General features: G+C 41.3%; 1 protein-coding gene and 1 long non-coding RNA gene across 2 annotated transcripts; one reads left to right on the top strand and one right to left on the bottom strand.

Annotated features, from left to right (window-relative positions):
* The first annotated feature begins 12,935 nt into the window (after window positions 1-12,935).
* Window positions 12,936-56,102, top strand: LOC131704947 (uncharacterized). Its single transcript, XM_059006586.1, has 7 exons — window positions 12,936-13,225; window positions 13,318-13,476; window positions 13,600-13,686; window positions 13,989-14,141; window positions 14,260-14,373; window positions 54,963-55,229; window positions 55,935-56,102. The coding sequence occupies exons 1-7, from the start codon at window positions 13,181-13,183 to the stop codon at window positions 56,100-56,102; spliced, it is 993 nt and encodes a 330-aa protein (XP_058862569.1). The 5' UTR covers window positions 12,936-13,180.
* Window positions 56,103-59,736: 3,634 nt separating this feature from the next.
* Window positions 59,737-61,722, bottom strand: LOC131704962 (uncharacterized). Its single transcript, XR_009310074.1, has 4 exons — window positions 61,644-61,722; window positions 61,001-61,163; window positions 60,533-60,729; window positions 59,737-59,809 (listed from the first exon to the last, which is right to left on the bottom strand). It is a non-coding gene; the product is annotated as an uncharacterized LOC131704962 (long non-coding RNA).
* Window positions 61,723-72,089: the final 10,367 nt, after the last annotated feature.

Raw genomic sequence — 72,089 nt, 5'->3', positions numbered from 1 at the left:
TCAAGAAACCATTGGGACAGCCTTGCCCAGCACAAAGCAAATAGGCACAACTGTAAAACCAATGGGGGCCAAGGTTGCCCCAATTGTTTCTTCTAACTTGTATAAAAACATAAGCTAAGTACCAAGCAAATAGGCACAACTGTAAAAGCGGCTTCAGGCACAATAAAAGCAGATCGAACTTGCATCAAAAGCACAAGCCAAGTTAGTAGAAACAATTGGTGCAACCTTGACCCCCACCGCTCAGGGAACTCATAAATGTAAATACATTATTTGTAGGTTTGAATTTACCAGTACAATTTTAAGCAAATCATTTAGTAAAAAATAAATTATTACATTTTCCTGATATCTGATTCTCATTGGGCACTAATATATATTTCGTCAACAGAAGAGAAGTTCTGTAACATATGTAAGATGTGTTTATTTATTTTTCTTTGTTTTGTTTTTAGGGTTTTGTTTTGTTCTTGGAATATAATGTAAAACAAACAAAAAAAGTTTTTTCATAAGAAGCCCATGTTACTTATGTTTGCATGAAATATAAAATCTAAGCATTGTTTAACCCAGTCTTCTATCACGGATTGACATTGCACTGTGAAAATGTGCCCATACCATATGAAGAAACACTTATTTCAGCATTCACAGAATTGATAGCAACTGACAAATATGTTTAAGCCTAAATTAGGAAATAGTTCTGAATTTCTCCAAAATTCGGTCACCCCTTTTCTTTTGCATATAGTTGATAACCCTCCATTTCTGATTTACAGCAAGCATCAAACCCTGGAATACAATCTAACCGGAGGAGTTCTTTATCCAAACTACAAACATGTTGTGGATCTAAAACCCCTACTGCCTTCTGACACGTGTGAGTTGGTTAAATAAAACGTTAGGTTACTTACCGTAACCCTGGTTCCCTGAAAGAGAAGACGACCACCAAAACATTACTTACGGGATATGCCTTCTATTGGTAGGTATTCACTGAGCTCTTTATATCTTCCTGAGGTGAAGTCCTCGATCCCGCCTACCGAGGGATTAAAAAGTCAGCCCATGGAAGCCATTTTGCATCGAACCAGTGAGGATGACCGATGCGACCTCGCTGGTTGGTGGTCGTCTTCTCTTTCAGGGAACCAGGGTTACGGTAAGTAACCTATAACATTCCCTTTCAATTCAAAGACAACCACCAAAACATTACTTATGGTATACCAGAGCCGTCGCGAGGGAGAAGGAATGGCAGCATATGAGGGATGCATCAGAACCGTATAACCCAAGGTTAGCGGTGCGAGCGTGCAACCTCAAGGACTCTCATATCTAATGAAAGCAAGGCAAGATCTATCATGATAGTACCTGGAGAAAGTATGCGGCGTAACCCAGCTAGCCGCAGTACAGATATCGGACAGCGAGGCCCATCTGAAGAGGGCCCAAGATGTAGCCAACCCTCTGGTAAAATGTGCGGCTACCCCCCCAGGTGGTGGCAAGCCGGCACTATTATTATACGCAGTCGAGACTGTGTCCACAATCCAGTGCGACAGTCGTTGCTTCGAGAGGGGCTGTCCTAGGGTCCGTATCCCGTGACAGACAAAGACCTGGTCAGAATGACGCAGAGCTCTTGTCCTATCCATGTAACACCTCAATGCCCGCATCGGGCAGAGGAATCTCCTATCCTCCTCCGAAGAAAATGGAGGTGGATGGAAAGACTCCAATTCCACAGACTGGTTCATGTGGAAGGCTGTGATCACCTTAGGGACAAAAGCAGGGTTTGTACATAGTGACACCCTGCTACCATCGTCACAAATACGCTACAGGAGCTGTGCACCGACAGCGCCTGTAGTTCACTGACCCGCTTAGCAGAGGTGATAGCCAAGAGGAAGGCTGTCTTCATAGATAGATACTTCAACTCTATGGAGTGTATGGGCTCAAACGGGGCCTTCGTGCGAACCTCCAGTACAATATCAAGGCTCCATTCGTGGAGAACGACCCTCTTGGGAGGCGTAATCGCCGAGCACCCTTAACCCTTTGCGGTCCTATGTCGGACCTGGTCCAACATTGCAATTATTCCTATTCAGTCCAATGTCGGACCCTGTCCGACATCATCAAAAAAACACAAAAAACGGGTTTCTAGTCGTTTTTTCTCCGGAAAAAGCCGAGAAAACCATTCAATGGCCGAGTGGGAGCGACAGGAGCCGAGACAAGCCGAAAAAAAAAGGGCGTATCTCATGAATAGTCATACTTGCCCCTGGCATCAGATAGGGGCGGCCATAAGGAAACAAGCTGCCTGTTACTGAATCAGTGCACAGAGAATAACACAGACATCTGCAGAGCTTTTTGAGATGTTTAGTAATAAATAATGACTTGGATCGCATTATTTAGGAGTTTGGTGATAAAACGAGTGATCAGGAGATGATCGATCAGTATGTACGACTATTATTATTATTATTATTTATTTCTTAGCATATGTGAAAGCTATAGCGAACGAAAGGGTGGGGCGGGGCTGGAGATGCCTAGAGAGTGCTTTGTTGATATGCAGGGCCTTTTAAACCCGTTTGACTGTGGAAAAAAAAAAATTTAAACAGCGTGTCTAAAATTAACTGCGCGTGTGAAAATAAATTGGACCTGACGCGCCTGACGCGCACTTAATAAATGGACTGCAAAGGGTTAAGAAAATTAGTTGCCACCTGGAGATACAGAGTCTATGGGGGCATGGCATGCAGAAATGGCCGCTAAATACACGTTCAATGTAAAAGGTGACGTACCAGCATTGAGCAGTTCGTGCAGAAACTGCAAGATAACTTCTGAAAATATCTCCCTAGGGCTGACCAGCGGTCCCGTTCTGTGGCCAGACCCATAATTGGAACCTGCCCCTTTCCGGATGCTAGAGAGTGCCTCTTGCGAAGCGGGATCTCCCAGGGCTGGCCTTGTAAGAGCTGACATAGGGTCAAAAACCAGATTCCCCTAGGCCACCTAGGGGCCACTAGGAGAACTGTCACCTTCTCCAACTGGACCTTCTCTAGAAAGGCCGGGAGCAACGGTATCGGCGGGAACGCGTAAAGGATCGTCCTGGGCCACTTGTGGGCTAGGGTGTCGACTCGAGTGGACCGCCTAAGCAGTGGATGGAGTACCACAGGAGGCAGTGTGTCGTCTCCGCCGAGGCGAAGGTATGCACGCATTGTACTGGAGTCCAGCCAGAGCCCCAAGTACATTGTGCACTGCACCGGTGTAAGCCGACTCTTTCCATCATTTATGGTAAGGCCCAGTCTCGGGCCACTGCTCCCTCTCGCGACTGGGAACAAATTATCCAGTCGTCGAGATACTTCAATACTATGATCCCCTGCAACTGCAAGGGGGGGCCAGGATAGTGTCCACGCACTTAGAAAATGTATGAGGAGCTAATGAGAAGCCGAACAGCAACACGGAAAACTAACGTAAACGCTTCCCTGAATGGCAAAGCGGAGGTACTTCCTGTGCTCGGGATGAATGGTCAGCCGCTGTCATCCAGGGGATCTGCAAAAAGGTTGCAGCATGTCCCATTAGTGCCGACACAGAGCTCAAAAGGGGGCACACTAGCTTCCGAGGCAACCTCGGAACTAGGCTACACCTCAATAGAGAGCACACGCTCCTCTCCTTCCTCCATCTCAGTGGGGAAGGAGCCCTCACCCCAGTGATGGCGCTTCCCGCTCACCCTGAGCTCCCCGGGGGAAGACAGGGGCTGGTACTGGGTGTGGCGATGGCGGCGTCGGGGCTGCGGCTGGAGCCGCAGGTGCCTGCTGCCTCGACAAAAGCTCTAGGACCTGGGCCATGTGGGCCTTGAGGTCCATTATGTCCCTTGTCTGCTTCGAGCGCTTAACCCGTCTCGCTTGTGGAGATGGGGAGCGGCTACTAGGGGTCCAATCCCAAGCCTGCGCGCAGGGGATATCCTGCGAGGGGCTCTGGGACAATCGGAGGAGTGGGGGAAGTGGGGGGAGTGGGTCCCCAAGGACCGTTGACGGTTCGGCCACAGTGGATGGAGCCTCCGTCCATGTGGCCCTAGCCAGCCTATTACTAAGCACCCGGGGCTGAAAAGCCGCGCAGTTGTCGCAAAAAGGGCCAAATTCGCATGCTGGACACCCAGGCACCGTGAAAATGGAGTATGCCCATCCTCCTGGGGCAGGTTTGCCCTACAGGACGTGCAAGCATGGAACCAGGACATGCTCGCCGTCATTCCTTTAATATCGCCTGGTATAAAAGGCTCAGGCGCCGCACAACACGTTTGCACAAAGTGCAAGGCATGGGAGCACTTAAGCACCGCATGCACCGAAGCACCGCGTGCACCAGACTATGCATGCACCAGGGTACTAAGTACCGCGTGCAACAGCTAGCACCGTGCACCAAGAGCACCAGCCGCCGTGCACATCGTGTGCACCAAGCACTGTGCCCTGAACCTTATTGGCGCTTAGTGCAGCAAACACTGTGTGCGCCGAGTGCACTAAGCACTGTGCGCACCTAGTGTATGGTTACCGTGTGCACCTAGTGCACCGAGTACCGTGCACACCGAGCGATCCGAGCACCGTGTGCAGAAAACACCACGTGCACCAAGCACCCCGTACACCTGGTGTACCAAGCACGGAGGTCCCTACGTGCACCGAGTACCATGTGCACCGAGCACCACATGCACCCAGCACTGTGTGCACCGGGTGTACCAAGCACCGAGGTACTAAACACTGTGCGCACCAAATAACCATTTTATTTAATCTCACAAATCCTGACATTTAATTACAGTCTCTCACTCAGTGTTACTTCATGTTGAGCTTCTGTTTGGACTGTAAAGTGTAAAAGCTGTGTGCATTGTCCAGTCAGAAGAGTTCAAGGTTGAACCTCTCACGAATGGCAGTAAATAGCCTGGCAGAAATCTGGGGGGGGGGGGGGGGGCACGTGACCAGGCGTGCCGCCCCCCCCCCCCCCCCCCCCCACGCGTCACTAATGATTACAATATATATATATAAAGAGTGACAAGGGAGGGCGGCAAAATTTCGTTTGCCTTGGGTGGCAAAATTCCTTGAGTTGGCCCTGGTTACAGAAGCTATTCAGCCATCACCATACAATGTTAAAAGCATATTTGTAGAAAGGTGGCCATTAAAACGTGCAGAGATACTGAAATCTATTTTTAAAGAAATTTTACTGGACGTTGCTAATAGAATATTCTCAAAACCAATATAAAAAAATGAAAAACACGAAGAAACTTGTAATGTACTGCTAAATGTGTAACCAGTTATGGTTTATCTATAGAAATAAATTATTCACACTTTTAGTTACAAAACAAAAGTTTCGTGAAATCGCAACTAAACGGGAAAAGGGGTTTCCTTTTGTTCCTTAAGACTTTCAAAAGTGAGTTCTCTGGTATTTCGGGTTTTCTTGTTTAAAGGGGGAATGTTGGTTCAAACAGAATAACGGCTGCCTGCTGTGCTGAGCTTCAGAGGATACAAGAAATCACAGTACTAACATAAATACTGGCATTCGCATGGTAGCCTACCCAGTGTACCTGAAGGGCAAGAAGTACCTGTATTATAGGCCTAATATAAAGAGTATACCCACGATTACAGGCTATAATTAAGATGTCATTAACAAAAGCCTCCTCGCAGGGACATGTACAATCCATGTTTTCCTACCAACTAACTAAGCACCTATCATCATTAACATTATTGGGATCGGTTCAAAATCAACAAATCCCTTCTGGCACTTTAAAATGACCTAAGTGACATCACACACAAATGCCATACATCTTTCAATGATATATTGCTTCCATAAGTATTTGTTCGCATTCATTTTTATTGGCTCTAAAGTAGCGTTATTCTAATTGGTATTGTGGTAATAGGAATAGCCATATGGAGTCGCCATATGTGCCACATATATCTCCCTAAAATAATAGTTGTTTATTTGTCCTAGAATCGTCTTGTAAACTTGTTTTTAATGCACATTTACTATTTTGAGAAATACTAGAAAGCATCAGAATTGTTATGCTGTGCGTATCTGATTTAAAATTACATAACTCTGTTGATACAGTGAACATTGAAACTGTGATGGTCTTGAAATTGCGCACCACCTGAATGGACAGCAAGCATAATTATACCATATATAGATAGATAGATAGATAGATAGATAGATAGATAGATAGATAGATAGATAGATAGATAGATAGATAAATAGATAGATAGATAGATAGACTGATTGATTGATAAACGTTTATTACTTTGGCGTTCTATGAGCGTGAAAATACATACATTAACAAACAAACGGTAAAGTGATACAATAAGCATGATTATGTATTGTATAAGTACGCTAGTAAGCGTATTTCTCTTAAAGTGCGAGTATACCACATAAAGCAGAAGCGAGAAAAGCAACGGTAAGACTTTCCCTAGAAGAACCAAAAATCTATTAAAAGCAAAACTTGTGCTCGCTCACGTTTCAACGGATCTATTGAAAACGATTCCTCAGTTTTTCACTTTGTAAATGAACCTTACATTTTCCTTTATAAAGGCTGGCAGAATGGGTGGAAGCAGCATATTTCGGTGGAAGATTTCTTTGCATCAACTGCATCAGCTAAGGTATTATATATATACAGTGCAAACATATATGCCATATATATATATATACGACTGCTTTTATAAACTATGTTTAACTAATTTGCATTTTGCTTTTATTATAGGGTAGATTCAAACTCGTTGCACAATGACACAGCAGCATTTCTGGACATTTTGTCTCATTTTGACTTTTGTCCCTCAAATTCTTTCTCTGGAATGCAAATGGATGGATTTTCAGCTCAGACATAAGAATGAAATAAGTATGGGGTTTCTGAAAAACATGGTAATTTCTCTTTTTTACGTACTGTCCACAATGAGTGTGTGTATATATATATATATACAGTGCCTTGCGAAAGTATTCGGCCCCCTTGAACTTTGCAACCTTTTGCCACATTTCAGGCTTCAAACATAAAGATATGAAACTGTAATTTTTTGTGAAGAATCAACAACAAGTGGGACACAATCATGAAGTGGAACGAAATTTATTGGATATTTCAAACTTTTTTAACAAATAAAAAACTGAAAAATTGGGCGTGCAAAATTATTCAGCCCCCTTAAGTTAATACTTTGTAGCGCCACCTTTTGCTGCGATTACAGCTGTAAATCGCTTGGGGTATGTCTCTATCAGTTTTGCACATCGAGAGACTGAAATTTTTGCCCATTCCTCCTTGCAAAACAGCTCGAGCTCAGTGAGGTTGGATGGAGAGCATTTGTGAACAGTAGTTTTCAGTTCTTTCCACAGATTCTCGATTGGATTCAGGTCTGGACTTTGACTTGGCCATTCTAACACCTGGATATGTTTATTTGTGAACCATTCCATTGTAGATTTTGCTTTATGTTTTGGATCATTGTCTTGTTGGAAGACAAATCTCCGTCCCAGTCTCAGGTCTTTTGCAGACTCCATCAGGTTTTCTTCCAGAATGGTCCTGTATTTGGCTCCATCCATCTTCCCATCAATTTTAACCATCTTCCCTGTCCCTGCTGAAGAAAAGCAGGCCCAAACCATGATGCTGCCACCACCATGTTTGACAGTGGGGATGGTGTGTTCAGGGTGATGAGCTGTGTTGCTTTTACGCCAAACATAACATTTTGCATTGTTGCCAAAAAGTTCGATTTTGGTTTCATCTGACCAGAGCACCTTCTTCCACATGTTTGGTGTGTCTCCCAGGTGGCTTGTGGCAAACTGTAAACGACACTTTTTATGGATATCTTTAAGAAATGGCTTTTTTCTTGCCACTCTTCCATAAAGGCCAGATTTGTGCAGTATACGACTGATTGTTATCCTATGGACAGAGTCTCCCACCTCAGCTGTAGATCTCTGCAGTTCATCCAGAGTGATCATGGGCCTCTTGGCTGCATCTCTGATCAGTCTTCTCCTTGTATGAGCTGAAAGTTTAGAGGGACGGCCAGGTCTTGGTAGATTTGCAGTGGTCTGATACTCCTTCCATTTCAATATTATCGCTTGCACAGTGCTCCTTGGGATGTTTAAAGCTTGGGAAATCTTTTTGTATCCAAATCCGGCTTTAAACTTCTCCACAACAGTATCTCGGACCTGCCTGGTGTGTTCCTTGTTCTTCATGATGCTCTCTGCGCTTTAAACGGACCTCTGAGACTATCACAGTGCAGGTGCATTTATACGGAGACTTGATTACACACAGGTGGATTCTATTTATCATCATTAGTCATTTAGGTCAACATTGGATCATTCAGAGATCCTCACTGAACTTCTGGAGAGAGTTTGCTGCACTGAAAGTAAAGGGGCTGAATAATTTTGCACGCCCAATTTTTCAGTTTTTTATTTGTTAAAAAAGTTTGAAATATCCAATAAATTTTGTTCCACTTCATGATTGTGTCCCACTTGTTGTTGATTCTTCACAAAAAATTACAGTTTCATATCTTTATGTTTGAAGCCTGAAATGTGGCAAAAGGTCGCAAAGTTCAAGGGGGCCGAATACTTTCGCAAGGCACTGTATATATATATATATATATATATATATATATATATATATATATATATATATATGTATATAATATTAGGGCTCTGGCCTCTTGACCGGAGGGTCGTGGGTTCAGTCCCTGGTAGGGGACACTGCTGCTGTACCCTTGAGCAAGGTACTTTACCTAGATTGCTCCAGTAAAAACCCAACTGTATAAATGGGGAATTGTATGTAAAAAAATAAATTGTAAGTCGCCCTGGATAAGGGCGCCTGCTAATAAATAAATAATAATAATAATATAATAATAATAATAATTCATGTTTATTATTAGGGTGGCAGATTACCATTGGAATGTCTTACAGAACAGATAAGCCTGCCATTTCCTCAGGACGCCTATAATGCAGAAGATTCATCGGTAGGCCTACGTTTTTTCTTTTACATTTTAGTTGCTTTATAAGTAGAAGTAGTAAACAAGGTAGTTTATAAGAAGAAGAAGAAGAAGAAGAAGAAGAAGAAGAAGAAGAAGAAGAAGAAGAAGAAGAAGAAGAATTAGCCTGTGCTTTTCATTTAATGTTTTATCTATCTATCTATATAAATTGTTTTTTGTTGTGTTTCTTTCCCCAGTCTGAGACAACTGCCTTGATTGCATATAAAGTTCTGAATCACGTCATCAACCTTTTTAAGGAAACTCCTACACCTGTCGCTTGGGACCTCTCAAAGCTGCATAACTTCAGAAATATCCTTTTCCGTCAGACAGAAAAACTTGATGAATGCGTAAGTAACACTTAAGATATGTTTAGTCACCGCACAGGCTATATGTAGTTAAGCAACAAATGTACTGTATAACATTTAACATTTGATTCACATTTTTTTTTTTCTTGATTTAGATGGTAGGTCAAACAGCTTTCGCTGGGGACTTGCACTCCTTTGCCGACCGCAGTGAGCTTCTGAAAACATACTTCGATAAGATGGAAAATGTTTTAAAGGACAAGGTAGAGTTCAACATTTTCATATTAATTGATTGTGTTAAAGTATACGGTGATAAAGAATAACGTGTGAGTCGCTGTTAAGGACATAACATTGATAAAGATTTGTTGACTGATGTCAATGTGAACTGTAATACATGGCGTTATTCAAGTAATGTAATATGTGATGATGTGTAATATATTATTCCAGGACCACAGTATCTGCGCATGGGAAATCGTAAGGATGCAAGTTATTCGTAACTTGGAGCAGTTAAATATGCTGCTTGACAGAACTGGGAATCCTTAAGAAAACAGAACGATCGAACATGAGAAATCTCGCTTGCGCCTTCCACAAACTAATCAACGTATGGAATAAAGAATGTTCCACTGAAAAAATCTTATCAGTATTAACAAAATTGTTATAATTCATAGTCTGTTCTTTTATTATATTGCACATTTTCTCGCATTATTTATTTATTTCGTTATGTATTTATTTATTGATTTATTTATTAACCTTGTTTGTGTATGAACAATAACTATTGTCATTTATTTAGAACAACCTCTTTTACTTGGTTGGAATCTGTTTTGTTTTTTTATGCGATCCAAAAATAAAATGTGATCTAATACGTTTTGTTTCTGTGTATTTTTATGAGGACAATGTATTATTGTGATTTAGTGCTAATGGTTCTTTATAATAACCCGTATTGGGATCCACCATAGAAGTCAAACCAGTCTTTGTTGACATGTCTGGTCTATGGTTCGTTCATTAGCTTGACAGATATAATTTTGGGACTGTAGTTGCTTAACTGTCTGCAACTATTTTTAGACCTTTTTGGGTGTGTTGGTCTTAAATGGAACACTGCAAACCAACTGTCTTGGTTTTTTACATTTCGTAAGTTGTATGTAACATTACAATCTGTAATAATGTATCAATTGCACAAGACAGGGATGTGTAGTATAGGTACCATAACACATGCTCAATCATAATGTCAAATACACACAAATTGATATATAATTGAAATAATACCCTTCACATCGGGAATGACTCATGTTTATTACTGCTAATCTTTGGCTCATTAATGAATCTGGTAAAAAAAAAAAAATGTTATGTTCAGTACTGGATTGTCAGCACTTTCTACCCACAGTGCAGGGATAGCACAAGCAGTGCAACGAGCTTCTCCTTCAGTCTGCTTTGAAGCTCATCCAATGCTTAGCAAACATATGTCATTCATGTCAAGGAACATCATTATATTATTATATGGCCACAGGTAATAACCAATAGAATATTAAAATGAGGAGAAAGCGATTAAGGTTCATTCTTTAGAATATAGGTACAAAATAAGTCCAATGCAACATACAAACGTTTAAAGCTGTAATCTAGCAAATGATTTGAGGTCATTTGCTAGATTACTGCTTTAAACGTTTGTATGTTGCATTGGACTTTTTTGTACCTATAGTCTAAAGAATTAACCTTAATCGCTAGGCTCAGGTAGGCTCAAATCATTTTAGAAATAACACATTTTTAAAATTATGTTCAAACCCTAGTCCCTTTAAAACGTGTACAATTATAATAGCACAGAAAGGTATAATCAAAGATTAGGTAAAGCATTATAAGCATATTTTTAAAAAAAAAGAACATGGCAAACCAGAGTAAACTATGAGTAATATAAGTATAAGAAAAACATTGGAAAGCTATAAAATCGCTGCACGTTTACCCATGGTACACTTTAATATAGAGCATCTTTTAAAGTGATGATGTGAAAAGAAGGAATGTGAGCTAAAGCGATTGTTTAAAAGTGAAACCATTCAGAATAGGTATTCGTTATACAGCATTATGTGTGTTTCCTTCTGTCCGTGATATATTTTAATCACATGTAGGTATTGATTAAAAGTCGTTTTATTAATACACATCTGCTGCACCTTACAGCTGAACCAAGACGAACGGTGCCATACTGCTTCTCTAATGTAGCCTTGCAGACCAACGAGTAAAAGAGATGTATAATATAGTGCATGTTCAGATAACTGCTAGATGAAATGTGATGAAGGGTAAGTGAGAGGGAATAATAGAAACATAGCTTGGAATTTACACACAAACACACACACACACATCAATATTTATTCACGCCCTTTCAAAATAAAATATCGATCGGAAATTTCAAAACCCCCAATAAAAAACGAAAAACCCGTTTAAGACAGTAATTAAGTAAAAAGGGTATTTTAAAAGCTTGGGGAAATTGGAAAGTTCCATAGAATCTTTATATCTAAGGAAAGTGGTATGAAAGTGGGGGGGGGGGGCTTTTATTGTAACAAAATAACGTTTATTCAAACATTAATAAAATAAAAGAATGACAAATCAAAGTGTTTAAATTCAATGTCTGATCGTGAACTAACTGATGCCGCTCGAATAATATATTTGAATTAGCTGTAGAGCCTACAGAATTAAATAGTTAAAAACTACTATTAGGCAAAAATGAGAATGGGATTCACAAAATGCTTGTTGAATATTATAGTCCCATAGAAAACGTTTATTTAAGAAATTAATTTTAAACATTTAAACATTGGATTCCAGTGCTGTCGTTTGTCAACATTTCCGGTTAGGAAGTTAAAGTGCTATACAAGGCACCTGCCCGACATCAGGCGAGACTGTTCATGTTTAATTGTATTCCCTAAAAAAATAAGCTTGATGCATATATGAAAAATAATAAACGTGTCACCTAATGGAAAATATGATGATTGCAGTTCCCCATTTCACCAAGTCGACGTTCACAAAGTTTCATTTCCCCACAACTAATATTATAGATCTACATCAGAGGTGAAATTCCATACAAGTTTTAGAAAGCAGAATTATTAATTCAGCTTTAGGGATGGAACAAGGATAAAGTGGTTTAATTTAACAATTAAGAGCATGGCTGGAATAATGACCTAGACTGCAAGTGACGAGGTGTACCCCCTGGTCAACATTTCGCAGGCACGCACAAACACAATTTATTTTCTAGTCCCAATGACATATACTATTTATTGATTTTAAAATAATATATGTCACTCTGGTAAAATAATTAAAAAATATATAGGCACAAGATAGAGGAACATCGAGGGTGTGAGAGAGCTTTTCAAATTCTCTGCACTCAATACCTGCAATTCCAGCTGTGACCAGTAAAATAAGCTAATTGTTTAAGTCGAAGCCGAACCTATGTCCTTTCATCTTATAGCCATGACAGAGAATATACTGGACAACCAGTCCCAACTCTCACCAAATGGCTGGATGATGAAAGACCGAAGAAAAAGTAGATTTTATAGAAGGAAGATTAAATATAACGGAGTTGTCTTTTCGTTGTTTTTGTACATTGCATACCGTTCAATATCTTAAATGACACAAGTACTTAATAAAAGCAAATTGCCATTGTTAGGGTTTCTTTTTGACACACCGTTACTCCTTAAAAGTTCTACCTTTCCTGAAACGGCGAGAAGTTGTTTTGCACAACAGCACATTTATTGGCTTAATGTGGACGATATACACCCTCAAGCGAATTTATTCATAGGTATCGGTAACTATCAGTTTAAATGTGCATCACTGTTGAAACATTCAGATAGCAACTTTGTGTTAGACAATGACATGAGAAAAGAAAGAAACCGAAACTTCATAATAGTCTGTGAATTTTTTTTTTTTTTGATGAATAGCCTACTATTCGTTTTTGATTTCGTCCTTTAAATACAGCAGCAGCATGAATTTAAGATGCATAACATTCTTCGAAAGACTTACATTGAACATCCTATTGAAGTAAGTGCCTTTTAAGATATTCCAATGTAACATGGTGGTGAATTTATAACTTTTTTTTCAGAAAATTAATTAAATATATTTCTTGTATTTAGTTTCGTCATACCAGAGCGAATCACAGAATGGCTTTTGAAAACGTCTTCGTGGTGTGTTGCCTCGTGCTGTGCTTCTGCTCGCCGGCTTTCTCGATGCCAATGAGGTGCAAAATGAACGGACACCTGACACAAATAAACAAACAACTGCTGCTCGAGCTGGTAGGCTGGAAACAAGATAAAGCGACCGTTAGAGAACTTGATCATTCATTCGCCTGTCGAGTAGTTAATGGGTTACTTTAAAGTTTACTTCACTAATGTTTATCTTTTTTTTTGTTTGTCCAGGGAGGTAATCTTCCTGAGCAATGCAAAAATGAGAATGTACAGGTTTCAGTGCCGCTGGATGCCTATGAGATTACACAGGACTCACAGGTATGTAGGGCTTAGCGTACAAAACTTGTATCTACCCACTGTCGAATAGAGAATAAGCTTGATCTAGTTGTCTAATTGATTGTTTTCGCATGCAGTTTAAGCATACAGACAACACCTGTCCCATTATATCATAAAGTAGCCTACAGGTACCCTTTTTCATCGATTTATATCGTCGAACCTCTTTGTATGTTTTCAATTATTTCATTTTAAATATTTAAAAAATGAGGTGGATAAAAACTATATATATATATATATATATATGGTGATGGTCTTTTGCAGTTATTGTTGCATGTTGTCTATAGATTGAAGACATCAAGATGACGATTTATGAATCACTGAAACACATCAACATAATTTTCATGAATGGGCAGAAGAAGCCTGCAACTTGGAATAAGACTAATTTGGATAACTTTCATAACATCCTTAATCGCCAGGTTCAAGGAGTAAGACAATGTGTAAGTATATTACACACTGTCCCCTTTACAAGCAATCACGTTTGTTATTACAAAGACTATATATATAATATTTTAAAAATTATCATTTTTAAATCCGTTTTATTGCTAATCTGTGCAGGTGGAGGTCGATAACGGAACACCATTTTCCGGTGATGGGGATTCACAGCCACAAGGCAGCCATCTGATGCTAAAGGCATATTTTGAGAAGCTGGAAAATGTTTTAAAAGACAAGGTAACGATGAGTGTATTTTTATATTCACGGGTACAGCATACTTTAATTCAATACTTTAAAACATTAGTAAACCACGCAGTGTAAAAAAGTGTAATACCTTTTTTTTTTTTTTTTTTTACCGTGGGCTCTACGTTATTATCCAAAGTTTCTGTTTCTGAATTTTATAAATGTGTTATTTTAGAAAAAAAGCACAGTTAGTCAAACGTAGACCTTGGTGTTTGCAACTCCGTATGTTTGTTGACAAATAAATATTTAATATTAGGCTTGCTTTATTAACTGTTTGTTGAATATATTTTTCGTTGTTCCTTTTTCAGGACTACAGTTTCTGTGCTTGGGAAATTGTAAGAAAAGAAATAATAAACAATTTAATCCAAGTTCAACTGTTCATGGACAGAGCTGAAATACAGTAAAATGACTGAAATGCTACTGCACTTGACAAGGTATTGTGTATTGTTAAATTGATAACTATATAAATTCAACTGCTGTTACTGAAGTATTGTCTTTATATGAATAGTTATTGCATATATTGCCTATTTATTTTTGAAGATATGTGTTTTATTTTTTTACCATGTTGCTTTTTTATACTAAATTAATAAACTTTTATAGATTTTAAATTTGTGGTTGTGTTTTAATAATGGCGCCAGGAGTTGGAGTTGAGCAGATAAAGTGGTTGAGCAGTGAGGCAGCACAAAAGAATATCCCCTAGAAAGTGTCCTGAACACATCAGATTATTTTTAATGGTTAGGTATTGGGTTAGGGTTAGGTTTTTAGAGCTGGGGTTTATATGAACGTATAAACAAATTATGGATTTTTTTTTTTTACATCGTCACAAAACTATATACACCTACATACAATCATCACTGGTTACAAACGGTAGTGACATCTACTGTCAGCTCTACAATGACAATATTTATGATCAGTGGATTCTACCACCATGCATGAGCTTAGAGTTATAAATGACAATTGATCCAGGATACGCAGGTTACTTCAAACACATCGTATTTTCAATGTACCTGATTTGTACAGTACCGAATTGCGTTCCTGCTATAAAACTGGTATCTAATCGTGCACAGCAAATCCTCCAGTACTTTTTTCTATAGCAGATCCTTGACTTAAGAATTAACTTTAAATAATTAAAGAATCTTCACCGAAGTGTTATGAAAATGCTTAAATGGCACACAACCGCTCTAATTTCAGTGCCTGGGCGCCGATAAATCGATCTTGTTTCCTTGTTGTGTCAAGGCAATAATAAGCCATAGATAAGTCAAATATTTTTTTTCTGCGCCTTCAAGAGTGTTGCCAATTTAGCTAATTTCTCGCCAAATCTAGTGACTTTAAAGGCTGACTTGGCAAGATTTGTTGCCAAAATCAACTAGCTACAAATCTATCGATTTCCAGGACAGTCATCGGATAATTTCAGACATATAAAACTGGTAAAACGTTTCGATGATCCTGTATTAGCAACGTCCTTTCATAAGAATAATTGTCAGGGTAATTAAATGAAATCCAATAATGCCCCACCCCATTTGAATACTCAAGGAACTTCAGTGCGTCCTTTGCTCAGCAACTGGCTCAACAACCATGAGCCTGTTTCCCGGGGAGACCAGATTTCATACCGGCATGATCACCCCACCTCCCCAGCATTCCCATGCTTACAGATTTAGGACTAAAGAAATGGTTAAAGAAATGTGAAGTATAAAATGTAATTATGTACCGTTTTTGCCGCCCCCTTCAATTTGCCGCCCTAGGAGCCTGTGTGTTCTGCCTATATGGTTACGCCAGCCCTGACTGTAGCCAAATATCAAAATTGCGGTCTGGTGGGCTGCAGCACACTCATCGTAAAATTAAATCAGAAGAATTTATCTGAACAGCCAATTCAAGTCAATAAATCAAGTGAAGACACATACTGCCTATGGGGCTGTTATGCGTGTATTTCCTATCACTCCTGTTGTTAAAACAGGCAAAAGATAATGTGGTTATTTTCAAAGGAGATCCGCTGGAGTCGAGTCACCTATCTGGCTCGTGTCAATTTGAGTCATTAGTTCTGACCGTTCGAGACAGTTTAATTTAATCAGATTCATTTTACAGGAGATTAGCAATCTACAAGTAAAAAGAAAATACATTTTCAATAAAATTGAGATGCAATAATGTGGTCATACTGGTCCCACTGATGTTCACCATTAAAGGTCCACCTTTTCTGCCTTGTGTTTTGTCTCTCTATTTCAGTGAATTCACGATTCCTTGGCTTATTTATAAGCAGAGCTTGTTATTTACCATACAGAGGCCCCTTTTACCTCTGCTCAATTGGGTTGGCTGTACAGTAATGCATACCACAAAATAAAAGAATGCATTTAACCATTTATTTACAATTATATTGAAACCATTTTTAAAACCATTGCATACTTGCACATATATACTTCAGTTCAAAATTAATAAACTAAACATAATTTGCTTAATATTATAGAAAGAAATGTATCTTGATAGACTAAGAGTTTAGTACAATAATGTGTGTTACAAAATAAGTAATTTGTGTTATTTCAGATAAAAGGGTTGTTCACTAATATGTTTAAAAAATAAAGAACATATTTCACACAGAACACATCGCACCATAAACCCTTTAACCACCTATACTTAGCACAATACAATCCCAGTTGTTTGTCTAAATAAAATCATCAGTGTAGTTAAAATGCACAAACATAGGGGAGACCGGGGACAGTTTCTCCAATCAGAAGCAAGCTGGAATGCCATTACTCATTTGACACATGCTCAGTTCAGGTCTCTGTCCCTAGTAGAGTACATTTTCCCCCATTTTAGCATTCTCATCCCTGATCTCGGTACTTGTAATCGACACAATTGACTGACATATTCTTGCTTGATAAGGCTTATAATTTTAGGAATGTTAGAAAGTTTTAAAAGTAGGACAACAAAAAAAATTGCCTTGTGAACATAAGCATCTGCATTGATGATGCAAAAAAAACAACCAAGGACAGGACCTCGTTGTCCTCATAGCTAGTTACTGCCATGATCTGACCTCACCCCCCGTTACAACTGACCCTGGCCATGGGGTCAATTGAAACATCGGACATTTTACATTTCAAGCGCTCGTGCTGCATGTATATCAGCTCTTAAAACAGGATAACAATGGTGATTGGCAAAGAGGGACAGATGTAAGTTGTTTGTATCAAAGTCTGGTCAAACTAGCTCAAATCATCTGTGCGTAATGGAGAGAAAGGTAAAAAAAAAATGTTACAAGTCCCCGGTCTCCCCTAGAGTAATACTAAGAGGTCAATTGTATTTTGAATAACCCTAATGTAAAAGACTGGTATTGTAGCTGCTGTTTCATAAACACATGCAAAATACCCCAGCAGCACAAACAAACACTTTTTTTACCAGTGTAATAATTTATCAGTTCACCCACTATGACAAAATCCACAGACTACTTTTTAAAAATTATTTGAAAACAATGCAGTTCCGTCCTCAACCTCCTTTCGTCTGGTTATGTTGATTGTGCCTATTCCCAAAATCATGCTGCTTGTGGTCTGGTCAGCCCATTTTCATTTTTATGAATGTATTCTTTAAAAAAGCAAAACATTTTTAACCAAACTAACTCTAAAACATCTATCCAGGATGCAAATCCTGATATATTAAATTAATCAAACATGTCTACAGCTGATTAACTCAATTTGGGAATTCTGGAAAACAAAGATGACAGTGCAACAGCTTCATTGATCATCTGTACACTGTTAGAAGAAAGTCTTTTGAAACACTAAGCTGAGCTGAGGAGATAGCAGACAGACAGGTAGAGATACAGGAGAGGATGGTGGAGTCAGAGGGGGGAGAAGGAGAGGAAGATCTGAGCATCACCAGCATAGAAATGGTATGAAAAACCATAGGATGCAATGAGGGGGCCCAGGGAGCGGGTGTAGAGAGAGAACAGAAGAGGACCCAAGACTGACCCTTGGGGAACTCCTGTTGAGAGAGGGTGAGGTGTGGAGGTTGAGCCATGCCAGGTTACCTAGTAGGTTTGGTCAGAGAGGTAGGAGGAGAAACAGGTCAGAGCAGTACCAGAGATACAGAGGTCAGCGAGAGAGGACAGGAAAATAGAGTAATCAGCAGTGTCAAGGGCAGCAGAGAGAGATTGAGGACAATTAGGACAGAGAGGCAGCACGGGCAGAGTTTAGCAAGATAGTGACAGACAGGAGAGCAGTTTCAGTGGAGTGAGCAGAGCGGAAACCAGATTGGAGAGGGTCGAGCAGAGAGTGGTTTGACAGGAAAGCAGAGAGCTGGCGGTGTACTGCCCGCTTGAGGGTTTTAGAGAGGAAGGGTAAGAGGGAGACAGGACTATAGTTCTAGAGGGAGGTGGGGTCGAGGGTAGGTTTTTTGAGGAGTGGGGTGATAGAGGCTTGTTTGAAAGGCAGAGGGAAAGAGACCAGAGAGGAGAGGTGTTGAGAAGGGAGGAGATGAAGGGGAGTAGAGCAGGAGCAGCAACTTGAAAGAGGTGAGTGGGGAGGGGGTCCAGGCCACACGTGGGGGTTTGTGACCCTGGAGCAGGGAGGAGAGGTCAGAGTCAGAGAGGGGAGAGAAGGAGGAGAAGGAGGGTGAGTTAGTAGGGGAGACAGAGGGTGGGGGTTGAAGCGGGAGGGGGTGGGGGGAGGGAGAGGTGTTAAAGAGTTTGCGGATATCAGAGATTTTAGAGGAGAAGAGGCAAAGTCATCAGAGTAGGGAGGTGGGGGAGGGTTGAGGAGGGAGGAGAAGGTAGTGAATAGTTTCCGGGGGTTGTTAGTGGAGGATTGGATAATAGATTGGAAATGTAAGTGTTTAGTAGAGGAGAAGGAGGAGGAGGAGGAGGAGGAGAGGAGGGAGCAGTAGAGGTCTAGGGCAGCAGGAAGTTTGGTTCTCTTAATAATAATAATAATAATAATTTATTTCTTAGCAGACGCCCTTATCCAGGGCGACTTACAAGATATCACATTATTTTTACATACAATTACCCATTTATACAGTTGGGTTTTTTACTGGAGCAATCTAGGTAAAGTACCTTGCCCAAGGGTACAGCAGCAGTGTCCCCACCGGGGATTGAACCCATGACCCTCCGGTCAAGAGTCCAGAGCCCTAACCACTACTCCACACTGCTTCCATTTCTTTTCAGAAGAGTGCAGTTTGGTTCTTGCTGAGTGGCGCACAGAGGAGAGCCAGAGGAGAGGGGCGGGCAGGTCAGGAGGTGAGGGGACAGAGGAAGTCGAGGGAGGCGAAGAGTGTGAGGTAACAGAGTCTACAGAGAGTTGGGAGAAGGAGTCGACAGGAGGGAGGTGAGAGAGAGCAGTGGAGGCAAGGACAGAGGGGCCGAGAGAGCAGAGGTTACGGCGGGAGGTGACAGTGGGGATAGGTGGAGTAAGGACAGAGGGGAGAGACAGAGAAAAAGAGATTAAATAGTGATCAGAGAGGTCCATAGAGGTGACAGAGAGGGTGGAGTGGCAGCAGGCCCTGGAGAAGGTGAAGTCCAGGTGACGGCTAGCTTTCTGGGTAGTAGGGGATGGAGAGAGAGAGAGAGAAGTTGAAGGAGTGAAGGAGAGGAAGGAATCTGGCAGAGTGGGTGGGGTTGGAGAGATGGGTATTAAAATCACCTAACAGGACAGTTGGGGTAGACAGTGAGGGGAGGGAGGAGAGGAGATAGTCAAGTTCATCGAGAAAGTGAGTGAGAGGTTGACAGGGAGAGGTTAGTTGGACAGCATGAAATTCAAGGTGTTAACAAAGATTGAGGAGAGGTCAGAGGGGACAGAAAAGAGCAAGTAGTGAGAGAGGAGAAGACCAGTCCCACCTCCCTGTCCAGTAAGACGTGGAGTATGGGACAGGACATAGAGAGAGGACAGGGCAGCAGGAGTTACACTGTTATCAGGAGAGAGCGGTTTCAGTGAGAGCAAGGAAATCGAGAGAGAGGTGGGAGGCAAAGGCAGAGATGAAATCAGCAGAGGAGTAACAGTTCCAGAGGGCACCAGAGAGAGTGCAGGAGGGGAGAGAGTGGGAGGGGGGAGAGGCAGAGGAATGAGGTTAGAGGGGTTAGGGGTGCAGCGGCGGAGAGAGGACAGAATACGGGAATGAGAGGACAGAATAACAGGGATGTGAGAGACAGTCATAGCAGGACAGGTGAGACAGATAGGTACAGTAGTAGTGGGAGCAGGAGTGGTGGGGGGAGGGTACAGACCTGTCTAGTAGTTGGCGTCTTCCAGAGCGCCACTAGGTTCAGATTTTCTCCAACAGCCTCTCCTCACTGGACTCCCACAGCTAGACTCCCGGCTCTTTGGTAGAGAGGCTCCTCGGTTGGCTGGGGCACAAATAGGCTAGCTGTCTATTATACTAACAAGATTAATTAATGCTGTGTGTAAACTAACGGTAGCACCAAATGGTCGACTAGTCGACTAAATGCGAGTGTAGTCGACCTCAACGCTGGTATTCAACAAACCGGAAATGTCACGTGACCATTCGCACCATTTGCTAAAATGGCGGATGATACATCCGATATGAGTACTTCAGCATCAAAAGAAATGCAACAAACTAGTTTAGTGTGGAAGTACTTCAAAAAAACAGGAAGGCAAAAGTGAAGTACAATACACACTTTGTCAGACAGTGCTAAAATACAACCAAAGCACATTGTCTATGCATGCGCACCTCAGAGGAAAACATCCATTAAACCTGTCTGGTGAAAGTCAAGCAACGAGTGGTACTGCAGTCAAGGCAAGTGATACGCAGAAAAGGCAGTAAAAATTTTTTAATTTTCGAATCGTCCAATAAATGAAAGACATTACATTACTGTAACTGCACATTACATAACAGAATCATGGCAGCTTAAGTGTAAAGTAGTGCAAACTGCAATTATGTCTGAAAGACACACTGCTGTAAATATTTCTGAACGTATGAACAATATTGTGAAGGAGTGGGGCATTGATATTTTTTGTACAGTTCACGACAATGCCAGCAATATGAATCTGGCAATGGAGATCTGTGATCAGTTCCCGAATGACCTGGGCTGTTCTGGCCATACACTACAATTAGCGATCAAGGCAAGTTTAAGTCTTCCTGACATCTCCAAAGCAGTAGAAGCAGCAAGACGAGTTGTGGGGCATTTCTGTCACTCTGCATTGGCCACTAGCGAGCTGAAAAAACAGCAAGTTCAGCTCGACTACATAGGGCGGCAGTGTGGAGTAGTGGTTAGGGCTCTGGATTCTTGAGCAGAGGGTCGTGGGTTCAATCCCAGGTGGGGGACACTGCTGCTGTACCCTTGAGCAAGGTACTTTACCTAGATTGCTCCAGTAAAAACCCAACTGTATAAATGGGTAATTGTATGTAAAAAATAATATAATTGTATGTAAAAATAATGTGATATCTTGTAACAATTTTAAGTCACCCTGGATAAGGGCGTCTGCTAAGAAATAAATAATAATAATAATAATAATAATAATAATAATAATAATAATAATAATAATAATAATAATAATAATAATAATATGCAGGAAAAGAAGGGGGGGTGTGTGTATATTTCATGGCATAGTCCATGAATGGCTACTTGTGCCACTCTGCAATCTACTTTATGTTGAAGAGAAATGCTCACGCTTTAAAATGATACCATAATTAATTGAGGTGGCACATCCAGACTATATATGTGATTTCCCCCTTAGAATGTGAGCTAATATTCAATACGTAACTGTGCGAATAAATAACTGACGTCAGCAGCAAATCGGGAATATGTAACTAACTTCAGCCCTCGAATCTGTAATAAGCAACTAACTTCAGCCTGGTCCTTCTGTAAAGCTCGGAGCTCCCATCCAGAACTCATCTAGCAAGTGTCAATTTTGGGTTCCAACTAAAGTTAGCTGTGATTGGCTGAACGTGTCGGCAGACAGCAAGATCGACCCCCGATTTCCTCGATGGAAGTGGGCGAGGCTGAGGGGAATGATTGACACTTTGTGTTTGCACAGTTCAAATAAAACCATTTAAATAAACTGTGGAGCAAAAGTACACAGCTCATAAAGCTCTTGTGCACCCCAGCGTAAACGGAATTTCAATTTAAGGGAAGCTATTTTTTTGTACGCAGCTCAAATAAAACTTCCGAACCTAGGGTAAATTGAATTTCTATTTAAGGTATGCTGTTTTTCATCCTTGAGTGAATTGAATTTCAATTTCAGGTATGCTGTGTTGCTGTTAATAGATTATTTTTTTGTTAATAGATGAGTTTGCATTATATTATTTACTGTTTGTTACTTTCACCTCTCATACATGTTTGCATATTAGCAAATAAGAAGCTGGCCGAATAAGACAATTTAGCATTGTATTAATGCTGTAATAAATACGTTGCAGAAATATGTTTTTATATAAAATGACCAAACCATCCACCAAATATAAACATGGTATTTCAGTGGAATTGTACAGTTGTTTTTAGTTTTAAGTAAGATCTATAATTGAGTGTTTAAAGTTATGGATTAACATACAATACATGCCATATAGTATGTTAGCTTTCATTTCTCTTCAGGGACCATCTTCAGTTTAACAATACAGTATTCAGTATTTCGAAGCATATGCGCTACTTGCTGTACCATTTTGTTTTAGCACTGTTCCTTTTTTTAGTGCATATTTATGATTTTGGAATGTTTTAATATTATGCTTGTTGCAATATTGACTTAACAATTAAACATTGCTTACCCCACTGTAGTACTGCTGAAATACATAAATAAATCATTTTTATTTCCAAAGTATAGTTTGACAGATTTGGGTCTACCCTGGAAAATAATGTAATAAATAATTCTAACTAGTTTCACTTGACACAAAGGGGTGGTCAGATTTGTTCTTATTCAGGTCGGCTTCAGTATTAGACTAAATGAATACAAATTAATTAATACAAATTAGACTTTCTAACACAATTGAACCGTAAGTATTATTTTAGTGGATAAAACTGTTTAAATGCTCATTACTTATTCATTTAGAACTGCAGATTATTCTGCATGAAATGTGATCCGCCGGTGGATAAAACGGAGGAAAGTAGTTAGAAAATAGGCAGATATTTCTCAACCGATTAACAGGTGGAAAAATTCTGCGAATTTTGCCATTTCCATCAAAAATTAAACCCCTTTTGAAAACCGGCCCAGTGTCCCTGAATAAAAGCTTTTCCGACCGTCGGGGTCTTTTGTGGTGGTGTTTTATCTTTTCCACTGTTTTTTGTGTTGTGAGCAAAAATCCAAAATGGCCAGGACGGATGAGAACAGTCGCAAAACCCAAATTCTGACACTATGAAGAATGTTATGCAGATGAAGTGGGTACCTAATTAACATATCCCCGTGCAAAAATCCAAAGGGTTGATGTGGTCGGAGTATTTTTCATCTAAAGTGAATCCATCTGTTTCAAAGAGTCCTAAGGGAGGTGGGAACCTATTTCAAACAGACTCCGTGCTAAAATAAAAAGGGTCTGCTGTGGGTGGTGACTCTTTGACTATACTTTGGTGATGATGCCCAATGTGCAGCTAGGGATTGCTGTGATTAATAATGTAGCTTCATTAACATGCTGCGTCATTAACATATAGGTTTCTTATAATAAAAAATAATAAAACAATACAAAATATATAGGGTTCTAATTAAAATACTTAATAGTTGGAAGCAACATCGTGGGAGAAGTACAGTCGTGGACAAGTACAGCGCAGTTAGAAGCAGTTTGAAAGCAGGTTGACAGCTGCAGAAGCTAAACTAAACTTCCAAAAAAAACCAAAAAAAACACACGGTTTCAAGCCAGTAATCTGTGACAACTGCATGATGTGGGAAATCCGAGAAAACCCAACAGAGCTCAACCAAGTTTGTGTAAAGTGCTGCACGATCCAGGACTTGCTTCAACGATTAAGCCTGCTAGAAAAGGAGCTGGAGGAAATGAGACAGCAACAGGAGCTTGAGGAGCTGACACACCCACAATTCATGGAAGTCTGCACCCCTAGCAGACTGAAAGCCACCAGGGAGATGGAAGAGAGTCGAAACAGCTGGGTTCAGATAGGCAGAAGTAGGGAAAAAAAGAAAATTCGTCAAACACAACCACCAGAAATCCAAACATCCAACAACCCCCTTACTACAACAGTGTGCTGCCTTCCAGGAGCCTCTGTCAAGCACATAACTGAGAACGTGGACAGGCTCCTAGAACGAACAGGAGACGACCCGGTAGTAGTCGTCCACATCGGTACAAACAACATTGGAAGAGACAGGCCAAGATCCCTGCAAAACAAATTCAGAGAGCTAGGAAGGAAATTAAAAGACAAGACCAAAACTGTGGTATTTTCTGGGATACTGCCGGCACCTTGCAAAGGACCATACGGTCAGCTGAAAATACAAAATCAAAATGCATGGCTAAAATCGTGGTGCAGACAGGAAGGCTTCACCTTTCTTGAACATTGGAGCACATTCTACAACAAGGACTATCTATATAGGTTGGACGGACTGCACTTAAACAGAAAGGGAACCAATCTACTTGGAGAAAGGATCCTTGAGGAGGTCCAGAAGCATTTAAACTAGAAAGGAAGGGGGGAGAAAACAAAAAAAAAACAGAAGGGAGACCTCATCAAAACAAGGGCAACAACTCGGGTAAGACAACTATTAAATGTACTTATCAATGCTAGAAGTCTCAGAAATAAAATGTTATAACTTGAAGCTACTGCACTAACAAGTAACTACGATGTGATAGGTGTTACAGAAACTTGGTTGTCTGAGAGTGATGGAGACGAATATAATATTAGTGGGTACACACTGTATAGGAAAGACAGGCAGGACAGAAGAGGCGGAGGGGTAGCGCTATACATAAGAAATGGTCTTGAAGCCCAGGTGTTAAATCAGGACAAAGAAAACAATGCAGAATTAATATGGGTCAGAATAATGGACAAAAATTCAAAGGGCATAATAATAGGAGCATGCTATAGACCGCCAAATTCAGATGCTGAGCAAAATAATCTGTTATACAATGACATTCGAAATGCGTGTAGAAAAGGAGAAGCCATACTAATGGGGGATTTCAACTTCCCCCGTATAAAATGGGAGAACCTGGTGGGGAGCACGACGGATGAAATTGCAATGGTGGAAATGACAAATGACTGCTTCCTAAGGCAATTTGTCAAGGCACTGACTAGAGGGGAGGCATGCCTTGATTTAGTCTTTTCAAATAATGAAGACAGAATAACTAAAACAGAGGTCAGAGAGCCATTGGCAAACTCAGACCACAACATGGTCTCATTTGAAGTATTTTTTAAAACCCGAAAAGTAATGACTAAAGCTAAGGTTTACAATTTTAGAAAGCAAACTGTGAAGGTATGAAACAGAGACTAACAGAAGTAGATTGGAGTAAAATAGAGAAAACATCCACAGAAAAAGGATGGCTGTTTTTTAAAAATGTAGTACTAGAGGCGCAAAACAATTACATCCCAAAAGAAGACAAATCTAAATCTAAAACAAAATGGCCAAAATGGTTTAATAGATCAATTAAAAAAAAATATTCAGTGGAAAAAGGCACTGTACAGAGCGTTAAAAGGGACAAAAAACAAAGTACACAGAAAGAGTACTTGGAACTGCAAACACAAGTCAAAAAGGAAATTAGAAAGGCCAAGAGAGAGATAAAAATCAATATTGCTAAGGGGGCTAAAACCAATTCCAAAATGTTTTTCCAATATTATAACAGCAAGAGAACATTCAAAGAGGTGGTTAAATGTCTAAGAGACACAAATGGCAAAATCATAGATGAAGAAAAAAAAAATTGCAAATATATTAAATGATTACTTTTCACAGGTTTTTACTACGGAGGACACGGACAACATGCCCCACACGTCGACCTGTTCCTATCCAATTTTAAATAACTTTAGCATAACAGAGGCAGAAGTGTTAAAGGGGCTAGGAGCTCTTAAAATAAACAAATCCCCTGGGCCAGATGAGATCCTCCCAATAGTACTCAAAGAAATGAAAGAAGTTATTTACAAACCGCTAACCAAGATCATGCAACAGTCTCTTGACACAGGGGTTGTACCGACAGACTGGAAAATATCAATACCGATCCACAAAAAGGGAGACAAAACCGAACCAGGTAACTACAGACCAATAAGCCTGACTTCTATTATATTTAAACTTATGGAAACTATAATAAGATCTAAAATGGAAAATTACCTATATGGTAACAATATCCTGGGAGACAGTCAGCATGGATTTAGGACAGGGAGATCGTGTCTAACTAACCTACTTGACCTTTTTGAGGATGCAACATTGAAAATGGATAATTGTAAAGCATATGACATGGTTTATTTAGATTTCCAGAAAGCTTTTGACAAAGTCCTGCATAAAAGATTAATTCTCAAACTGAACGCAGTAGGGATTCAAGGAAATGCATGCACATGGATTAGGGAGTGGTTAACATGCAGAAAACAGAAAGTACTGATTAGAGGAGAAACCTCAAAATGGAGCGAGGTAACCAGTGGTGTACCACAGGGATCAGTATTAGGTCCTCTGCTATTCCTAATCTACATTAATGATTTAGATTCTGGTATAGTAAGCAAACTCGTTAAATTTGCAGACGACACAAAAATAGGAGGAGTGGCAAACTGTTGCAGCAGCAAAGGTCATTCAAAATGATCTAGACAGCATTCAGAACCCGGCAGACACTTGGCAAATGAAATTTAATAGAGAAAAATGTAAAGTATTGCATGCAGGCAATAAAAATGTGCATTATAAATATCATATGGGAGATACTGAAATTGAAGAAGGGAACTATGAAAAAGATCTAGGAGTTTATGTTGACTCAGAAATGTCTTCATCTAGACAATGTGGGGAAGCTATAAAAAGGCCAACAAGATGCTCGATATATTGTGAAAAGTCTTGAATTTGTCACAATATATGTCGGCCCAGGGGACTTCTTTGACCTGAAAAAAGAAAGAAGGACCAGGGGTCACAAATGGAGATTAGATAAAGGGGTATTCAGAACAGAAAATAGGAGGCACTTTTTTACACAGAGAATTGTGAGGGTCTGGAACCAACTCCCCAGTAATGTTATTGAAGCTGACACCCTGGGATCCTTCAAGAAGCTGCTTGATGAGATTCTGGGATCAATAAGCTACTAACAAGCAAACGAGCAAGATGGACTGAATGGCCTCCTCTCGTTTGTAAACTGTCTTATGTCCTTATGTTCTATTTATTTTGCCACCTTTAGTAAATTCCACCTGTTGGAAAACAACAGAAAAGTTATTTTATTTTATGATGGAAACAACGTTAGGGATAACAGTTGGGTTAAAACAGACTATCGGAAGACACTTGATATTCAGGGCCAAGTTTTGCTGACATCGGATGTCTCCTGTGATTCACAGAAACTGAATCAAATTGTGGATTGGCATAGAACTGACAAACAGGTATGAGTGTTCACTGCAATAACTCAGACTAGGTGCAGGCGATGAGTCATAAAAAAAATGTTCAAAGGGAGTGTATCGTTACCTTAAATAGCCCATGCTAGTATATAATCCCTGTTTTGGATGGAAGACATGCATTAAATTAACAGTAAATTACCTAATAAATCGCAGGCAAGCTAACACTTTTTGTAGACGTTACTAAAAAACGTTCAATGATACTCATTTAAAATAAATCCCATCTCATTTCAGTGATAACCTTGACATGGATATTCTTTGTGCTCAACTCAGGATCCCATATCCCAATACACAAACCAACACTCTCACCTCCTGCCACACTTCTAACAGCTTAATCACATTTAGATGACTAAAGTAATAATTAATTTTATAAAATGAAATTCATCATAAATGTTTGAATGGAGAGTAATATTCATGACTATGACAAACGCTAATGCTATACTGCCAACTGCAATTTTATAAACCCAAACAAAAAGCAACTTTTAATTCCACTCGTTGCCAAGTTGATGCGGTTTGAAAATGCCTTGCAGCAATTCTGAAAAGACATCCAAGGCAGCAATTATTATCTTGAGGTAACCTCGTTAATACCTCTCCAGACTTGTTCTGTTTAAATGGTGAATAATTATGTGAACAGTGCAGGATGTTTTGCATGTTTGGTTCTTGTGTCTACATAGGCTATATATTTATTTGTATACACACAGGGCTGCCGAGAGCCGTCATGGGCCCTGGGAAAGGGATTGGTATGTGTGCCCCTCCTCCAACATTGAAAAAATAGACAGCTGTTATGCAAAATTTGGGTCCCCCCAGACTATTTTTCATAGATTGAAATGAAATATATAGTTTGCAGGATAACATTACAGTTACAGTAATGGAAAAACCACAATTTTGTTAAAAAAAAAAGTAATTTTAATGAAGAATTTCTATGGATAAAGTAATGCAATATAACAGCTACATCAAATACTTATTTATACTATACTAGTTATTTAAAGTTTAATGTGAACAAGAACAACAACACCACTACTACGACCACTAGCGGGGACCTATTTCATAGTATGATCTATGAAAGAGTCTGGAGGGCCTGTATTTCATGGGGGGGCACTAGATTTCATTATGAAATTTAGTCCCGGGGGCCAATTTTTCATAGGCGATCTATGAAAAATAGTCTGGGGGGGCCCGTATTTCATGCTGGACCAATTTTCACGTGACACCTGTCCACTTGGTACTACATTCATCTGACTTTCTAGTATACTCAGGGAAGAGCTATGACGTGTACTGTATATTGCGATCGCTTGATAAGAACATAAGAAAGTTTACAAACGAGAGGAGGCCATTCAGCCCATCTTGCTCGTTTGGTTGTTAGTAGCTTATTGATCCCAAAATCTCATCAAGCAGCTTCTTGAAGGACCCCAGTGTGTCAGCTTCAACAACATTACTGGGGAGTTGGTTCCACACCCTCACAATTCACTGTGTAAAAAGTGCCTCCTATTTTCTGTTCTGAATACCCCTTTATCTAATCTCCGTTTATGATCTCTGGTCCTTGTTTCTTTTTTCAGGTCGAAAAAGTTCCTTGGGTCGACATTGTCAATACCTTTCAGAATTTTGAATGCTTGAAATCAGATCGCCGCGTAGTCTTCTTTGTTCAGACTGAATAGATTCAATTCCTTTTAAACCCGGGATAATTCTGGTCACTCTTCTTTGCACTCTTTCTAGAGCAGTAATATCCTTTTTGTAAAGAGGTGACCAGAACTGAACACGATATTCTAGGTGAAGTCTTACTAATGCATTGTAAAAGTTTTAACATTACTTTCCTTGATTTAAATTCAAGACTTTTCACAATATATCCGAGCATCTTGTTGGCCTTTTTATAGCTTCCCCACATTGCCTAGATGAAGACATTTCTGAGTCAACATAAACTCCTAGGTCTTTTTCATAGATTCCTTCTTCAATTTTCAGTATCTCCCATATGATATTTATAATGCACATTTGTATTGCCTGTGTGCAGTACCTTACACTTTTCTCTATTAAATGCCATTTGCCATGTGTCTGCTGAGTTCTGAATGTTGTCTAGATCATTTTGAATGACCTTTGCTGCTGCAACAGTGTTTGCCACACCTCCTATTTTTGTGTCGTCTGCAAATTTAACGAGTTTGCTTACTATACCAAAATCTAAATCATTAATGTAGATTAGGAATAGCAGAGGACCTAATACTGATCCCTGTGGTACACCACTGGTTACCTCGCTCCATTTTGAGGTTTCTCCTCTAATCAGTACTTTCTGTTTTCTACATGTTAACCACTCCCTAATCCATGTGCATGCATTTCCTTGAATCCCTACTGCGTTCAGTTTGAGAATTAATCTTTTATGCAGGACTTTGTCAAAAGCTTTCTGGAAATCTAAATAAACCATGTTGTATGCTTTGCAATTATCCATTGTTGATGTTGAATCCTCAAAAAAATCAAGCAGGTTAGTTAGACATGATCTCCCTTTCCTAAAACCATGCTGACTGTCTCCCAGGATATTGTTACCATATAGGTAATTTTCCATTTTGGATCTTATTATAGTTTCCATAAGTTTACATATAATAGAAGTCAGGCGTATTGGTCTGTAGTTACCTGGTTCGGTTTTGTCTCGCTTTTTGTAGATCGTATTACGTTTGCAATTTTCCAGTCTGTTGCATGATCTTGGTTAGTGGTTTGTTAATAATTTCTCTCATTTCTTTGAGTACTATTGGGAGGATCTCATTCAGCCCACGGGATTTGTTTATTTTAAGAGCTCCTAGTCCCTTTAACACTTCTGCCCCTGATATGCTAAAGTTATTTTAAACTTGATAGGAACACGTCGACATGTGGGGCATGTTGTCCGTATCCTCCTTTGTAAAAATCTTTGAAAAGTAATTATTAATTATTTCTTAGCAGACGCCCTCATCCAGGGCGACTTACAATTGTTACAAGATATCACATTATTTTTACATACAATTACCCATTTATACATTTGGGTTTTTACTGGAGCAATCTAGGTAAAGTACCTTGCTAAGGGTACAGCAGCAGTGTCCTCCACCTGGGATTGAACCCACGACCCTCCGGTCAAGAGTCCAAAGCCCTAACCACTACTCCACACTGCTGCCCTATAATAATTTAATATAATTGCTATTTTTTTTCTTAGTCTATGATTTTGTCATTTGTCTCTTAGACATTTAACCTCCTCTTTGAATGTTCTCTTGCTGTTATAGTATTGGAAAAACATTTTGGAATTGGTTTTAGCCCCCTTAACAATGTTAATTTCTATCTCTCTTTGGCCTTATTAACTTTCTTTTTGACTTGCGTTTGCATTCCAAGTACTCTGTGTACTTTGTTTTTGGTCTCTTTTAAGCTCTGTAAAGTGCCTTTTTTCGCTGAATATATATATTTTTTTAATTGATCTATTAAACCATTTTGGCCATTTTGTTTTAGATTTAGATTTGTTTACTTTTGGGATGTAATTGTTTTGCGCCTCTAGTACTACATTTTTAGAAAACAGCCATCCTTTTTCTGTGGATGCTTTTCTAAAATTGTAAACCATCCTTTAGTCATTACTTTTTGGGTTTTAAAAATCACTTCAAATGAAACCATGTTGTTTGCCAATGGCTCTGACCTCTGTTTTAGTTATTCTGTCTTCGTTATTTGAAAAGACTAAATCAAGGCATGCTTCCCCTCTAGTCGGTGCCTTGACAAATTCATCCGTTTCATTAATTCATTCAATTTCATCCGTCATGCTCCCCATCGGGTTTTCCCATTTTATAAGGGGGAAATTGAAATCCCCCATTAGTATGGCTTCTCCTTTTCTACACGCATTTTGAATGTCATTGTATAACAGATTATTTTGCTCAGCGTCTGAATTTGGCGGTCTACAGCATGCTCCTATTATTATGCCCTTTGAATTTGTGTCTGTTATTCTGACCCATATTGATTTGCCGTTGTTTTCTTTGTCCAGATTTAACACCTGGGCTTCAAGACCATTTCTTATGTATAGCGCTACCCCTCCACCTCTTCTGTCCTGCCTGTCTTTCCTATACAGTGTATACCCACTAATGCTATATTCGTCTCCATCACTCTCAGACAACCAAGTTTCTGTAACACCTATCACATCGTAGTTACTTGTTAGTGTGGAAGCTTCAAGTTCTAACATTTGGTTTCTCAGACTTCTAGCATTTAGATAAATACATTTAATAGTTGTCTTACCCGAGTTGTTGCCCTTGTTTTGATGTGGTCTCCCTTCTGTTTTTTAGTTTTCTCCCCCCTTCCTTTCTAGTTTAAATGCTTCTGAACCTCCTCAAGGATCCTTTCTCCAAGTAGATTGGTTCCCTTTCTGTTCAAGTGCAGTCCATCCCGCCTATATAGATAGTCCTTGTTGTAGAATGTGCTCCAGTGTTCAAGAAAGATGAAGCCTTCCTGTGTGCACCACGATTTCAGCCATGCATTTTGATTTTGTATTTCCAGCTGACCCTATGGTCCTTTGCAAGGTGCCGGCAGTATCCCAGAAAATACCACAGTTTTGGTCTTGTTTTTTAATTTCCTTCCTAGCTCTGAATTTGTTTTGCAGGGATCTTGGCCTGCCTCTTCCAATGTTGATTGTACCGATGTGGACGACTACTACCGGGTCATCTCCTGTTCGTTCTAGGAGCCTGTCCATGTTCTCAGTGATGTGCGTGACAGAGGCTCCCGGAAGGCAGCACACTGTTGTAGTAAGGGGGTCCAAACTGCGAACTTAACTTTCTGTGTTTCGCAATATGGAGTCCCCAACAATCATGACCTCTCTTCTTTTTGCTGCCTGGCCAGCATTGTTTATAGGGTCCTGAATGTTGTTCCTTTTGTTCTCTTGATGTTGGTTTTGATCATCTAAATTTTGTAGTGGCTCGAATTTGTTGGATGTTTTGATTTCTGGTGCTTGTGTTTGACAACGTTTCTTTTTTTCCTGCTTCTGCCTACCTGAACCCAGCTGTTTTGACTATCTTCCATCTCCCTGGTGGCTTTCAGTCTGCTAGGGGTGTTGACTTCCATGAATTCCATGAATTGTGGGTGTGCTGGTTCTTCAAGCTCCTGTTGCTGTCTCATTTCCTGCAGCTCCATTTCTAGCATACTTACTAGTTTAGCAAGTCCTGGATCGTGCAGCACTTTATACACACTTGGTTGAGCTCTGCTGGGTTTTCTCAGATTTCCCACATCATGCAGGTGTCACATATTACTGGCTTGAAGATCATGTTAATTATTTTTTGGAAGTTTAGTTTAGCTTCTGCAGCTGTCAACCTGCTTCTAACTGCTCTGTACTTTTCCACGACTGTACTTCTCCCACGCTGTCACTTCACACGCTGTTGCAGGAAGAACTGCCTTGCTTTATTGTGTTCTGTTTGTTGCTGGCGGCGAATTTGAATCAGCTGTTCTGAGTTTCAGCATGTTATCAGAAAAAGACACGCAGCTGTTAGACTTTAAGCTGCAGTGTTTTCTGGTTAAAGCAATTAAAGATGTCATATCTGCTTACAATTAAAGATGTAATTTCTCCTTACTGCTTCCAACTGCTCTGTACTTTTCCACTTGTACTTCACACAGTGCTTTTCAGTAAACCGAGTCTTTCCGATAGTTTCTCCTTCTTTGTTTAGTTGTATCACTGCCATTTTGAGGTCGTTGCTGTACTGTTTAGTTTTAACCAATTTTGTTGCTTTTTAAACCACAAATTTCCAATGTATTTTTCTGCACTTGATAATGTATTTATTTATTCTATAATTATCGTGTTGGTTTTCATAATTGTCAAATTAGCAATGAATGGTTTCATATGAAATATGTCGATTGCCCAAATACGTTTGTCAAAGCATAAAATTGGTTTTTGCATGTTATTTTTCATTTTATGCAGGTTATGTAATAAAATGTTTTATTATAAAGCTGAATCTCTACTTTTAATTTATATATTTCAATAGAACAAACAGAAATTAATTTCTTTGTGGGTTTTCTTTTTAAAACTGCGATTGTATAGTGTTACGATTTAAGATTATGATTTATAAAATTTATAAATTATTACTCAATATAACTAATGACGTTAATTAATATTCTATGGGCCTAATTTACGAAAGGGCACTAAACATTATGGTTAAGAGCAATTAAGGGGAAGAGCAAGCCCACTACTATAAGGTTTTTAGAGGTTTAAATTGGGAATTTTACAAAAGCTCCATTGTCAGATATTTATGTGGCCAAAAAACATGGGGAGGTTGAGGGGGGAGGGGGGGGGGGGAGCCCAACACACCCAACACAACCACCCACCCACAAACCGATACACACCACACACACAGACACACACCACACACACACACCACACACACCCACCCACACCCATGCACGCAAACACACACACACACACACACACCGACACACAGACACAGACACACACGCACACCACACACACCACACACACACCCCCACCCCCTCACACTCACACCCACACCAGAGGGGTCCCCTTAAACCCCCAGCAAGCAATATTCTGACTGACAACATTTTTCATATTATTTGGCATACACCTTCATCCAAGGTGATTTACAGGTATTACAGGGCAGTATTGTACAGGATTACAATGCAAGATTCATATTTAAATACAGTATAGTTTACAGTAAGTGCAAATAATACTACTAAAATACATGAACTAGGATGCAGCAAATTAGGATTACAACACTAGAATTACATATTCGTACTGCAAGCATAGTGCATCAGCTGAGGATCCAGTAACGTGGTGCTGAGGTCAAGCAAGTCCAGTGCATAGGGGTAGATCAAGAGATCTACAAGTGCAGTCTAAACAGGTTTTACCTCAATTTGGTTGTTATACATTTTCTCCAGTAGACAACAGAGAAAAGAAAACAGTAGCCCATTATAGTTTATTATAATATACTGTTATGCTGCATCCACATTGGACGCGAGCGAGCGAAGTCGCCAAATGTCAATCCACAACAGACACAACTTGGAAACGATCCAAAAGACTGGAAATAAATACATGACCGCGCCCATGCATTCTTATTGGACATACTAGAGATGGGCTGTCCCGTTCCAAAATAGGTCTTGTTTTGATAAAAAGTTACGACCCTGACCTCCGGCAACTCCGTTGTAAAATGAAGGTTGGACTTCTATAGATCAGAGTTATTGAACATCCCTATATATCCAACAGTTTTATTGTTCAATTGTGTTTCTTTACAAAATTCCTTCATTTATCCTTTTTATTAACATTTAAGTATTTTAAAGTGCAACATTATTATTACTATTATTATTATTGAGCATACATAATCGCTATCTTTACTATTATTATTATCTGTGTTATTATGCGAAAGTCACCACTTACCTTGCATTACTAGGGGAGACCGGGGACAGTTGTAACAGTTTTTACATTTTGTGTCATAACTCTTAGACCATTTGAGCTGGTTTTCCCATTTTTTGAAACAAACAACTTACACCTGTCTGTTACCAATTCCCACCGTTTTCATGTTTGTAGAGGCAATGTAAAGACCACTGTATTGCTTCAAATGCAAGGAGTCCGATGTTACAATTGACCCCATGGCCGGGGGCAGTTGTAACACAGTGGTCGGGGTCAGATGTAACATTTTGTGTATTTTATTTAACAACAAATAAACAGCATGTTGTATTTCATTTAAAAAACTGGATATCTTTATTCAATAAATGTTCAACAGTGTAACAAGAACAATTGTCATACATTCTAATTGAATTACTGAAATATTGTCAATGTTTTTCTTTTGTAACAAGAACAATTTTTAAACATTTATTATGTTTAAAAGCAGACCTACTTTCAAAACTTAATACTTTGAAAACTAGGGCTTTTCAAAATAACTATTTCACTCAGACTCACAACTGTGACATGTATATATGCCAAATCAATTTTCCCTTTTGCCTTCTGAGCCACAGATTTCTTTTTTTCAGCTTCTATCGCTAAGTTTACAGGTGTGTCAGTGAGAATTGCTGTTACTTTCCTCTTTTTCCCTTTTGTTCTGACTTGCCTTGGGCCTGCTTTGGGGAATGGGCGGACGGTGACTGGAGAGAAAGCTTCCTCTTGTGTCTCCTTTTGGAGAGCTTCATTATAGCCTGATGTACTTGCCTCTGGAGAGGTGACCAGAGGTGTGGTTGGAGAGGTGACCTGTGGAGGAGAGGTGACTCCGATGCATTTGTGTTTTCTTCTGAAAGTGAAGCAGGTGGAAGTGGCCGATCAGTGACAAAAGATGGTGCAAAGTCACATTCTTCAAAAAGATCCTGGTTGAAAGGCCAGATTCCTGTACACTTGAAGCCTGCCTGAATATTTTTGGGTGTACCAGCTAAGGGAAGAGCAGTCTTCACAATTCCTGGAATATCGTAGATTGTCATTGTTTTTCCTGGATTTGTCTTCATCCAGCTGTCAATGCATGAGCTGAAGATCTTCTTTAAATGGCCCATAAACACTGTGTTCGAGAGGCTGCAATTTATGGGAACAGTGTGGGGGGAAATGACAGGAGAACAATGCCATTGTTCTTACAGAAATCAATGCACTGGATTGACAGGCTAGTTTTGTATGGGGTCAATTGTAACACGTGTTACAACTGGCCCCAACCCTGGGAGCCATGATTAAGCTTGGTAATGTTCGGATGGGGATGGGTAAAAGCCAGAACGGCGCGGAACAGTACTTTAATGAATTCAATTGCTTTAAAAAACAGCATAAAAAGTTAGACACATGGAGAATATTTTAGCAATCAGAATAGATTAATAACGCGCCTTCATTAACCCGTTCTGGGTCAGAACCTTCTTTTTATCACCAAAAAGCTCCCGGAACACTGGGTTCCGAAGGTGCAAAGATGACGAAAGTTATACACATAATACAATTAAGTGGGAACAACATAACACTAGTGAAAAAACCCACCGAACCAATCTTTCATGTCCCATTCCGTGCAATAAACAGCTGTATAGACAAAACCGTCCGGAACACGGAGTTCCGAAGCTGCACAGAGTATGAAAATTATACACACGATACAACCAAGTGAGGACATCATAACACTATTGAAAAAACCAACCGAACCCACCTTTAATTGCCCATTCCACATTATAAAGCGTTTAAATTATTAATAAAACCGGCCGGAACACTGGGTTCTGAAGCTGAACAGAGTATGAAAATGATACACACAATACAACTAAGTGAGAACAACATAACACTGCTGAAAAAAACACCGAACCCACCTTTAACTGCCCATTCCGGGTAATAAAACTGTGTATTTATTTTGTTTTTATATGATCTTCTCTCTCTCTCTCTCTCTCTCTCTCTCTCTCTTTTTATTATTATTATTTTAGCAGCCATATTGATCATCGTTTTTTTCTTTTCTTTATAGCAGAATATAGTGAGGCCTTCTTTCTACTTTGCAGGGAAGGAGGTGATAAAGTAACAGTATTTGCACAAGTAGAACAATTGCAAAGGTCTAGAATTGCTGGTAGCCCTTAACTGTAATAGTTATATGGGATAAAATAATAATAATAACACGTATATATAGCTGCAACAGTTTCACAACATTTATTTTTTGCACAACTTTTTGGTTATTCTTACTTACAATGATAAAAATGTCTTCAAATGTATTTAACATATTCATATATGTACATATTTGATACAAAATGGATACAATGCAATTACAGTGCAAAGGCAAGCAAACACACTACATTACAATTATGTAGTTTACAACATGTAAGGAAAAACGAGCAAACAAAGCAAAACAGTTTAGATTTGACTAAACTTGATTGACTTTAAATACAGAAACCTTGATGCATTTTCCATTTTCTTCTTCAAAAAAAGTAATTCATTTTTACATTGTGTGTTATATGCATGAATAAATAAATAAACAGAATAAACAAACAAACACACTGTTTCGTTTTTATGTCTGTGTTTAATTTGGGAACCTCCTGTCTTGTCTAGTGCTGTGTGTGTGTGTATGTGTCTGAAGTATTTGGCTGAAACGCTGTAACTAACAGACAGCACTAAGTAAATTTGACTGTTTTACATCCCTGGCATTTTTATTGTGTGTTTGTGTTGTACTTAGTCAAGACCTTATCCTCTGGCCCAAATAAAATAACCTGGTGCTAACAACCTAAAATCTTTAACTTAATCTGAAGGTAGTATCTTAAGTGGCGTAGAAGGCTACCATAAATTTTATTTTAAACCCAGCTTAGCCCTCGCTACAGTATGACCTTGATAGCTAATAAGTAGCGGAATGTTTAGTCACCAAACGAGGCATTTACTGCTGAAGTCTAATTGAATATATGGCTTTCAAATGTGTAGCCATGCACAAAAACTGATCTTTAGTCAATTTGCACAGATTTTTAGTATTAGAAGGCTATATAGATTAGAACCCTTGGGGTTCTTTCGGAGTTTTAGGGTTTCTTATTAATCCTTCGAAATTCCAACATTTATTTCTGGTTGTTTAGCCTGCTGTTTAAAAAAGTTATTTGTATACTATTTGGAACCCCTGAAATAGTTTCTTTGAATAACTTTTTCAAGAGTGTAAGATTTTTAAACCTCACGAATAAATTTTAGAATATTCCCGGAAGGTATTAGGAATAATCAGACACTTAACACAAGTGTAGCCCATCAATCAACTAAAAGGGAGACAAAACCGAACCAGGTAACTACAGACCAATAAGCCTGACTTCTATTATATGTAAACTTATGGAAACTATAATAAGATCTAAAATGGAAAATTACCTATTTGGTAACAGTATCCTGGGAGACAGTCAGCATGGTTTTAGGAAAGGGAGATCGTGTCTAACTAACCTGGGGGCCGTTTCCCAAAAGCAACTTAAGCCATACGAACATCGTAACACCATCGTAAGAGCAACGTGTCAAATCTGATGCGTTTCCCAAACACTGTCGTTAGTTAAGTAGTTCGTGAACAACATCGTAGGTCTACGAGTGATCTGGGGTAATCGTAAGGAGATAAGTGTGTTGTGAAAGTACATAAATGCATTGCGAGATCATTCCCTCTTGCTGTATCTGGCAGTATGGCTGCGATTCACAGAATGTGGAACTTAATCGTTGGAGACGCCACCCGCGCAGTAGATTATTAAGAATTAATGCCAACATAAGAACAACTTTAAACCCACTAGATATACTTTGTAAGAGAGAAATCATTAGAAGATACCGGCTTCCACGGAATGAAATCCTAACTTTACCGGAGTTACTCACACCGGATTTGAGGAGGAGCAGCAATTATGCACTAACTCCAGCTGTGCAATTGCTGTGTTCATTGCGGTACTATGCCACAGGTAGCTTTCTCCAACCCACATGCAATGGGCTGGGACTCAGCAAAGCGTCTGTATCAAGGTGCGTCCAAGCAGTAACGACAGCGCTTGTTAGGCACGCACATTAGGTTCCCGAGAACACAGGCAGACGTTCATGACACGCACAGAGGATTCCGTTCCATTGCAAACATCCCACAGGTCATTGGGGCAATTGATGGTACACTAATTCCCATAATAACCCCGTGGATAGATGAGCCTGTGTACGTCAGCAGAAAAGGCTACTCAGCAATCAATGTCCAAGTTATATACAATCACGAGGGTGTTATTACGGACATTGTGGCAAAGTGGCCAGGGGTACCCACGATGCCTTCATATGGTCTAATTCCTAGATATCCCAGGCAGCAAAGAACGGGCAATTTGGCGACGGCTGGTTGTTGGGGGACAATGGATACCCCTTATGACCGTATCTCCTCACTCCTATTCTGCACCCCCGCAATGCTGCTGAGGAAAGATTCAGCAATGCGTATCACCTCACTAGATGCATCATTGAACGTACCTTTGGTGTGTAGAAAATAAGGTTCAGATGCATTGACAAGTCGAGTGGGAGACTACACTTCACACCAGCCAAATGTTGTGCTCTGATTATGGTTACTGCCATGCTACACAACATTGCAGTGCGAGCAAGAGCACCATTGCCCGATGACAACATAGCTGAACCTGAGGGAGATGATGGAGATGAGCCTGTTGCTGATGCAGGACAAGAATACATTGCAGAGATTGCAACTCGGCGTCGTCTCATGTGTAACGTCTTTGACCATTGAAACAAGGACACAGAATTCCAGTTATACCATAACCTTTTATTTGTTTATGTCACATTCATAAATGATTTTGTACAACTCAAATGTCAGTAAACAAGAACATATGATTTGTTACAGATTATATTTTATGACAATAAAAAGGCACAAATGTTTTAATTGTAGACCACTTATTACAATAACGGAGAACATATTTAACAAATCGATTAAATTGTGATTGACCCCTCATCCTCTTCAACACCTTTGCTGGGACACTTTAGGGTTTATCGTTTTATCGTTATTGGGAAACAGTCCCCTGCTTGATTTTTCTGATGATGCAACATCAACAATGGATAATTGCAAAGCATATGACAAGGTTGATTTTGATTTCCAGAAAGTTTTGACAAAGTCCCGCATAAAAGATTAATCCTCAAACTGAACGCAGTAGGGATTCAAGGAAATGCATGCACATGGATTAGGGAGTGGTTAACATGTAGAAAACAGAAAGTACTGATTAGAGGAGAAACCTCAAAATGGAGCGAGGTAACCAGTGGTGTACCACAGGGATCAGTATTAGGTCCTCTGCTATTCTTAATCTACATTAATGATTTAGATTCTGGTATAAATGGTTAAATTTGCAAATGACACAAAAAGCAGCAAAGGTCATTCAAAATGATCTAGACAGCATTCAGAACTGGGCAGACACATGGCAAATTACATTTAATGGAGAAAAGTGTAAGGTACTGCACGCAGGCAATAAAGATGTGCATTATAAATATCATATGGGAGATACTGAAATTGAAGAAGGAATCTATGAAAAAGACCTAGGAGTTTATGTTGACTCAGAAATGTCTTCATCTAAACAATGTGGGAAAGCTATAAAAAGTGTGACAGTCTGGCTCGCAGTGGTGATGTGGATGACGTCACGGACCAGGAAGTAACTCAAACCAAACAGTGGATGGGCGGTTGAAGCTGAGTGTTAGTGCACTCAGCGTATTTAATAAACAAAATATTAAACAAATTAACACAACACAAAACAAAAGGGCACAAGGGCCAAACGAATGAACAAACAAACAAGTAAGTGATGTGCTGGGAAATCCAGCACGTCTTAGCAATTGTTTTGTTAATGTTGCTTTTTCTCTCTCCGCTCTCCCGTACTCTCCTCTACACTCTCAACCCCGAGTGCAGAGTGCTGCTGGTTTATATACTCTGGCCGAGGGATTTAACTAGTTGGTAATTATCTTATTATCCCCCGGCCAGAGTCTGCACGCGTTTGGTAAGGATGCATGACTGTCAGCTAGTTAAATAATCAGTAGCTGATCAGCCATGCATCCTCACGGGGTTTTTAAATATAATAACAAAAGACGCGGCGCTTTTACCCGCGCCGCAAACAAAAATACAAATAATAATAAATAGGGGCGGGACACTCCGCCACACATGCCCCCCCTTGTGCGCAGCACACATGGCCTTTTCGGCCACCTCCCCCCTTAGTCCCCAAAGTCCCGGTCAGCAGTCCCAGCGCAGGAACAGGGGCAGCAACGGGCCAAAGGTGGCGGCCACGGTGGGATGTCCTCCTCCCACCCAAACAGCCGTAGTGTTCCAATGGCCCGCGCACCGGCCAGCTCCTCTGGCCAAAAAATTTTTGGGGGTGGTCTCCAGACCTGCCCCCCCTTCTTCATGGCCGACAGCTCCCCTCCGTGGGGCTCTGGCCACCCTTTCTCCTGCAGCGAAATTGCTGCGGGGGAAGCTGGTCTCCTGACCTCCCCCCCCTTCTTCATGGCTGACAGCTGCCCTTCACGGGGCTCCAGCCACAGTATTTCCTGCCGCGAAAGTGCGGCTGGGGGAGCTGGTCTCCTGACCTCCCCCCCCTTTTCCATGGCTGGCAGCTCCCCTTCGTGGGGCTCTGACCACATGATCTCCGGCCGCGAAAGTGCGGCTGGGGGAGCTGGTCTCCTGACCTCCCCCCCTTTCTTCATGGCCGGCAGCTCCCCTCCGTGGGGCTCCGACCACAGTGTAGTGACCCCAGGCGAAGCAGGATCCCTGGCGACCCCAGGCAAAGCAGGATCCCTGGCGACCCCAGGCGAAGCAGGATCCCTGGCGACCCCAGGCGAAGCAGGATCCCTGGCGACCCCAGGCGAAGCAGGATCCCTGGCGACCCCAGGCGAAGCAGGATCCCTGGCGACCCCAGGCGATGTGGAACAGGCAGCCCCAGGCGATGCGAGGCAGGCATCCCTGGGTGGTGCGAGGCAGGGCAGGAGCAGTCCTTCCCATGACGGTGGATGTGGAACCAGCAGGTATTCACCCTCTGCTGGTGGAGGTGGGAGGGGAAAGCAGTCCTCCCACAGCGGCTGAGACGGAACCAGCAGGTATTCACCCTCTGCTGGTGGAGCTGGGAGTGGCAAGCAGTCCTCCCACGGCGGCTGAGGCGGAACCAGCAGGTATTCATCCTCTGCTGGTGGAGGTGGGAGGGGCAAGCAGTCCTCCCACGACGGTTGAGGCAGAACCAGCAGGCATTCATCCTCTGCTGGTGGAGGTGGGAGGGGCAAGCAGTCCTCCCACGACGGTGGAGGCGGAACCAGCAGGCATTCACCCTCTGCTGGTGGAGGTGGGAGGGGCAAGCAGTCCTCCCACGACGGTGGATGTGGAACCAGCAGGCATTCACCCTCTGCTGGTGGAGGTGGCGGAGGCAGAGGCAGCTCTTGCTGCTCTGCTCCTGGTGATGGTGGAGACAGAAGCAGCTCCTGCTGCCCTGCTCCTGGTGGTGGTGGAGACAGAGGCAGCTCCTGCTGCTCTGCTCCTGGTGGTGGTGGAGGCAGAGGCGATGGGGCGGATGCTGGCCACTCAGAGGGAGGCTGTGGCGGTGCTGGCTCCCTCTGCTGTGGCGGCTGGGCTGGTGTGTGCCGTGCTCCCTTCAGCAGCATAAATAGAGGCTGCTGGGGAACACCAGCATCCTGCCCTTCTCCCCCCCAGAAAAATTCAGGGGGTTGAGCCTGTAACTCCTCCCCTTCTGGCTCTTGGGACTGCAGTTTGGGTCCTAAGGCTGTGGAAGCGCAGACTTCCACCTCTTGGGCTATGGACGCACCGACTCCCCCCTCTTTGGGCTGTGGACGCACCGACTCCTCCCTCTTGGGCTGTGGACGCACCGACTCCTCCCTCTTGGGCTGTGGACGCACCGACTCCCCCCTCTTGGGCGTAGGACGTTCGGGCTCCTCCCACTCGGGCGTAGGACGTTCGGGCTCCTCCCACTCGGGCGTAGGACGTTCGGGCTCCTCCCACTCGGGCGTAGGACGTTCGGGCTCCTCCCCAGGCTGTGGAGGCGAAACCAGCAGGCATTCTCCCTCTGCTGGTGGAGACAGTAGCGATGGCTCCTCTCCCTCTGATGCTGGAGACGGTAGCGATGGCTCCTCTCCCTCTGATGCTGGAGATGGCAGCGATGGCTCCTCTCCCTCTGATGCTGGAGACGGTAGCGATGGCTCCTCTCCCTCTGATGCTGGAGACGGTAGCGATGGCTCCTCTCCCTCTGATGCTGGAGACGGCAGCGATGGCTCCTCTCCCTCTGGCGCTGGAGACGGCAGCGATGGCTCCTCTCCCTCTGGCGCTGGAGACGGCAGCGATGGCTCCTCTCCCTCTGGCGCTGGAGACGGCAGCGATGGCTCCTCTCCCTCTGGCGCTGGAGACGGCAGCGATGGCTCCTCTCCCTCTGGCGCTGGAGACGGCAGCGATGGCTCCTCTCCCTCTGGCGCTGGAGACGGCAGCGATGGCTCCTCTCCCTCTGGCGCTGGAGACGGCAGCGATGGCTCCTCTCCCTCTGATGCTGGAGATGGCAGCAGCAGGGTCTCTCCCATATCCGCAGCCAGGTAGTTGAACACCATGGCTGCGATGTCTGGGAGGGAAGCTGGGTGGTGTTGCTGTTCCCAGGCCTCCCAGCGCTCCCCATCTCTTGCCCACAGGAGGTTGATCACTGCAGGGAGGGCTTCCTCATAATCCCTCCCCGGCTCCACCAGCCAGTCCCAGACTCCCTCAGAGGAGAGTGCATTCGTCCTCTTTGGAGGATGCAGGTCCTCCCTCACTGGACGCTCTGGCTCCTCTTTCTCCTGCCATGGAGGGGGTTGGTCTGGTGCCACGTGCCCAACCTCACCAACCGCGAAGCACCACTCCTCACCCTTCAGGCAGGTGAGGCAGATATCCAGTGTGGCAAGGTAAGGCTGATGTTGCTGCGCCTCCTGCTGCTGTTGTTGCTGCTGCTGCTGCTTTCTCCTCCGGCTACTTTTCCCCATTTTTAATTTGAAAAAAAAACGAACAAACAAAAAAAAAACGCACTTTTCAATCCTGGTCCGGCTGTTGGAGGCGTTGTTTATCCCACGCAGGACACCATATGTGACAGTCTGGCTCGCAGTGGTGATGTGGATGACGTCACGGACCAGGAAGTAACTCAAACCAAACAGTGGATGGGCGGTTGAAGCTGAGTGTTAGTGCACTCAGCGTATTTAATAAACAAAATATTAAACAAATTAACACAACACAAAACAAAAGGGCACAAGGGCCAAACGAATGAACAAACAAACAAGTAAGTGATGTGCTGGGAAATCCAGCACGTCTTAGCAATTGTTTTGTTAATGTTGCTTTTTCTCTCTCCGCTCTCCCGTACTCTCCTCTACACTCTCAACCCCGAGTGCAGAGTGCTGCTGGTTTATATACTCTGGCCGAGGGATTTAACTAGTTGGTAATTATCTTATTATCCCCCGGCCAGAGTCTGCACGCGTTTGGTAAGGATGCATGACTGTCAGCTAGTTAAATAATCAGTAGCTGATCAGCCATGCATCCTCACGGGGTTTTTAAATATAATAACAAAAGACGCGGCGCTTTTACCCGCGCCGCAAACAAAAATACAAATAATAATAAATAGGGGCGGGACACTCCGCCACAAAAGCCCAACAAGATGCTTTGGATATATTGTGAAACGTGTTGAATTTAAATCAAGGAAAGTAATGTTAAAACTTTACAATGCATTAGTAAGACCTCACTTAGAATACTGTGTTCAGTTCTGGTCACATTGTTACAAAAAGGATATTACTGCTCTAGAAAGAGTGCAAAGAAGAGCAGCCAGAATTATCCCAGGTTTAAAAGGCATGTCGTATGCAGACAGACTAAAATAATTGAATCTATTCAGTCTTGAACAAAGAAGACTACGCTGTGATCTGATTCAAGCATTCAAAATCCTAAAAGGTATAGACAATGTCGACCCAGGGGACTTTTTTGACCTGAAAAAAGAAACAAGGACCAGGGGTCACAAATGGAGATTATATAAAGGGGCATTCAGAACAGAAAATAGGAGCCACTTTTTTACACAGAGAATTGTGAGGGTATGGAACCAACTCCCCAGTAATGTTGTTGAAGCTGACACCCTGGGATCCTTCAAGAAGCTGCTTGATGAGATTTTGGGATAAATAAGATACTAACAACCATACGAGCAAGATGGGCTGAATGGCCTCCTCTCGTTTGTAAACTTTCTTATGTTCTTATGTATATATGTATATATATATATATATATATATATATATATATATATATATATATGATATAAATGTACAACAATAAAATTGTTGAAAATATCAGTTCAACTATTACTATTGTCTTCTGACAACTGGTACAAAAAAAACCACAACAACAACCCACTACATCTGTAATATTACTATTAATAACTATAAAACTGTTGGATATATAGGGATGCTCATGAACTGTAATCTGTAGATTTTACAAGCCCAACCTTTATTTTACAATGGAATTGCTGGAGGTCAGAGTGGTAACCTTTCATCAAAACAAGACCTGTTTTGTAATGGGACCGCCCATCTCTAGTATGTCCAATAGGAATGCACGGGCGGGGTCTTTTGGATCGTTTCCAAGTCACGTCTGGTGTGGATTGACATTCGGCGACTTCGCTCACGTCCAGTGTGGATGCAGCTTTAATTTGCTAAACTTAAAATGACCAACAAAATAATTAGATACTATACAGGTGAAAAGAATGAACAAGTTTTGCCAGCACTGGAGAAAATAAACAAATACTGCTGGGGAAGGGCTAAAATTATATAAATACAACTTCCAACAAACACCAACAGATGCTACCGGTGTCACAATGCATTGGGTATACGGGCGCACAGAGTCTTCTGGGAATAGTAGTTTATATGGTACATGCTGAAAGGTGTTTCCAATCAACAAAATGCAGAGGAAAACTACAAGTCCCATCATCTATACTGGCTTTGATTAACTTTGGTTTAATAGGACTAAACCGTTAAGTGACACAGTTTATTTTTTGTCTATCATTGCAGTTTTTTCTTTTTTTCCTACCATTATGATGGATTTCTTTTTTCTTTCCAGCATATCGGTGAAGCGGTACTTCAGAAGGGGGCGGGAGGGTTGGAGTCAATTAAAACCAGGGATCAGATGGTAATCTGCTTTTGCTAATGCTGTACTGTACTGTACTGTATTGTGTGTGGTTATAACAGATAGGAGTTTGTAATGGGGGCTTGTCTCCTCTGATTGAATAAAGAAATAATAATCTGGTCCCTTCCATGTAAAACCTGTGCTCAGATCATGTGATCTGCTACTGCTAGTACTGTGATTAATAGCAGATAGGAGTTTATAACGACACTTGCCTCCTCTGAGGAGCCTGACCTGCTGTTAATATAGAAATCTAGGGTTGTATTTAAAATATGATTTCTTGCATTTTAGACAATATTTCAATATTTGTTTGTTTTATTGAACATTATAATATTATAATGCTAGACTATCTCTCAATAGATAGATAGATAGAGATAGATAGATAGACACTTGAAATGTATTACACTTGAAATGTATTTGCTTATGATTGTAAGTCGCCCTGGATAAGGGCGTCTGCTAAGAAATAAATAATAATAATAATAGATATCTGTGTATTTGTTGGTAGGGGATACCGAACCGTCAGTATGAGTGGTGCCTCTTAAACAGAAAATGCAGTTTAAGTGGACAATGTTATATTTTTAGCTGTAGCACACAGCAATACGTAAAGTTAAAGAAAACAAAATAAATAAATAAATACAAGAAAACCTGCCCACTTGGGCCCCGTCTAAACTTCTTGCAGGCCCTATGCTCGGCCTTGCATGAGCTAGCCTCAGTGCAAGTAAAACACAAAAGATAAATTGTTGTAGTCCAGTCCAGGTTTCCCCCTTTCCACCGCTGTTGTCACCCTTCTGGGATCTCCAGGGAGAGGTTCCTCCAAGGTAAGTATCACGATCACCAGTACTTTTGTAATCCACAGGCGTCTGTATAGCAACTGTGGTTTTGTTCCTTTCACAAATCCAGGTATCTCCATGTTTTGGATCTGTCTTCACAAAAGAAGTTGGTGCCCCTCTGGTCCGAATGGGAACAGGGAAGTTTGGGTTGGATTCTGGTTACACAGTCTTGTACTTGAATAATTTACTTTTATTTCCCTTGGCAGGAATGTTTGGAGACCTCTGCTGGTTGAAGGGATGTAACCACAGCCCATCCCCTGCTGCAGTGTCCTATTGAACTGAAAAAAACAATCCCGGCTAAAAATAAAACACTAAAACAATCTGTGTCGGGTCTTTGTTTACTGCTGTGACTTTGTTCCTTATTTAAAACACAGTCCATTAGTAACAGGTCTGGGTTACTTCGTTCTAAACCAATAAGCAGTTCAAATAAAACAAAATATTTTTACACAAATCCATTTTGGTTTACCACGAGGTCTCTCACAAAAACCCTGTGTAGACAATCCCTTTAAGTGCGCTTGCACCATTTAAAAATAAACCCGTACAGCATTTAAAACACTCCAGAAAACAAAGCAGTGCGCTTAATTGTAATTAAGCAGTGTTGTATTTACATCCGTAAATTAAAACATTCACCCATATAAAATGGTCTTCTTAAAACCTTGTCACACCGAGCTTGGATTTAATTCCATTCGATTAACACAGAATCACTTTGGGTAAGTTTTTGTACTCACAGACAGCTGTTTGTGCTTCTTTTTCTGTTAGAAATTAGACCACAGCGGAGGTAAACACAAGAGTACTTCGGTGCTCCTGGAACACAAGCCTACTCGCCGTGTTCAAATCAATCCACACAGGTACCGCAGAATAATAACGGGATGCCACCAACCTTGTAATTATAATTAGGGCTTGATTTTCGGTTTTAACCTGATAGCCAATAAACACCGGAAAAGCTGTGAAAACGGTTAATGTATTATTATTATTAAACCTACTACAAAAATAATAATACATACATTTCCCAGTGCTGCTGAGCAAAGTCCCGCCTTCCTGACTTGTATCTATAATTGATTTGTTCTGAATACTTTAAACCCGCCCCAACTACTGAGTGACAGCACATTTCCTACATTTCTACTGGAGACTCCGCTTGCGAGATTTAAAACGAGATTACAATCAGGATGGAGGCTTGCTAGCGGGATTTAAAGCTGTATTACAGTTAAAATACAGAGGATTTAAAACAGAATTGTGGCGAAATGTACAAAAACCCCAGAAGAATGTGCCCGTGACCATAAGGATTTCGTTGTGGAAAAGGAAAGAAGGTACAATTTATGTGCAAGTACTGTCGATTTACTATACATATTTTGACACACACACAAAAAAAAAAGCTCAAGCATGTTGGAAAGTAACCAAAAATACTAATTTCATACAGTATATCAAAAACGAAAGCCCCGAAAAAAAACAGATTTACATAAAACTCGAAAATAGCTAAAAATAAGCACCGAAAAATACAATTAATAAAACCCACAAAACAGGAGTCTGTTTGGTCCAGTGGTTAAAGAAATGGGCTTGTAACCAGGTCCCTGGTTCAAATCCCACCTCAGCCACTGACTCATTGTGTGACCCTGAGCAAGTCACTTAACCTCCTTGTGCTCCGTCTTTCGGGTGAGACATAGTTGTAAGTGACTCTGCAGCTGATGCATTGTTCACACACCCTAGTCTCTGTAAGTTGCGTTTGGATAAAGGCATCTGCTAAATAAACAAATAATAATAATAATAATAATAATAATAATAATAATAATAATAATAATAATAATAATTCACCTCTGGTCTTTTAGTTCTCTCACTATGTTTCTGCTTGTGTCCTTGTCTGCTGCTATTTCCTCAATAGCCTGTATAGCCACACCTCCCCCTCATTAGCAGCAGCTGCGTTTTTATATCCCAATATTGCTGCACAAACCAGATCACCTAACTTTACAACCCAGTGTGTTCATTATGTACAATGACAAAAAACGTGACTCTTCAGTTTGGCTGCAAAGGCAAGACATCAGCCCTCACACTATCCTGATGTCTTCCTTTTGCCTTAAAGACTGACCATTATGACATTCCGCCACCTCGGATGTTCTCTGGCCCACACAAGACGGCGATTTCGTCTCTAAGCTGTCAACATGTTACCCCTGAATGGCCTCTGAGCATGCAAATCATTTTCCTGCAGACGTCGAGCTACAGTCATTCTGCTGATGCTCGGGTTATTTCTTCCTGGAATTTCTCGTGCTGTAGCCAGTGCAGTCTGAAAACGATTACGCAGATGGATCAGTTGGATGTGACGGTCCTGGGCCGGTGTGGTGACCCTCTGCCTTCCAGGACGTGGCCGGTCCATCACAGAGCTGGTTTCCTGTTTTTTCTGGACGAGGATGCCGATTGTTGAAGCAGAACATCTCATTCTCCGGGCAACTACTCTCACAGACAGACCGCCTTCACTCATGCTGATAGCAACCAGGCAATCTTCATTACTCAGGCGTGGCATGTCATATCTTTCGCTGTTCTTGCATTAATTTTTGAATGGCTATTTATACAGATTCTTAATCAACTCATTTTAGCAATTTTAACTCAAGTCAAATACCAAACACTGAGCACCTGGCCTTTTTATGAAATCTCATGACTTGAGTTCAGTATTTTGTTATCCCAAGGAACAATACTACTCAAACAACCAACAAACCTATCCGCTCACAATTTAAAATGTAAATAACATTATGTATGTACCCAATGAGCTATCATGGGTCAAGTTCAGCATGGAACAGGGGGACTTGGTCTCAGTTCAGCTCCTCCTACATGGCACAAGGCAGCCCCAGCTCAACGGAGGAAGCTGGTAGTCAACGAGGTGCAAAAGCAGGAGGAGAGGATGAGGTGTATAAAGGCCATTTCCCAGGCCAAGCAGGGAGAATGGATGAGATGGGAGAGTGTGGAACAACGCAAGATTGGTTGGCAAAACATATGGTCAATGGAACAGAGCAGGATCAGTTTCCTTATCAGGTGAACATATGATGTTCTACCATCACCACCTAAACCTCTGGGTAGGAGAGGATCCCTCATGTCCTTTGTGTTCATCACCTGCAACATTAAGGCACATTTTGACAGGATGTAAGGTGGCTCTTAGCCAAGGACGGTTTACTTGGCGCCATGACCAGGTGCTGCGATGTTTGGCCTTGGCATTGGAAGACAAGCGTAACATGACCAATAAGTTGCCACCTGTTCCATCAAAACATTACACACAAAAGACAACATTCCTCCGCCCAGGAGAGCAACCACCAAGAAAAGGTATTAAAAGCAATCCTCGCCCAGGACAGCTGGAAGCTGCTATAGACTGGAAAATGCTGGCAGATGTTGGTCAGCGGCTTATTTTTCCACCTGAGATTGCCACCACTAACCTTCGACCAGATATTGTCTTGTGGTCTGGATAAGCACGCCTTGTTCACCTGGTAGAGTTAACAGTGCCATGGGAGGATGCTGTAGATGAGGCGTATGAGAGGAAGAAACTGCGGTATACTCAACTAGCCACTGAAGCGGAACAGCGAGGATGGAGAGTCCGGTTTTACCCAGTGGAAGTGGGTTGTCGAGGATTTGTGGCACACTCTACAACCCGGTTTCTCAGAGACATCGGATTCAGTGGCCAAGAGTTGCGTCGCACAGTGAAGAACTCATCTGAAGCAGCAGAGAGGAGCAGCAACTGGCTGTGGTTGAGACGGAAAGATTCTGGCTGGGGATCTCAAGCACAATAGAAAGGAAAGCTGATGTACAGGTAAGTAAGCTGGGCCGAGTTGAGTGGGGGACAGAGGGGGGTGATGCTGGGACGCCAGAATCACCATCGTGCCCTCTTGAGGTGTCGTGGGCTAGTCGACGAAACACAGAGGATGGAAGGTGCCCACTTGAAGACCCCAGAGATGTACCCTACTTAGCTCAATCCAGACGGTTGTCATGCTGATGCACTGGGGAGACCGCACTGTGGTTGACCCCCAGAGCCAGCATCGCAGCGGTTGTGTGTGCTGATGCGCTAGGGAGGCAATAAGCTGATCCCTGGAGCCAGCATTACACTTCAGCCATTAACACAGGACAGAAGGATATCTACATCATCATATGGAAGGAAGCGCAAATGGATGGAGACACATATGGATCACATTAGTTTACTGTGAAGCTACGTCTTAGTTGGTGCTTATCTTGGCGAGAGCCAAGTTCAAATCAGCATGAAGTTTTAACATCTACTCTCATGTAATGGAAATCATTGATGTAAAACTTTTCACGCTTGCACACCCGAGCCGAGCCGAGCCCTCACGGCACGGCTAGTTTCACACTTGTCATTTTGTTGAGCCGAGCCGAGCCGGTGTTGTAACCAATTCAGTACCCCCTCAAAAATCTGCATCCCTGGCGCATTACGCATGTGTAAAATGAGATCGTCCCATAGGCACGTCTGATTTTTCTTTTGCTCGTGGCTGAGGTAAAATACAGTGATGTGCACGCACAGCAGTCGGCTGCATTTTGCAATAATTTACTAACTTTTTCGACAGGATGACATGATTTATTTGGGATGTGTATAATCAGTTATGGTTTGTTTTCATTACAAACGTCTTTGTCGTGCGCAGCTAAAACAATCTTTAAACAATCAATGCTTAATGTCTTTATGCGACCTACCTGTTTATAAACGATTGTGCCGATTTCAAAGTAGCCTATTTTTCTTTTAAATATATTTTTTGGATTTCAAAACTTGAAAGTTGAAAGTAAATACTCACGAAAGTTTTCATGAATGTGAGAATTAATTTAATGTTGTTGTGGCTTGTGCTGTTATGTCTGGAATAAACAGGAGGCGTATAAATTATAGTAAAAATGCATAATGCATAATGTATTAGATATAACGTCATATATTTGTTTATATATTTATTTTATATACAGTACTGTGGCAAAGTGCCCGCCCCTGTGTGTATTTTGTGTGTTATGTGTTGTATGCGTGCGTATGTTAATGTTGGTGTATAGATTGGTACACGGGATATAAACGGGTCTGTGTTTCACGTGTGTTTAAATTGTATATTTGTATTTAGGCACGGGATTGCACATCACGCACATGCATTTAAAATATAATATGTGAACACGGGGTTTCACGTAATGAATTCACGTGCTGGGATTCAAGTGAGTAATTAATTAGTAATTGAATCCCAGCACAACAGTATATATAGATGCACGTTTCTGTCACTCGGGGTTAGGTGTTCAGAGAGTGGAGAACGGGTGAGAGAGAAGGAGAAATACGTTTAAATATCAATTGCTATTACGTGCTGGTAGGACCAGCACGATACTTGTTTATTTAAAACTCACCGTGTTTGTTTGTGTGTCTGTCCGTGCACTGTCTGTTTACTGTATAGTCCGTTTTGTTTGTCTCTTTATTTTGGCGTGAAGTGCCGTGTCCTGTTTTGTATTCCGTTATTTAAACCTTTTATTTTGTTATTAAACGCTGAGTGCAGCCATTGCACTCGGCTCATCATCACAACCACCGTCTCTGTGTATTCCTTTCTGGTCTGACGCCACCCACTCTGGCCGTCTTTGTGACAAGTACACACACAAGATTGACATTGGGTGTATATACAATAAGATACACAGATACCAAATTAAACAGCATACAGAAACATAGTCTATGGCTGTATTATTTGGTATCCCCCATATATTTTAGGCAGTGGGGCTCCTAGAAATGTCAAACTTGCACAGTATGTCTACCTGTGCCCCATTATCACACACAAAGGGTTTGAGTGATATTGGGTGCATTTACAGCAAGTAACAAATGGATACCAGATTAGACAGCTGACAGAAGCATAGTCTATAGCTGTATTATTTGGTATCACCCATATATTAAGGCAGTGACGCTCTCTGAACAATGCAATTCACATAGTATCTTTGTTTTAACTCCAGAAACACATAAACATGCTCTGAATGGTGATACATTTATTTCCAAAAATAAGACAGGATCAGGGTGCTGCCTGTATATCAGAAAGCCAATCTAGTGACATGATGAGATAGCTAGCTTGACATTGTTTATATTCCTGTAACACACTTTATATACAGGGTTTTTCTGTGTTCTGTTGTAGCGACAGCACTTTACATGGACAACAAAATAATACTTGTCATGATAATTTTTCCATAAGAACTTGATTGTGTGAAAACCACTACAATTTTTTTAGCTGAATTTGTGAAGTATTGTGCAGTGTAATTGTATTATTTCTTACGGTACTGAATTACAGTTGACCCTTGTAGAGCTAATTAGTCCAAAAGTGTAGTACCTGAAAAAATGTTCCCCGATCTCCCTGATGTCAACAACAGTAGATAAATAAGAGCAGCTGTGCCTATTAGTAACATGAAGGTTGATTTTTATAAAGTATGTGCATGACACAGGCTATTTTATATTTATTTTTTACTCAGTATGTTTCAGTTTATTTGGAGAGCAGTTTGAACAACAAAGTCTGATTGGAAAATTGCAGAATACCCTCCACACTATTTTATTATTATTATTATTATTATTATTATTATTTATTTATTAGCTGACGCCCTTATCCAGGGCGACTTACAATTGTTACAAGATATCACATTATTTTTACATACAATTACCCATTTATACAGTTGGGTTTTTACTGGAGCAATCTAGGTAAAGTACCTTGCTCAAGGGTACAGCAGCAGTGTCCCCACCGGGATTTGAACCCACGACCCTCCGGTCAAGAGTTCAGAGCCCTAACCACTACTCCACACTGCTGCCCCCAAGTTACTATATGAAACTTGTTTATACACCTTTGTTATGTTGTAGTGCAAATATTTTTTATACCACTGTAACAGCGGTGTTGATTTGATAAGAGACACACAAGTTGAGATTGAAAACACCACTCAGGCATCCAGGTTTTATTAACAAGTTGCAGTGATAGGTGGCCGCCACTAGGGTACCAGCAATGGTAGCCCTAGTGCAGGAGGACCCACACACAGGAAAATATTACATACAAAAATGCAACACAACCAGTTCAAAACAGAACAAACAAAGAAACAAACAAACAATCAGAGTCTCCCTGACACTTCCCTCTAAATAAACTTTTATGGGATTAAAATCCTGTGATAGAGAGAAAGAGTCGATGTTGTAAATCTCCCTCCCGATCGGAAAGGACGCTGTGTAAGGGGGAAGGTATGCTGCCTCCTAGATGGACTGCTTTGACGGTAGACGGAAACCGGAAGGTGACCATATTAGGGGGAGCGCGTAGTTGCACGTACCCTGAAAGACTCTATTCCAATCAGCTTTCTATTGGAGAAACCATGGCAACAGGTTGATTGCAGGGAGGGCTTTGTGGGTACAAAGGGGAAGCAGCTACGTCAGTACGCTGCCTTGCGCTGACGTGTACAGACGGCCGGAGCCTGTACTGTTTACCTTTTGTTTTGTGGTTTGTGTTATTCGTTGCAGAGGAGGAGTGAGCCGCGGACCGGCAGACACGAGCACTTCCCTGCACAGCACAGCACCGAACCACACTCACTGGCACTACGTTTCCCAGGACTCGAGCGCACACACTGCCGTGCACGGAGGATGGGGGACGGACAAAGTTCAGTTTTGTTTGTTTTTGTTTTTGGATTTAAAGCCTGCCGTGTACCCCCCAATACCATCGTTGGTAAAGGGGCGGATTACCTTTGTTATTATTATTTGTTATTAAATACACAGACTGTTTGGGGAGAAAACGCTGTTTGGACATTCTTTTCATTTACTGTACCACTGCACCTGACGACATTTGGTGTTCAAAAGAGGGATTACAAATAGACCTAACCGCATTGGCAGCGCTGTTGGAGGCGCAGGAGCGGAGGCATCAGGAATCATTGACGGCCATGATGGAGAGGATGCACGGCCTGTTCCTGGAGGCTAATCGCCTACCAAGGGTGAGGGTAGTGAAGATGTCGCTGGAGGATGACCCCGAGGCTTACTTAGTTGCCTTTGAAAGACAGGCAACTGCAGCTCAGTGGCCTCGGGAGTGGTGGGCTACCCAGTTGGGCCCCAATTTGATCGGAGAGGCCCAGGCAGTCTACCAAGCCCTGACACATGAGCAAGCCCTGGTGTACGACCAGGTGAAGCAGGCCATTCTCCAGCGGCTTGACATCATGGAGGAGACGCACCACCGGCGGTTCCGGGAATACCAGCGACCCCCAGGACTGCAACCCCGCGTGGTGGCCCAGCAACTAGTGGATCATGTGACCCGGTGGCTCTGCCCCGGCACCAACGATGCAGAAAAGATCACCGAGCTGATTGCCATAGAGCAGTTTGTGAAGGTGCTGGGGCCGGACACCCAGAACTGGGTCACCAGACATCGACCCACCACGCTAGAGGCAGCAGTCCGATTGGCTGAGGGATATGAGGATGCATTGGGGCAGCAGTGTGGAGTAGTGGTTAGGGCTCTGGACTCTTGACCGGAGGGTTGTGGGTTCAATCCCCAGTGGGGGACACTGCTGTTGTACCCTTGAGCAAGGTACTTTACCTAGATTGCTCCAGTAAAAACCCAACTGTATAAATGGGTAATTGTATGTAAAAATAATGTGATATCTGTATAATGTGAAATAATGTATAATGTGATATCTTGTAACAATTGTAAGTCGCCCTGGATAAGGGCGTCTGCTAAGAAATGAATAATAATAATAATAATAATAATAATAATAATAATAATAATAATTGGCGTTAGCTCCCGTAGTCATCACCCCCGCTCCTCCCTCCAACTGACCCCGGACGACGGGTCCAAGGACAGGACCCCCCCAGCACTTCACCCCCTCCCCCCACAGGGCTACTTCTCATTGGCACCCCACGGGCGGCCTTCCTCCACACCAATGGAGGGCGAGGTCGACCCCCAGCAGGGTGAGAACAGAGAACCTCCCCCCACTGCCAAACCAGCAGCGGGACATACAAGCTCCATGGGCGCCCTTTCACCCCACTTGCTACCGGTGCCATGAGGTTGGCCACCTCGCCCGGAATTGTCCGGCAGCGATGGAATGTGGTGCGGCCTCCCATTATCTACCAACAGCACCAGGTAAGTCCAGGGGTAATGATTGGAAGGGGCCTTGCATTGTTGATGTACGGGTTGGTGATGTGAGCACCCACATTGGACTCAGGATGTGGGCAAACTTTAATTGAGGAGGCTCTGTTGACTGGGGTACCTTGGTGGTCACGCAGGGTAGTGATCATTTCCTGTATTCCTGGGGATAACAAGGACTACCCCCTCACTAAATTAGATTTGACTATTGAATGTCATACCCGCCGTGTAATCGTGGCAGTGGCTGCAAAGTTGCCCTATCCAGTTATTTTAGGTCAAGACTGGCTGTATTTTGAAACTATGATTAACCCTTTGTGGTCCATTTATTAATTGCGCGTCAGGCACGCCAGGTCTAATTAATTTTCACACGCGCAGTTAATTTTATACGCGCTGTTTAAAAGTATTTTTTTTCACAGTCAAACGGGTTTAAATGGCCCTGCATATCAACAAAGCACTCACTAGGCATCTCCAGCCCCGCCCCACCCTTTTGTTTGCTATAGCGTTCACCTATGCAAGAAATAAATAATAATAATAATAATAGTCGTACATACCGATCTATCATCTCCGGATCACTCGTTTTATCACCAAACTCCTCAATAATGCGATCCAAGTCATTATTTTATTACTATAACATCTCAAAAAAGCTCTGCAAATGTCCGTGTTTTCTGTGTGCTGATTCAGTCAGCCAACTTGTTCACTTACATCCGCCCCCATTATCTGATACCTGATACCATGTATGACTATTCATGAGATACGCCTTTTTTTTTTCGACTTGTCTCGGCTCCTGTCGCTCCCACTCGGCAATTGAATGGTTTTCTCGGCTTTTTCTGGAGAAAAAACGACTAAACACCCATTTATTGCGTTGCTATAATGATGTCGGACCCAGTCCGACAAAGGACCTGTGAGGAATAATTGCAATGTCGGACCCAGTCCGACAATGGACCGCAAAGGCTTAATAAAATGGTAAAGTCAGTCTCTGGTAAGACCATGGGAGCAGCGGGAGAAACTATTGGGAAAATCTTTCCGCTGCAAGCCGATTTGTTCCATTCCCGATTTCTCCCGAAAAAAACAAAAAGAGAGTGAAGGGTTGAAAAATGGGAAGGAATGTCAATGAGACAAGGCTGGGGTTTGTTGGAGGAAACTTCAGGGTCTGTTAAATGCAAGGGAAAGGGGATTGGGACTGTGTGACCTGCGGGGGTGGGTTACTGAGGCCCCCAGTGCTGAAGCTACTGTAGCTCCGCTCGTTATCCCGAAATTCTGGGACCGAGATGTGGACCTAGCGTTGGAACAAAAAAAGCTATCCTTCGCTGGAACACATCTGGGGGCAGGTTCGGTCTATCGAGGGGAAGGATGCAGAGGACAACCGGCCGCTTACATATCCTCACCACATTATTGTCGGGCATTTGCTGTATAGGGTATCCCAAGCCACGAGCACAAGCCAGATTGTAACACAATTACTCGTTCGTCAACGTGAGATCATGTGGTTGGCTCATGATGTCCCATGTTCGGGCCATTTAGGTTGTGATAAGACTCGGGAACGAATATTGGCTGGATTTTATTGGATGGGAGTTTTTAGTGAGGTGACGCGATAGTGAGTGTCCGGAATGTCAGCAAGTAGCGCCGGGGCGGGTTCGCCCGGCCCCGCTGGTCCCACTGCCCCTGATCTCAGTTCCCTTTGAACGCATTGCTATGGACATAGTGGGTCCATTGAGCCAGTCTGACTCTGGATATACGCACATTTTGGTAGTGGTGGACTACGCGACTAGATATCCAGAGGCAGTACCATTGAGATCCACTAGTGCCGCAGCCATTGCTCGAGAGTTAGTACAGATTATAGCAAGAGTAGGGATTCCAAAAGAAATCCTCAATGAACACGGAACGAACTTCATGTCACAATGTTTGAAAGAGTTGTATAAATTGTTGCAAATTAAGTCCATTCGAACCTCCATTTACCACCCGCAGACGGACGGTTTGGTGGAACGTTTTAATCAGACTTTAAAACAGATGCTGAAGCATTTTGTCAACCAAGAGCAGAAACATTGGGATAAACTCCTCCCCTACCTGATGTTTGCAGTAAGTGAGGTGCCTCAGAGTTCGACCGGGTTTTCTCCCTTTGAGCTGCTGTATGGGAGGCAACAACGAGGTATCCTTGATCTTCTGAAAGAAGGGTGGGAGGAGCAAACAAAAACTTCCAAAAACATAGTCAAGTATGTAATCATGTTACAGTACAAGGTTGTCCTGGAAGAAAACTTGCTTCCTTCTGCTCTGAAAATGTTCCCCAACTCTGAGGATTGTTTTTTCCAGCAGGACAATGCTCCATGCCACACAGCCAGGTCAATCAAGGTGTGGATGGAGGACCACCAGATCAAGACCCTGTCATGGCCAGCCCAATCTCCAGACCTGAACCCCATTGAAAACCTCTGGAATGTGATCAAGAGGAAGATGGATGGTCACAAGCCATCAAACAAAGCCGAGCTGCTTGAATTTTTGCGCCAGGAGTGGCATAAAGTCACCCAACATCAATGTGAAAGACTGGTGGAGAGCATGCCAAGACACATGAAAGCTGTGCTTGAAAATCAGGGTTATTCCACCAAATATTGATTTTCTTCCTAGGTTAAAACATTAGTATTGTGTTGTTTAAAAATGAATATGAACTTATTTTCTTTGCATTATTCGAGGTCTGACAACACTGCATCTTTTTTGTTATTTTGACCAGTTGTCATTTTCTGTAAATAAATGCTCTAAATGACAATATTTTTATTTGGAATTTGGGAGAAATGTTGTCAGTAGTTTATAGAATAAAACAAAAATGTTCATTTTACCCAAACACATACCTATAAATAGTAAAACCAGAGAAACTGATAATTCTGCAGTGGTCTCTTAATTTTTTCCAGAGCTGTATATATATATATATATAATATTATGCAGTATTAAACAAGAACAGGACACTACTTTAATGACTGTTAGAAACATATATATATATATATTACCAATTATTACCAGTGGTGTACCAGTGAACGGGTCATCCTAGATATTGTAAATTATATGCATTTGAAAATAGCAAACACTTGAAAATGTGCACTTCCTAGTGCTTTTTTAAAAAAAAGATAACATTTCCCATTTACATTTTTTTTTAATTCTTGTAGCCATGTCTGGAATTATTCTATGGACATGAAGAAGAAAAAAATCTCTAGTGTGCACGACTTAGCCCTTCCGTTCGATACTAAACTGTGCACATGAGATAGTAAACTGTGCACACAAGATCTCTCTTTTGACTCTTGTACAGGGCTCTGTGTTATTCTAATCTCTTACTAATATTTCTTTTTAGAAGGCAGTGGAAGTAGCTTTCCCTTTCTTTTCATTTCTTCAATAATTCCATTGGTTTGCTCATCAATAGCACTGGCACATCTGTCTGAGAAGTCCATCAGCTTCGCTTCCTTTGGCTTAAATTCATGAAGTGTGTCAAACTTTTCTGGTGCTGCAATCTTCAGTTCAGCAATTGGTGCTGTAGCAATCATAGTGTCACGATCCACATTGATGGTGGTTAAAGCATGCGACAAGACACCTTTTTTCTTGTATGCCGACAGTACTTTTTTGACCTCTGTAAAACTTGTTTTGGATTTTTCACTGTCAAAAAAGAATAAAAAGAAAAAAAGAAATGCATAAGACAGCGGTGCAGCGTAGTTGTTGGGGCCCTGGACTAGTAACTGGAAGGTTTGAATCCCAGGTGAAGCACTGCTGTTGTACCATTGAGCAAGGTATTTCACTGAGATTGCTCTAGTAAAACACTGAGCTGTATAAATGGGTACAGATATAGGTTTCTTTGGATAAAAGTGTCATCAAAATAAAGTAATAATACAATAATTAATTAATAATAATAATGCTTCACCAGTTATATAAGCAATTAGATTAAAGGTTAAGTGTACAAAACACTGCTTATTATTTATGCCATCATCATTTCTTTGATAGACAGAACATGGAAGTCTGGTTGAATGTATTTTTTATTCTACATACAAGAATGGGTATATATTTAAGAGAAATGTAATTTTCAATATTAACAGCAATTCTCATGGGCACGAACATTTATCAACTATTTGACGTAGAGTAACAATTTATAATCACAATTACAATGTAGGAAAAATACTAATAAAAAATACTGTGATAAGCATCAAATAATGCATATGTCCATATTCATGTACAACATGAATATGTTTTTGAATAGTACATTTTGGATGTACATGCAAATATTTTCTGTTATGCATCCCTACACATGCAAGGATATTTCTTGTGAACCTTAAACCCCATTCTATCCACTCAATGTACATTTTATTTATAACATTAGATACCTACCCCTTTGCCTCTGTATACTTCCTTTTTAGATTTTGCTTGTTTCTTGCCTTTTTTGCGTTTACTTGACTTCTTGCTGTGTTTTACATCACTAGATCCATCACTTTCATCTTCTTCACTTGAAACACTGGTTTCTTCACTTGAAGAACTGGTGAAGAAACCAGTGTGAAATGAGCTGATTACTGTAATCTTCCCAGGTCCTGTAACAATAAAATATGCAGATTTTATATAAGACAAGTTAAAACCCCTTTACCCTGTTCTATGCTTCAACAAAAAAAAGCTGCAAATCCTCCCCAAATGTATTATCTATTAATTTAAGTCTTTATGCAAAATGATTTATAAAATGTTTAATAAACAATTAAAAATACAATATCACTGAGTTACAATGTATAGTTTACTTTGATAAAGCACAGCTTTTGCCAAAGTTCTATGGGAATTACATTAGATTACAAAAGAAAAAAACATATTTACTATCTGTGGAGGTAGAGCATTGAAGCTGTTTGCGAATGAAGTCTCGTTCCATCTTCAGGTCATCTATCACTGATTTTAGCATCGTATTCTCTGCACAGTGCTGCCACTTCTGCTTTTAGCTTCACAATTGTTAGCTGGGCACTAGGAGCATACCTTTCTTGATCTAAGTCAAAATTGAACAAAAGGACAAAATCATGAGTCAGAAAGGTTTGCTTATAATATTTGTCACATGTTGCTAAACCTTCCAAACCTCTACAATATGGCGAAACACTGACTGAAGTCAAAAGTTTAAACTAAGTTGCAATAAATCCACTTTTAATACACTATTACAAATTAATGCCATCTTATCTGTTTCAAGTAATCACTTCAGATGTTTATAAATGAGATGAAAATACTGTGATAAAGCTGCACGTCACTCAGGTTCGTTGCCCCTTTACAAATTGACCCAGACACCGAAATTGGGGGTTCAGCGCTTCCGCGCACTTTTAATAATACAAACAATAAACAAAATACAGAACAAAAACAAACACCTAGCTCCTTCGGAGCGCTAACTAAGACTCAGGAACACCCTGACTATCATATCAAATGGGACGGCTAAGCCGTTTCCCCACAACACAAAACACAGGATTGACACGGCACTTACTTCAGTATTACTGCTCGGAGACAGAGCACACCATCTGCCTCCTTCTACTCAGCAGCCATGAGCAGACTAGCTGCCTCTCTTAAATACCCTGCACCTGGTCCTAATTTAACAATAACTACCAGGTGCAGGGGATCATTAACAATAAAACAATTAAACAAACAAATGTGCATTCTCACATGTTTCATGCAGGGAGGATTAACCCCCTCCCTGCTGTGTTACAATACGTATACTATTGCAACACCATACATCACTTTAGCCAGGCTTCTTACATTGATACCCTCTAAGTTATTAAAATGTTAACAGAAAAGACATCACTGGAAATAATGTAGCTAAGTACTGTAAGGCATTATTAAGGCACGACAGCTACTTGCCAATATTTTTACTGCGTGGTCCTCGTTTTCCTATGGTTGTTATTATACCCGTACAGGCTCGTCACTCGCGTCATATTTTCTTTCAGTTGACGAGCTTGATTGTGGCTCATTGACATTGCTATACTCGCCAGCCTTTTCACTGACACTCTTTTGGCAATGAAAAGTTTTTTTTCTTTGCCTTTACTTTTTTTCTTGTCTCCATACTGTAACTGAAACACTAAAATTGTACCTTTGCTCGCTCAGTATCAAGTCGAAAATAAAAGAAAGGCGCAACGATGCACAGAGCTTATGGCGCCGTGCTGTTGTATTTCTTTTGAACCGGAAATATTAATCTTCGTTTACAATACAGATATGTTGTGAGTTCAGTAAATATGTAATTATAACATGAAAAACAATAATTTGGTTGCGTATGGTTACGTATAAAAATACAAATAAATCACAACAGAAGAGGACCGTTAAACGCTCTATCCACCTTTGACCTTTCACCCTACTCTCCAATGCAATGCTCCGATTGGTAAGCTGACTTTGGCGCAATTTGTGGGAATTCTTCTTCAAACCTCCAAGAAGAGAAGAGCGGAGTTATATATGGTCAAAATACAGGTACGTTATCTTTACCCATTTTTTTTTATTTTTACCAATGTAGATGTATAGATGAATACATACAGAATGGCAAGACAAAACAATCTGAATTCCCAAAACAGTTTTGTAGATAACCGCTTTACATAGAGACAATCCAATATTTTAGCTTTTGTGAAAGATTTGGCTTCATTACACTTTTTCACAATATATACAGACAGATTTGCCCTGTCCTAGTTTTTAAGTTTTTATTCTATTTATTTTATGGAAAATGGACACAAGATTGGCTGCCATGTCACTGTCAAAGAGATGGCAGTCTAAAATGAACTGTAAACCATTAGTAAAAATAATCAAATGGCTCCAGAAGAGGCTGTTGGCAAAAACAGTTAAATGTAATCTGCCGTAGGAAAATGACGATGAACAACTCGAAGGACTATTTTACATGGTAAAGTAGGTGTATGCTTAGCTACATGTTTTATCCTAATACAGCTTGGCTTTTCAGACTGAAATTAGACATGTTTGATTTCACAATATGAATAATAGTGTACATGCAGTATACAGCGTTACCGATAGATATCATTGAACAATATCTTGGGCCCTGCGTCATAGGGTGACGTATGGGAAAACATAAAAAGCAGCCAGCACAGAGTAACACCTGTTTCCGTACTCGGAGAAACCCAATTTTCCTGTACAAAACAGACAGAAATAGCCATCACGACCCACAGTGATTTGTGTCATTAATACATCTAATTATTAACATTTCTATTTCTACAGTAGTATTTTACAGGGTAAGGCATAATCAGTGTTGTTTTGGTGTTTGGTAGTAATTTTTAAATTAATAAATCTCTTGAATGCTTAAAAATAATATGATGCTTTTCTGATATAAAATAATTTAACATTTTCAACTATATTTCAGGGTTTGCAGAAGGCATCGGAACAAATGTACAAAATCCATCAGAGCCAAATCATTTTTTGCACGTTCCCATTCAAGTCTCTTCTGCTGGATGAAGTTCCTGTTCAGGTAATATTTTATAGGTAGTTGTATATAATGACTCAGTTTTAAAAATAATTGCATAATGATTGCCATACCCGAATTCTTTAGAAATGATAAAAATAAGTTTACTGTTATATTTATTTAGAAAGTAAACATTCTTTATTGATCACTGATATACCATGACTGGGCAGGGGTTGCGCACTGACTTTTATATGTATGGATTTGCAAATAATTAATATTATATTAGCTGCTCTTTGAGAGGATCCATGATTTTTTAAATAGGAAATTGCATATAATCATGTGCTCTATTGTTATTAGTGTGTACAATAATACTTTAAAGTAAGCATTGAAATGATGTATTCTAGATATATAAGCATGAGTAGAATCTACATTCGACTGAGTAGAATCTACATTTTGTAGATTTAAAATGATTATGGTTTTATCTTGCTTGTTCATTAGGTTTGCTCAGGGACTGCGTTTGCGACAAGTCGACATGATTGATGAAAATATTGTTGGTAGTTCCACAACTCTCTCAAAAATGGCAAAAAAATGCAGACACATTTGCATTAAGGTTGTGCACTGTCTGCAAAGAAAGGGAAGCATGAAAGTTGGAGGACGCAGGGAATTTGTGGTAACTGATGAGTGCAAGTTCTGCCATCACAGAAAAGTAATTGTCTACCTTTATTTAATCCTTCAGAAGAAGAACCATATGCATTTTAACTCCCCCTACACAGTGTGCTTAGGTTCCATTTTATGAATGACATAAAATATCAATGTTTCAAGCACAAATACAGAATTGTAATATAACTTGGAGATATAATATGAAAAGATAGAGCATGTCAGAAAAACGTGAAATGCTCATGTGGTTCTTCATCTCAAGGATTCATTAATACAGTGAACAATTGCTCACCAAAAGTCAATGGTGAGATTTCCTGTCCTAAATTTTACTATTTGTCCTAACCCTTTTTGGCTTTTCTATTGTACTGTTTCCTATATTTTTATATTACATTCTCATTGATTTTTATTTTATTATTATTACATTTTTAATTAATAAACAATGCTAGAAGTTCTTCATATTGCATTCGAAGTCATACATTTTTTTGTGTTCATAAGCACAGAATGATAATTAAGGAACTGATAAAAAATAATATAAATACATAATTAAGATGTGTAAAATGTAGGCGTATATATGTATTAAAAATGCTTTATTAATGTTTTTGCAGTACCACAAAGGAAGAATGAGACAAACCTGGAAAAGAAAGAGCTGAGTCTTTGGAATGCTTGGATGTAACCAATCTTCACGGAAACCAGTACTAAAACTTGTGCAAAGCAGATTGGTTGGTTCAACTATCATAAGTGATGAGTGGAGAGCATATTTTCAGAGACTTACTGAACATGGATATACACATCACACAGTAAATCACAGCAGAAACTTTGTTGATGGCTATACAGGTGCTCACACACAACACATTGAAAGGGCATGGGGTCAGTTTAAATCAAACATATGGAGGCTGAGAGGAAACATGACAGAGAAGTTACTCAAAGAGCACCTTCGGGTAATTGAATGGACCTACTGGCTAACAAAGAAACACAAAAAAAGAGCCTTTAGGTCGTCTTATTGATGACATAAGGAAACTATCATGTATAATTGTTTTTTGTTATTTTGAATATTATTTTTGAGAATTTGTATTAATTACTTAACCAATTAATCACCAATCACTGAGGCTGTGTGGTCCAGTGGTTAAAGAAATGGGCTTGTAACCAGGAGGTCCCCAGTTCACATCCCACCTCAGCCACTGACTCATTGTGTGACCCTGAGCAAGTCACTTAACCTCCTTGTGCTCCGGGTGAGACGTAGTTGTAAGTGACTCTGCAGCAGATGCATAGTTAACAGACCCTCATCTCTGTAAGTGGCCTTGGATAAAGGCGTCTGCTAAATAAGAACTTTTTTTAAAAAAGGTATTTCTGAAATGTTGTTTTTATGTGGTTTTAAAAGTGAAATAGAGTGAATGAGTAAATGATAAGATGTTTTCATTGGTGGGTTTCAAAGTTTGACAAAGTTGGTTTTGCTTGATGTTCTAATTGTGAGAAATAAAGTAATTTCTAAACTAAAGTGGTGCCTTGTCTTGTCATTTATTTTAAGGGCCTATTCACTATTAACTAACTCTTTATAAATATGGTTATTAACAAATAACAAATATCCTATTACCTGTTAACAGGCTAGTAACTGGTGTTTATTAATGGTGTTAATACTGATTTATTCATGGGCTTACTTCTAAGTCCTACCACAACATTTACTCTATAAGTTTACATCAAAGTAGGTCCATTTATTCATTGATTTATCAACTGAGAAAAATTACAATACATCAAGTATCAACCAGTCTATTAACTATTAACAAACGGTTAACAGGCTAGTAACTAGTGTTTATTAATATATTTACTACTCGTTTGCTAATAGTTAATAATGATTTATTACTTCTAAGTCCTACCACATTTACTCCACATGTTTACATCAAAGTAGGTCCATTTATTCATTGATTTATTAACTGAGAAAAGTTATATTACATCATAATAAACAGTCTATTAACATTCAACAAACTGTTAACATGGTAGTAATTAATGTCTATTAATACAAGTAAATACTATATTAACTGTTAGCAAACTGTTAACAGACTAGTTACTAATGTTTATAAATACAAGTAACAATAATCTATTAACTGTTAACTAACTGTTAACAGACTAGTAACTAATGTTCATTAATGTATTTACTAATAGTTTGTTAATAGTTAATAGGCGCCCCTTAAAATAAAGCGTGACCAAAATATATATATATATATATATATATATATATATATATATATATATATATATATATATATATATATATAATAGATAAATAGATAAAAAATATGTGAGCAGATATAGGACAATACATAAATAAGCTAGAAAAAGGCAAAAGAAAAGTTTTGCAGGATCTATCTATCGAGCTAGCTATCTATACACACACATTAGCCTAATAATAATAATAATAATAATACACTTTAGCAGAGCCTTTCATATTAAAGATACCACAAAAAGAATAAATTTAAATAGGAATAAATCTAAACTGCACTAATTATACTGACAGTCTACTTAAAATACTAAATATTATTATTATTAGGCCTATTATTATTATTATTATTCAGATACAAAATAGCGGTACCACTGAATAAGAAATACAACAGAGTATTGAGTAATTATTAAAATGCAGAAAGAGCAGTAATAAAGCAGTTACACTAGGATATTGTCAGCTGTCTGATTTGGTATCTCCTGTGTTTCTTACTGTATTTACACCCAATATCAATCTTGTGTGTGTGGGTGCACCATGTGTTGTGGTACTGTGTATATACATTCATATTACTCATTAAAACTTGCATGATAATTTACTTTAAAGTTTTGAAATCCAAATATATATATATATTAAAAAACAGACTGCTTTCAAATCAGCACAATCGTTTATGTAACAGGAAGGCTGCATAGTTAACACAATAAGCATTAATTTGTTAGACTAATGATAAGTACCGTATATTGTTTTAGCTGCGAGTAATATCATCTAGGCTTGTATTACCAAAAAAAACAACAACTCATTTTTAGCTAAGACCAAGATTGCTCAAGTAAGATCATTGTGACAAGTTACGTATTAAAGAACACGTCAAAGATGTTTTTGATGAAAACAGAGCATAGCTGACTATGCACATCACAAATAAATCATGTCGCCCTGTCAAAAACGTTAGTAAATGATTGCAAAATGTAGCCGACAACTGCTGCGCATGCACATCACTCGTATTTTACCTCAGACACGAGCAAAAGAAGAATCAGCCATGCCCGTGAGCCGATCTAATTTTACGCACTGAGCCTGGGGATACAGATTTCTGAGGGGATACTGAATCGGGCATTACACCGGGATAAATACACATGTGTGACATAGAGGGGTTCCCCCCTGTGAGAAGCAACTTTGAAATAAGTGGCTGTGACAAGAATGGCTGAGTGGGTGACGTCAGACCAGAAGACAGGAACACAAACGACAGAGATGTGGAGTTTGGTTTAAGCTGAGCGCGTGATTGCGCTCAGCATTTAATAAACAGAAAATAAAAGGTTTTAAACACAACCAAAAACACAGGACACGGCACTTGCGCCAAAATAAACAGGTAAACAAAACGGACTAGACAGTAAACAGACAGTGCACAGACAGACAAACGAAACACGGTGAGTGAGACAGTTATTTACGTTCTTACTTTCTTACTATTTACTTTCTCCTTCTCCACACTCGTTCTCCACTCACCGAACACCAACCCCCAGTGAGTGAAAACATGCAGCTTTTATGCAGTTGTACCGAGATTCGATTGCTAGTCAATCATTCAATTGGAATCTCGGTACAACTGCACGTGAATTAATTAAAGTGCAATTCCCCGTGCTCGCATATTACTTTTTACTTGCACGTGATGTGATGTGCCATCCCCGTGCCTAAATACAAATACACAAAACACACAAATGCACACAGGGGCGGGGCACTTTGCCACATATACCCCCCCTTGTGCGCAGCACACATGGCCTCAACGGCCACCTCCCCCCTTAAAAACCCAGCAGTCCAGGACAAAGTCTCGGGCTGGGAAGGGAGGCTTCAGTGGGCCCTTGGCTGGCAATGCTGTCAGCACCCCTGCCGGTAGTGGCACGGCTGACAGCCTGTTGGTCCCGTCCTGCAGCGAAAAAGCTGCGGGGGCAGGTGGTCCCCCGACCTCCCCCTTCTTCATAGCCGGCAGCTCCCTCCTGTGGGGCTCCGGCCACAAGAACTCCTGCAGCGAAACTGCTGCTGGGGAAAGTGGTCTCCAGACCTCCTCCCCCTTCTTCGTGGCCGGCAGCTCCCCTTTCTGGGGCTCCGGCCACCGTACTCCCTGCGGAGGTACGGGCAGCAGAGGCAGCTCCAGCTCCTCTGCTCCTGGCGGTGGTGGAGGCAGAGGCAGCTCCAGCTCCTCTGCTCCTGGCGGTGGTGGAGGCAGAGGCAGCTCCAGCTCCTCTGCTCCTGGCGGTGGTGGAGGCAGAGGCAGCTCCTGCTCCTCTGCTCCTTGCGGTGGTGGTGGTGGAGGCAGAGGCAGCTCCAGCTCCTCTGCTCCTGGCGGTGGTGGAGGCAGAGGCAGCTCCAGCTCCTCTGCTCCTGGCGGTGGTGGAGGCAGAGGCAGCTCCAGCTCCTCTGCTCCTTGCGGTGGTGGTGGCGGAGGCAGAGGCAGCTCCTGCTCCTCTGCTCCTGGAGATGGTGGAGGCAGAGGCAGCTCCTGCTCCTCTGCTCCTTGCGGTGGTGGTGGCGGTGGAGGCAGAGGCAGCTCCTGCTCCTCTCCCTCAGGTGGTGGAGGCAGAGGCAGCTCCTGCTCCTCTCCCTCGGGTGGTGGAGGCAGAGGCAGCTCCTGCTCCTCTCCCTCGGGTGGTGGAGGCAGAGGCAGCTCCTGCTCCTCTCCCTCGGGTGGTGGTGGAGGCAGAGGCAGCTCCTGCTCCTCTCCCTCGGGTGGTGGTGGAGGCAGAGGCAGCTCCTGCTCCTCTCCCTCGGGTGGTGGTGGAGGCGCTGCCGGCTCCTCCGACAGCGGGGGTAGGGCTGGTGGCGCTGCCGGCTCCTCCGACAGCGGGGGTAGAGCTGGTGGCGGGCGTCTCCGCTGGGCTCCCTTCAGCAGCAAAAACAGCGGCTGCTGTGGAGCCTGAGCTTCACGCCCTCGTCCCTCCCAAAAAAAAATAGGGGTTTGGGCCTTCAGCTCCTCCCCTCCGGACACAGGACGCACCGACTCCTCCCTCTCGGGCCGTGGACGCACCGACTCCTCCCTCTCGGGCCGTGGACGCACCGACTCCTCCCTTTTGGGCCGTGGACGCACCGACTCCTCCCTCTTGGGACGTGGACGCACCGACTCCTCCCTCTTGGGACGTGGACGCACCGACTCCTCCCTCTTGGGCTGCGGACGTTCGGGCTCCTCCCACTCGGGCTGTGGACGTTCGGGCTCCTCCCACTCGGGCTGTGGACGTTCGGGCTCCTCCCACTTAGGCGCAGGACGTTCGGGCTCCTCCCACTCAGGTGCAGGACGTTCGGGCTCCTCCCACTCAGGCGCAGGACGTTCGGGCTCCTCCCACTCAGGCGCAGGACGTTCAGGCTCCTCCTCCCCTGGCTCCTGCTCTGGGCAGTCCTCGTCCTCATGCCCATATGCAATGCACATGGTGCACCACCTTGGCTCCCTCTGCTTCCTCCTCATTTTTCCCCCTCTCTGCCTCCTTCTGCTCACCTTCCTCCTTTGGGCTGGTTCCTCCTCCTCTTCCTGGAAGGGGCAGACAGCCACCGTGTGCCCATACACCCCGCAGGCAAGGCACCAACCTTGGTCCTCCAACCTGCCGAGGAGATCCTCCAGCTCACTGCAGCCGTCTCTCCAGTTCCAGCCTTCCATTTTTTTTTCATTTACTTTTCCACAAAAAAAAAACTGCGGTTCCCGCTCTGGCCTGAGCCCTGGAGGCGCTGTTATCCCACTTCTGACACCACGTGTGACAAGAATGGCTGAGTGGGTGACGTCAGACCAGAAGACAGGAACACAAACGACAGAGATGTGGAGTTTGGTTTAAGCTGAGCGCGTGATTGCGCTCAGCATTTAATAAACAGAAAATAAAAGGTTTTAAACACAACCAAAAACACAGGACACGGCACTTGCGCCAAAATAAACAGGTAAACAAAACGGACTAGACAGTAAACAGACAGTGCACAGACAGACAAACGAAACACGGTGAGTGAGACAGTTATTTACGTTCTTACTTTCTTACTATTTACTTTCTCCTTCTCCACACTCGTTCTCCACTCACCGAACACCAACCCCCAGTGAGTGAAAACATGCAGCTTTTATGCAGTTGTACCGAGATTCGATTGCTAGTCAATCATTCAATTGGAATCTCGGTACAACTGCACGTGAATTAATTAAAGTGCAATTCCCCGTGCTCGCATATTACTTTTTACTTGCACGTGATGTGATGTGCCATCCCCGTGCCTAAATACAAATACACAAAACACACAAATGCACACAGGGGCGGGGCACTTTGCCACAGTGGCCCAAATCGATTTTACCCTTGAAATACCGTATTTGCTGTATGCGACTAAGAAGCTGGCACTCGCTATCTGTACCATGTTTGCCCACTGTTTTTGTATCAAAATCTGTTTTGGACCAGGATAAATACATATGGAGGACGTAGAGGTGTTCCCCATCTGTGAGAATCAACTTTGAAATAAGTGGCCCAGAGTGATTTAACCCCGGAATACCCCAGTTACTTATAAAATGTGTGTTAAATTTGCGGTATACGAATAAGAAGCTTAAATGTGAATAAGAAGCTGGCGAATAAGAAGCCAACTTCACATCGTCAACCTACTTGCTTAATGTCTGCATTAGTTGCAAAAAGTGAAGCAACAAACAATTTCTGCAACAAAGTGGCTAAGTCAAACATATCAGTGTTATTTCACAACGTAATAAGTGTATACCAAGAAACACAGTATTATTTTACTTTAAAAACAATAAGCTTTGAAAACAACCATCTTCCTGATTATAGCAGAATTCAGAGGAAGATTTGTCTTTAATACATTTACTGAAACACAGTAGCGGTTTTAGGCACGCGCAGCCCATGCAATTGCATGAGGCCCCTGGCATCAAAGGGGTTGCTGATGTGGTAGCTCAGTTACTATTAAAAATATATATACAGTATATTCACCTCAAATCTGCACCAGCATGAATGACTTACTGTAGAGCCCTGCGTTCTTCACGGCTTGTTTTTTTAACCTGTAATTTAGTTCTACAGCCCCAAGATGTCTATATAGCCTCCATAGCAGTGGCTGGGAATGCACTCATTGTGACGTCTATATAAATCATTTATATTCAATTATTTATTTCTGTTTTAAAATGGAACATTTTGCCTGCCAAATTTTTTTTTTTATATATAAATATCTGAAACAAAAACACACTGGAAATATGAAAAAACGGCAAGTTATCAAACGTGTCCATCCATTTAAAGTGGAGATATCAAAAACCCAAGCCAAGTTTCAAGAAACCATTGGGACAGCCTTGCCCAGCACAAAGCAAATAGGCACAACTGTAAAACCAATGGGGGCCAAGGTTGCCCCAATTGTTTCTTCTAACTTGTATAAAAACATAAGCTAAGTACCAAGCAAATAGGCACAACTGTAAAAGCGGCTTCAGGCACAATAAAAGCGGATCGAACTTGCATCAAAAGCACAAGCCAAGTTAGTAGAAACAATTGGTGCAACCTTGACCCCCACCGCTCAGGGAACTCATAAATGTAAATACATTATTTGTAGGTTTGAATTTACCAGTACAATTTAAGCAAATCATTTAGGAAAAAATAAATAATTACATTTTCCTGATATCTGATTCTCATTGGGCACTAATATATATTTCGTCAACAGAAGAGAAGTTCTGTAACATATGTAAGATGTGTTTATTT

The sequence above is a fragment of the Acipenser ruthenus genome, chromosome 33 (genome assembly GCF_902713425.1).
Source record: "Acipenser ruthenus chromosome 33, fAciRut3.2 maternal haplotype, whole genome shotgun sequence".
NCBI classification, from domain to species: domain Eukaryota; kingdom Metazoa; phylum Chordata; class Actinopteri; order Acipenseriformes; family Acipenseridae; genus Acipenser; species Acipenser ruthenus.
Note: the sequence above shows the minus strand (reverse complement) of the source record. Positions and strands in the feature narration are given on the sequence as shown.

Bases quoted from the DNA above. Each gene is read 5' to 3' on its own strand.
- LOC131704947 (XM_059006586.1), top strand. From the start codon at position 13,181: ATGCATAACATTCTTCGAAAGACTTACATTGAACATCCTATTGAA. The intron at 13,687-13,988 runs GTATGTAGGGCT...TGTTGTCTATAG, and splicing joins AGATTACACAGGACTCACAG to ATTGAAGACATCAAGATGAC. The intron at 14,142-14,259 runs GTAAGTATATTA...TAATCTGTGCAG, and splicing joins TTCAAGGAGTAAGACAATGT to GTGGAGGTCGATAACGGAAC.